Below are 67,279 nucleotides of genomic sequence, written 5' to 3'. Positions count from 1 at the left end.
TTAAATATAAATATAAATATAAATATAAATACCGGGCTGATGAAGGAAAACATGTTGAAGAAGAAAGAATAAAAGATAAAGAGGAAACTCAGGCGGGTAAAACCAAGTTCCCCCTTCTGCTCAACAGGAAGTTGGACTGCAGTCCACGAGTCGCTGCTGGTCTCCATGGCAACTGAGAAATCAGTCCTTTAATTTAAACACATCATCTGCATCATCACTCAGTCAGAAAATCCATTCAATTTTAAATCAGTTTGATCCGTGCAGCATCCCAGACCTGATACAATACAACACACTGCTCTGAACTTTTTAAACCTTACCCACGACAAATACCCCGTATTATAATAACAAACTAAAACTAATACTGACACTAATGGAAACTAATGGAAAAATACAACTATACAACTATAATAACTCTAGATACCCAATAAAACTAAAGTAACGCCAGAAAAACATTACAGATCTGATCAACATATATAACTCTTCTCTCCTTTGGAGGCGTGTCTGAAAAATAAAATAAAAATCTGATGCACATAAAACAAGCGCCCACGCACACACACACGTGCACGCAGCCAAGTGGGGGTTGCAACTTAATTTAAATTACTTTAAATTAAAATCACATGATCTACTAAAATGCTGAAATTCGTCAAGTGCCTTACAACAACAACAACACACCCAAGTAATGTGCACATAACGCTTTTGCTGCAAACCAGACCGGTAAGTGAAAATATCTCCTCAGTTGAAGTTTCAATCTCCTGCAGAACTGTAAAGTGCAGGTCACGTGATGAAGGCCTGCCATCTCAGGGAGGGGGATGTTCATCGTATCATTTTATTTAGATTAATTCTTATCAATTTTTAGATGATATTGGTGAATAAATGGCACAATAGGTTTTTTTTAGTTTTTTAAAGACCTTTGAAAATAAAAAAGGCACTTTGGGCGTCTGAGCAGAGGGGGCGGGTGCTTGAGCTTAACCCCCCGCCGCCTCTGCACGTGCCTGCCCTCCACGTTACTTTTAACCAGAGGTGTCTTCAGTATTCATTCATTACTCAGGTAGAAGTATAGATACTAGAGTTTAAAAATACTCCTGTACAAGTTGAAGTATCAACTCAAGTTTTTTAATCAAGTAAAAGTATAAAAGTACTGGTTTCAAAACTACTTAAAGTATAAAAGTAAAAGTAATGTAAGGGGGAAAAGCCATTGAAAATGAATGTATCTTAGTATAATGTAAATATATTAAAGAAGCATATATGTGTACTATTGAGCATTAACATGTGTTAATATAAATATATTAAAGAAGCATATATGTGTACTATTGAGCATTAACATGTGTTAATATAAATATATTAAAGAAGCATATATGTGTACTATTGAGCATTAACATGTGTTTCAGAGAGCAGCAGATATGATGACTAGTTGCCTATAAGTATTGTAATGGTGCAAAAAGTCAAACTTCATGTTCATGTTATCATTTATCCTAACCTTTATTGGAATGTACATCCAAGTTTAGTTGCAGGAATCTGAGGGAACGGATGTAAGAACAAAACTGGACAAGAACATCTGAAACAACCACAACCAAATTCACTCTATCCGGATGGAGCAATTTAACTGGATAGTTTTTATTAAAGGCCCAAATGAAATAGAGTAACGAGGCTGTTTTTAAAATGTAAGGAGTAAAAAGTACAGATAATTGCGTGAAAATGTAAGGATTAAAGTAAAAAGTCGTCTGAAAAATAATTACTCCAGTGAAGTATAGATAACCAACATTTCTACTTAAGTAAGGTAACAAAGTATTTGTACTTCGTTACTTGACACCTCTGGTTTTAACTCAGTTGAAATTGAAATGAATTCCTTAAAATAACAGAAGCATAGATTCAGTTTGCACATGTTCAAACAAACAGCCCCAGAGTCGTTCAGTTCAGTTGGTGCAGATTGTCGTCTTGCAGTAATTACCTGGTGTTGACGCGCCTGTCGTTGGGGGAATTGGGGGTCGATGTGGATCCTGAACCCTCTTAACCGAGAGAAACCAGCTTTATGCCCACCGGTGGAAAAGGTTCAGAATAAACATCAATAAGGTTCATCAATAAGAGGACGACCAGATCCTGAAACAGGAAATCCATCATTCACCCTTCAGATCAAATCCTAATGAGAGAGTGTTCATGGAGCTATTAGTTCTTTAATAAATGTGTCCTCTGTTTAAGTTAGATCTGATTAATCTAAACGTGAAGTAGAGGCGGGGGGGACGGGCGTTGAAACTAGTGATGTGGGGATCAATTCTGAAATATCGATACTTCTGATACCAGATCTGTTTGCTCTAAAATCGATTCTCGATTTTACGAAAATATTGATACTTTGGATACTTCAGTCATTTGTGGTATATATAATAATAATAATAATAATAATAATAATAATAATAATAATAATAATAATAATAATAATAATATATTATTATTATTATTATTATTATTATTATTATTATAATAACAATAATAATAATAATTAAAAACAAAGTATTATTATTATTATTATTATTATTATTATTATAATAATAATAATTATTATTATTATTTGTTTTTAATTATTATTATTATTATTATTATTATTATTATTATTATTATTATTATTATTATTATTATTATTATTATTAACAGGAATACGGTGGAAAGTAACTAAACTATTCAGATTCTTTCTAAATGTTGCTGGTAGGAACTACTTTTCATTTTTATAGTAGTTCTTATTTTTGTTTATTATTCTCTTATTTATTTTAATTGTTTTATTATTTAACTTAGTATCTTTTTAGTGATTTAGTGATTTTTCTGTTGTTGTAGCAGCTCAGCTGCATCATAAATAAGGCTGATACCTCAGTTTACTTCTGACTTTAAAATAAATAGCTAAATAACTGATGTCTTTTATCCTTAAACTATCTAAAATACAACACAACCGAACCGGGAACCTTCATGATTAAACTGAAACTCTTCAGCTCCTTCACTGAAGCTGCAGCCGCTCGTCTCCATGGCAACTGAGAAATTAGTCCTTTACTTTTCCATAAATTGGTTTTCAGTGCTTAATGGACTTTAAAAACTTGCACGTGCAAATAATAAACGATGCAAACTCGAGCAGATGTTTTATTTATTTCCTCGTGGAATCAAGTTGTTCCAGCTCTGTCTCCATCTGCTGGACAGAACCGGTTACTGCAGGAAGTTACTTTACATTATTATTCACCTTTTCTCAGGTTAGATGTAACTGTGAGCTAAAACATGTGACCATAGTGGGTCTTAGTTTTAGGTAATAAATACATATAAATATAAATATAAATACTGCAGGAAGTTACTTTAAATTATTATTCACCGCTATTTTCTTTTTCATGAACAAAATAAAAACATCAATATAACAAAATAAAAGATGATGAGGTGAGAAATATGAAGGATTTTTTGTGCCAAAATTAAATAAATAAATACATAATTAATTAATTAAAATGAGAATTGAATATATCATTAATTAATTAAATGTGTCATTAATTAATTAAATACTGAAATAATTAACACATTTTTTTACTTAAAATGAATTGTATTTTAATTAATTAGTGACATATTTCATTCTAATTTTATTTTAATTAACGTAATTTTAATTAATGTGTCATTAATTAATTTAATTAATGACACATTTTATTAATTGATACATTTAATTAATTAATGATACATTTTATTAATTAATGATGCAATTAATTCAAAATTTAATTAATTAATGACACATGTAATTAATTAATGACACATTTAATTAATTATATATATATTTAATTCCCATTTTAATTAATCAATGACACATTTAATTAATTAATGATACATTTAATTAATGAATGATATATTTAATTCCCATTTTGATTAATTAATGAAACATTTAACTAATTAATTATTATTTATTTAATTTTGGCACTAAAAATCCTCCATAAGTTTTAGGTAAATAAATATAAATATAAAAGTTGGACTGGAGTCCATGAGTCGCTGCTCGTCTCCACGGCAACTGAGAAATTAGTCCTTTACTTTTCCATAAATGGGTTTTCAGTGATTAATGGACTTTAAAAACTTGCACGTGCAAATAATAAATTATGTCAAACTCGAGCAGATGTTTTATTTATTTCCTCGTGGAATCAAGTTGTAAAACATCAAACATCAGTACACTGCAAAAACTCAAAATCTTACCAGGAATATTTGTCTTATTTCTGGTTAAAATGTCTTATATTTAAAATCTCATTACACTTAAATCAAGAGTCATTACCAGAAAAATAAGTTGTTATTTGACAATTTTCACCTGTTTCAAGTAAATTTTCACTTGAAATAAGTAGAAAATCTGCCAGTGGAACAAGATTTATCTTCTTATTACAAGGAAAACAATCTTGTTCCACTGGCAGATTTTTCTACTTATTTTAAGTGAAAATTTACTTGAAACAGGTGAAAATTGTTGTTTTTTCCAGTGATGAATCTTGTGTTAAGTGTAATGAGATTTTTTTGAGTAAAAACGAGACATTTTAACTAGAAACAAGACAAATATTTTTGTTAAGATTTTGAGTTTTTGCAGTGTAGAGGTTGTTTAATTCTGAGTCAAAAGCGCAAAACGTCTTGTTTAGAAACGTTTACATGCTCAGATTCCTTAAATGTATAAAACTAAAACCACGTTTAAATATCTGCTACTGATCAAAGGCACATCTGGTCGGGTCGGCTTCGGGTCGGCCTAAGGACATTCTTGGGACCAGTGGCGGCTGGTGATAAAAAGTTTTGGGGGGGGGCACTGGCGAGTGGGGATTACAACACAACTATAAACTCTACTAGAACATAAATGTTGCTCTCCTCTCCTTCAGACCAGCAAATGTTTCAAAGACTTTCTGATTGAAATCTGTCATTCTCTTTTCCATGGAGAGCATGGCCGGTGCATTCAGCCTCGTAGCACCCTATAATGTAATATTATTATAATTATAGGGTGCTACAAGCCCCTATAATGTAATATTATTATAATTATAGGGTGCTACAAGCCCCTATAATGTAATATTATTATAATTATAGGGTGCTACAAGCCCCTATAATGTAATATTATTATAATTATAGGGTGCTACAAGCCCCTATAATGTAATATTATTATAATTATAGGGTGCTACAAGCCTCTCCTGGTCCTGGTGTTTCTGAGAAAGGTTTTCACTCTTTTCAAGGTTGAGAAGATTCAGCTTCAGCTGCTCATGGGTGATGAGGATCTTTAAAAGAGTGACAGTTTCTGGAAAGACCTCTGCAAGATTGTTCTCCATGAACAGCTGGAATAGTTCAACTCCACAGCAACATCCTCTCATGAAATTATTTTTTTGTAATGAAATGTAGTTTCTCTGCTTGATTGTCTCCTGTCTTGTCGTTGTGACTCCGTTTGTAGCGAGTGACAGATACAGTCGCGTCTACACTGTCAGGATGTGACTTTGATTGACAGCTCATGAATCAATCAGATTGGATGAAGAATGACAGAAAACACGCTGATTGGCCACGGAGGAGAGTCTTTGAGTAACCAATTAGAGACCAGCATGAAGTCACATGGAAGAAAAGTTTAAGAACATACAATACACACTCATTTGGCCATTGAAACCTATGTATTTCAGTCTGCACAAAAAACAACTCTGAATAAACCCAGTATGGGATGGGAAGGCTTGAAAAATTAAAAGTCAGACACATTTTATGAGTGCACAGATGTGATAATTACTTTTTATTACGTCATTTATGTGTACTGTGTCTATATTTTTTCCTGTAATTTTAATGCGGGCGGCGCCCTAGCGCCCCCTAGTGACAAGCCGCCACTGCTCAGGACCTTCTCGGGTCGGCTTTGGGACATTCTTGGGTTGGCCTCAGGGTCCTCATTTTCGGGTCAACCTTGGGTCGTCCTAAGAACATCTTTCGGTCGGCCTAAGGACATCTTTCAGTCGGTCTAAGGACATCTTTCGGTCGGCCTAAGGACATCTTTCGGTCGGTCTAAGGACATCTTTCGGTCGGCCTAAGGACATCTTTCGGTCGGCCTAAGGACATCTTTCGGTCGGCCTAAGGACATCTTTCAGTCGGTCTAAGGACATCTTTCGGTCGGCCTAAGGACATCTTTCGGTCGGCCTAAGGACATCTTTCGGTCGGCCTAAGGACATCTTTCGGTCGGCCTAAGGACATCTTTCGGTCGGCCTAAGGACATCTTTCAGTCGGCCTAAGGACATCTTTGGGGTCGTCCTAAGGACATTTTTCAGTCGGCCTAAGGACATCTTTCGGGTCAACCTCGGGTCAACCTCGGGACATTGCCGGGTCGTCTCTGGGCGGTGACTCGCTGCTCTGAGTCGCTCTCAGAATTTAAATCTAATTATCGTCATGTGAGAGGAATCAAACCCCCGACCGGGTCGTCTTCTCTTCTCTCTCTTACGCTGAGTCATGTTGGAAACGGCTGCTTTAGTCACATCTAAATTCTCATGTTATTACATTTTATGATTAGTTTTATTATAAAATCATACAAATTATGTTCAGAGCAAAATCAGAAATGCTCCCTGACTCAATACAGAGGTTTTTTTCCCATTCAGGAGACTCGTTATAATCTTAGACGTGTCTGCAATTTTACTGTTCAAAAAGCTAAAAAAGGTCTGAAAAGGAGACGCGTCTCCTTTGGTTTTTAAGAAAATGGTTTGTAAAGCTATTTTTGAAGTTTATAAGTGCGATTGACTATCTGTTGTGTTGTTGTTTCTTTGCTTTTCTATTCTCTTTTTGCTTTTCTGGAGGTCGGTAGCTAAAAAAAGAAAGTTGGTAATATAGTTTAGGCTTTTATCAGCAGCAGCTTCAGCCTTTTCAGTCTTTGTTCAAAACATGATTATTGGTTTTGTGTGAAATGTTAATGCACAATGTTTTTTTGGTGTTGTGTTGTTTTTGTGTTGTCATGATTGAATAAACTTCATTCATTCATTCATTCATTCATTCATTCATTCATTCATTCATTCATTCATTCATTCATTCATTCATTCATTCAACATGAGATCAAAAACAAGGCAGGAATTAATATCTGAAGTCTGAACAATCATTAGAAAAGGATTATAATTAGAATGAAATAATTCTGAATTAAACTATTTTCCTTCCAGTTTACATGGAAATAGTAATTCTGAATGGAGGTTTCCATGGAAACACGTTTGATGGTCTTTCTCCAATTCCTCTCCAGGTCTGGGGGTTGAAGGTTCTGATTGGATAGGGGGGGACCGGAAGTTAAACTACCGGAAGAAAAACGAACTTAGCCGCTACAACTTTGAAAAGATCACCATTCTGATGTTTCCTGTTTCCATCAGTTCTTTTAATTATTTCTATTTATTAAATAAATGGTCTCTGCTCTTGACCAGCGTTTACTGCTGCTGCATCTGGAAACTTTGTTTGGTAAACCAGCCCAGCGGAATATAAGATCATGGAGACAGACGGGGGATGGAACGAGCAGAATTAAATTTATTTATTTTCTTTTTTAATAATTGTATTTATTTTTTTATTTAATTTTTTTAATTAATGTAATTTATTTATTTTATTTTTCAGTTTTACTTTTTTTAAGTTTGTTTTTATTTATGTTTTTTCTTTTTTTTCTTTTCTTTTATTTCTGTTTTTAATTTTAATTTATTTATTTATTTATTTTTCTTTTTTTGAATGAGTGTAAACATGATCGTGGAATTATTCTATTTGGATTTAAAATCAGAATAAACCAGCCACTTACTTCAGAATAAAGTTTAATTCAGAATGTCCATTTTCATTCAGAATTATGTGTTTACATGGTCATTTCTACTCATTTTAAATCGGATTTAATTTTAATTCTGAATTAAAGAGGAATTAAACTTCCCATGTAAACGCGAGTCAAAGGTCCACGCCCTAAACCACTCGTTGCTCGGTTTTTGACCTCCAGACGACCTTTTGGAGCTCCTCCCCCTCCCCGGTTGGCTCCGCCCCCTTGGGGAAACCCCAGGGAGCATCAAAGACTGAGACTAATGACTAAACGAAGTGAAACCAGTTCAACTTCCAGACATCAAAGTGTCTGAACTTTAACTTCAGACGGGAAACAGGAAGCGCTAACTTCGTTTCACCGACGCCCAACAAATCTAATTTGAGTGTCTGAACGGCACAAAACCAGATTATCACGGTTAAAAACCTCAAAGCAGCCGTCAGAAAAAAACCCTTTTGTGAGGATTTTCAGACGTTTTTCCAGTTTGGCTCAAAGAAACCTGAAGAAAACGTCTGTGGCAGGAGTGGGCGTGGCCAAGTCGGTCACATGACCGGATCACATGACCGGATCACATGACCACCTGAACGATCATCGGCGCCTTCGTCTTCTGATGCTTCAAAATTAAAGATGTACCAAATCCTGCTGTGCCATCTTCAATCTTGACATTTCGACTTTTTTCTCGACATTTCGACTTTTTTTCTCGACATTTCGACTTTTTTTCTCAACATTCGACTTTTTTTCTCGACATTTCGACTTTTTTTCTCAACATTTTGACTTTTTTTCTCAACATTTCGACTTTTTTCTCGACATTTCGACTTTTTTTCTCGACATTTCGACTTTTTTTCTCAACATTTCGACTTTTTTTCTCAACATTCGACTTTTTTTCTCCACATTTCGACTTTTTTCTCGACATTTCGACTTTTTTCTCAACATTCGACTTTTTTTCTCGACATTTCGACTTTTTTTCACGACATTTCGACTTTTTTTCTCCACATTTCGACTTTTTTTCTCAACATTTCGACTTTTTTCTCGTCATTTTGACTTTTTTCTCAAAGTACCTAATGAAAAAATAAATCTCCCCCAGTTCTAACTAATATAGAAACATGCAGCATGTGTTTCTTCATTCTAATTCTGATACAAAACTTTTCATTTTTTCGGCTCCAGACATATTTTTTTTTTGCGTTTTTGGTCCAATATGGATCTAAAACATTTTGTGTTGCCGACCTCTGTTATAGACCAATAAGCTTATACTTCCTGTCATGTCCAAGGTTATTGAAGAATTAGAGGCAAACCCACTAATTTCTCATCTCAACTCTAGTCGGCTCCTAAATCCCATGGGTTTAGGGCCCAACACTCAACAGAAATGGCAACCGTCTACTTTATTGGAAGGATTAAGTCTGTTATGGACAGAGGGCGTGTCGTTTGCGCAATTTCTTTTAGATCTTCGAAAAGCCTTTGACACTGTCAATCATGATATCCTTCAGTCTAAATTTGGCCAATTTAATTTTTCTCAGTGTACTTCCAACTGGTTCTAATCATATCTCACTAACCCAGGGGTCGGCAACCCAAAATGTTTTAGAGCCGTATTGGACCAAAAACACAAAAAACAAATATGTCTAAATATGTCAAAAAATGAAAAGTCTTGTATTAGAATGAAGGCAAATGGCGAAAGGCAAAATGGCAAGAAAAAAGTCAAAATGTTGAGAGAAAAAAAGTCAAAATGTTGAGAAAAAAGTCAAAATGTCGAGAGAAAAAAAGTCAAAATGTTGAGAAAAAAAGTCGAAATGCCGGGAAAAAAGTTGAAATGTCGAAGAAATAGTCGAAATGTTGAGAAAAAAGTTGAAATGTTGAGATTAAAAAGGAAAGGAAAAAGGAAAAAAAAAGAAAAAAGAAGAAAAAAAGAGAAAAAAAGAGGAAAAAAAGAAGAAAAAAGGAAAAAAAGGTCAAACGTTTTTGTAAAAGCTCCAGGAGCCACTAGGGCGGCGCTAAGGAGGATTACCGATCCCTGCACTAACCAATCTCAATGTGTTCAAATACAAAATATAGAATCTACTTTCAGAGATCTTGTCACAGGTGTTCCCCAGGGCTCAATCCTGGGCCCGATCCTTTTCAGTCTGTACGTAAACGATCTACCATCAGTGTGGAGGATCTGAGGTCATTCTGTACGCTGATGATACTGAGGTTTTTGTGAAGGGTAAAGACTCTACAAAGGTCATAATAAACGTTACCTTTCGGCTACAAATGTTCATTAATGTACATTGTCCCTCTATAACAAATAAATGCAAATCAAATCAATGTTTTATGTCCATTTTCTCCTTTAGTTAGTGTTTATTAAACCTCTAGTTAATAGTTAGTGTTTAGTAACTTTTCTAGTTAGTGTTTAGTAACTTTTCTAGTTAGTGTTTAGTAACTTTTCTAGTTAGTGTTTAGTAACTTTTCTAGTTAGTGTTTAGTAACTTTTCTAGTTAGTGTTTAATAAACCTTGTGTTAGTAAACCTCTAGTTAGTGTTAGTAAAGTGTTGTAGTGTTTTTTTTCCTCCTAAAGGGGAGTTTTTACCTGTTTATGTAATAACAGACGCTGTTTAAATAAAGTTAAATTAAAAACTTCACATTGAGAAAGAATCACACAGAGACGTCGTTAAACACTCATGTATTTCCTTTTTCACACCGTTCACAGCGTCCTGAAGTTACACATGATTGATCATAAAAACTAACCCACGTCTTCGTCTCTTCGTCTCCTTCAGCTTTGATTGATCGTGTTATTGATCGTCTTGTTCTGGATCAGCAGTAAAAGCTCCAGTCGGATCAGAAACACAGAAATACAGATTCAGACATTCAGGCCAGTTTTGTTGCAAAAGCTTTACATTATTTACAAAATTCACAAAAGCAGAGTCTTTCTCTCTCATCTTCTTTGACGTCTACAGTTCTGATGTGCTTGATCTCTCCAGCGGTTATTGATCGAGCTACGATGCTCAGCGGCATCGTCACCAGCAGCCGATCAGGAGTCACGTCTTTCCAAATTAAAGTGATCAAATTAATGTTTCCCTGCGGTGCAGGAACGGTGTTGATAACAGGGTTGCTGTTACCGTGACGACCGTAAAACCTCCTCATTACCAGCCAGGTATGTTTTCAGATCTAAACCCTCCAGGACGTGAAGTTCATTAAATATTAGACGTTAAAACCTCGTTATCAGTTCAGGTCCACTGCACTCGTCTGGAACTGGGACTAAACTCTAAAGTAGGACGTACTGCAGGGGGTCCTGCAACTTAGAAACAAATAAAGGCAATTTTAACCAAATTAAGAGTTAAAATATATATATACAGGGCTCTGCTGAATTATTTTTATCCTCGGTGGAGACAACATTTATCCCCCCACCCAAAGTATTTTCACCATCACATCGTAATTATTAACAAGTAATAACAACTAAAACACACAGAGTCCGTGTTAATTCTGCTTGTGTGTGATTTTGATACCGGGAGCGAATCGCGCCCACAGGAAGCAGTTTTATTTTGAAAACCAACCGGATTTTCTTGCATTCCAAAAGTCCGACTTCCGGCCCGCCAAAATAAAAGATACAGTCAGTGAAATGAATGAAAAAATGAAAGAATCCAGAGCAGCATATCCTCATATTTTACAGGATCACAACCAAAAATCCAGAGAAAGTTGAGAATGTTTTCAGTTAAACTGATATCAAGAAATAATTTAAAAAATATTAATTTTATTTATTTATTTTTATTTGGCACATTTAAAAACAATATTAGGAGAAAATATTTCTGCAAATGCAGTGGTTCAGTTCATGTTCAAAATAGGCCTACTGCCTACGTTATGTAGCTTAAGTGTAAGGTTTACACAAGAAACACGTTTTCATATAAACTATACTGTTGGACCGCTGTTGTGTGGTCATTTTTCTGAATAAAAATGTTTCTCAAAATTATCCCCCCCTCTGGTTTTTTCACAAATCGCACCCTGTATATATATATATATATATATATATATATATATATATATATATATATATATATATATATATATGATTGCGAAAACTCCATTAACAGGTGATAATAATCTACTTTTGACAATAACTATTTACCGTATTGGCCCGAATATAAGACGACCCTGATTATAAGACGACCCCCTTTTTCAAGACTCAAATTTGAAAAAAGGCTTTTTAAACACCAAATTAAATTTTTATACAGAAAATAATTACAGTACCTCTGAAACAAATGATTATAACAATATATTCGAGAGAAAAAGCATGTTATTTTGCCTCATTCAAATCATGATCTTGAAGTTTGCATCATAACTTCTTCAACCCACTTTTCTCCAGATTCTCCTTTTCTGTTATCTCTTCTGTTATTTTCTTCTCTTTTCTTTCTTACCGCTATTTTCTATTTTTCTTATTCATGCTACCGCTATTTTTATTTTTCTTCTTCGTGCTACTGCTATTTTTATTTTTCTTCTTCGTGTCAGGGATTTGCTTTGGCCTGGGGAGTTAAGTTCAGCATTTAAAGATATCTGGCGCCATCTAGTGGTGTGAATGGGTATAACATCTAGACCCCGAATGTAAGACAACCCCCACTTTTTCAGTCTTGTTTCAATGCAAAAAACACTCTTATATTCGGGACAATACGGTCGTCTACAACTCTACATAAATGATTCCCATGACGTGAGTGTCATCTGACTCGGTTTTGAGTACTTGACATTTATTGGTGAAAATTGCATTCGCGAGGGCTCGTTCATCCGTTCATCGCTGCTTGCAGCTTTAATTGGTCCTGAATTTCGCAGACATCGAGATTTTTCAGGTATGGTGTTTAATACCCCAGGATTCCCCCACCATCCATACGTCAGATGTCCTGCAGATATTCAATGAGACGGAATCAGGTGGAGGTGAAGATGTGATTGTCACTGATGAAAGAGAAGAAAAGTCCTCAGAAACCCAGAGATCTGGTTTTGATGCTTCTCCGTAACAGTCCTGACCCCGTCACCCTCAGCAGAATCCTGATGAAGAAATCTGAGCAATAATTCACCGTCCAGCCGTCCCCGCGTCGCTTCAGCAGTTCTGATTTAAGTTTCAAGAGAAAGTCTTTTCTTTTCAATCTCTTCATCAAAATCTCATCTGTTCCGTTCACCGAAGACGCCCCAGAGCTGACGGCTCATTTCTTCCAGTTAAGAGCTGGGAACATTGAGTTTTCACAGTCCAACGTTGTGTTTTCACAGTCCCCTGGAACAAAAAGATGTCAACTTCAAATCCTCCTTTACTTCTCTGGGATTTTAGACGAGGAAAGAAGAAAAGTGGAAGACAATGGAACAAAAATATAAATTTGGGCAAAATGCTTCCAATTCCAATTAACGAAAAAGGTAAGCTTTTCCATCTTTGGAGGTCAGATTTAATTCTAGACATTAAAGGTTAGAAATTAGCAGAAAAAAGAGAGTTTATGACCCAAATCTCTGGAAAAGCAGATAAAATCTCAGGGATGGAGAGGACAGGATCAGAGATATACAACAATAAGTCATCAGCGTAAAGTGATAGAAGACGCTCCAGAGCTGACGTCTCATTTCTTCGAGTTAAGAGTTGGGAACGTTGTGTTTTCACAGTCCAACATTGTCTTTTCAGTCCTCTGGAACAAAAAGACGTGAACTTTAACAGAAAAGTGAAATCCTCCTTCATTTCTCTGGGATTTTTAGCCGAATTTGGTAAGAAAAGTGGAAGACAATGGAACAAAAATATAAATTTGGGCAAAATGCTTCCTATTCCAATTAACGAAAAAGGTAAGCTTTTCCATCTTTGGAGGTCAGATTTAATTCTAGACATTAAAGGTGAGAAATTAGCAGAAAAAAGAGAGTTTATGACCCAAATCCCGGGATTTTAGCCAAATTTGGTAAGAAAAGTCGAATAACGATAAGTCATCAGCGTAAAGTGATAGAAGACGTCTCATTTCTTCAAGTTAAGAGCTGGGAACGTTGTGTTTTCACAGTCCAACATTGTGTTTTCAGTCCTCTGGAACAAAGACGTGAACTTTAACAGAAAAGTAAAATCCTCCTTTACTTCTCTGGGATTTTAGCCGAGAAAAGAAGAAAAGTGGAAGACAATGGAACAAAAATTTGGGTAAAATGTTCATTTTAACCGCGTTCATTCTTCCAATTAACGGAAAGGATCCGAGATATACAACAATAAGTCATCAGCGTAAAGTGATAGAAGAAGCTCCAGAGCTGACGTCTCATTTCTTCAAGAGTTTGGAACTGTGGGATTAATAATTAATTTGTCTTTATGAAACTATCAGAATCAGAATCAAGTTTGTTCACATGCTTATCACATGTTAACAGATGTAGCCCTTCCTGTGTTCCGTCAGGGTTTTGGGCTGTCCCACAACTATCCCATTGTCAGTTGAACCATCTGTTCAAAACCTCACAGAGTTCTCGTTTGTCCAGAACGGGCCCCATTCGACCCCTTTGACCTTTTGTGTTTTTTAAAGACTTTAAGCTGCATACCACAGATTAGGTCCTCTTTAACTGAAAAGTCATAGGTGTGACCTTTTTAACCATCCTCTGATACCATGTCTGTTTCTGCATCTGTTTCCTGTTTTCTTCCAATTGTCCATTGTCCCTATATGGTCATGTTCCTGTCAGTTTTTCAATAAAAACCTGATGCAAAGGAGGAGCCAGCAAGCATTTGTCGAGAGCGTCCGAGAGAGCCATGTTGCTCTGCAAGCTCCGACTTTGCTTCCCTTCTGCAGAAGGCCTGAAAATCATTTCTAACAGTCTCTGTGTCTTTTCTAAGTTATTAATTTATGTATGTTGATTTAGGAACCTAACAGGAACATTGAGTTTTCTCCTCTGGAACAAAAAGACGTGAACTTTAACAGAAAAGTCAAATCCTCCTTTACTTCTCTGGGATTTTTAGCCGAATTGGAACAATTTCCGCCCCGTTAAAACTCGGTGGTGGAGACGAGCGTGACCTCGGACTGCAGGTCCTGGTGGTCCTGGTTCCCCCTGGGCCCGGTCCGGGGGACCCGGTCCATCCCTAGTCACGTGTTCCTCCCTCCCCCCGGCGGAGCCGGCCCGGCGTGGCCGCAGACGGACTGGGGCTCGCGGGTGTTGGTGTTGCGGCTGTCCCGGCTGTCCCTTCCCGCGGTCCCGGCCCCGGTCCCGGTCCCGGCCCCGGCCCGGGTCCGGCAGCCCAGGCAGAAGTCCCGGAAGCAGCGCTTGAAGTTCTCGTCCAGGAAGGCGTAGAGGACGGGGTTGAGGCTGCTGTTGGTGTAGCCCAGCGCGATGCACAGGTGCCAGGCGGCCACCACGGCCGGGTGCCGCGTGTCCACCTGCACCAGCGTCCGCACCATGATGAAGATGTGGATGGGCGTCCAGCACACGATGAAGGCGGCCACCACCACCAGCACCATGCGCGTGATGCGCCGCATGTTCCGGTCCTTCTCCTTGGAGCCGGAGAGCAGCCGGACGCTGCGCAGACGCAGGATCATCAGGCCGTAGCACACGGTGATCACCAGCACCGGCACCACGAAGGCAAAGATGAACACGCAGATCTTCGTCACCGTGTCCCAGTACCAGTCCGGGGCCGGGAAGTCCAGCATGCACGACGTTTTACCTGGAACAGACGGGAAGGGAAGAAGAGAGGGGGAAGGGAAGAAGCTTCAGCGCCGGGATTCTCAGCTCCTCTTTATTGACTTTACAATCAACCATTCATGAAGTTTTACAGAGGTTTTGCAGTAGTTGTACAGTTTTGCAGCAATTTTGCAGCGGTTTTGCAGAGGTTTTACAGCGGTTTTGCAGAGGTTTTACAGCGGTTTTGCAGAGGTTTTGCAGCACTTTCAAGGTGTTTTTGCAGCGGTTTTGTAGCAGTTTTGCAGTAGCTTTGCAGCGGTTTTAAAGCGGTTTTGCAGCATTTTTACAGCGGTTTTGCAGCAGTTTTTCAAAGGTTTTAAAGCGGTTTTTCAGCAGTTTTGCAGCATTTTTACAGTGGTTTTGCAGCAGTTTCAAAGGGTTTTTGCAGCAATTGTACAGTTTTGCAGCAGTTTTGCAGCAGTTTTGCAGTGGTTTTGTAGCAGTTTTGCAGCGGTTTTGCAGTGGTTTTGTAGCTGGTTTTGCAGCGGTTTTGCAGCATTTTTGCAGAAGTTTTGTAGCGGTTTTACAGTTTTGCAGCAGTTTTGCAGCAGTTTTACAGTTTTGCAGTTTTGCAGCAGTTTTGCAGTAGCTTTGCAGCGGTTTTAAAGCGGTTTTGCAGCAGTTTTGCAGAGGTTTTAAAGTGTTTTTACAGCAGTTTTACAGAGGTTTTAAAGCAGTTTTGAAGCATTTTTGCAGTGGTTTTGCAGCAGTTGTACAGTTTTGCAGCGGTTTTGCAGCGGTTTTAAAGCAGTTTTGCAGCAGTTTTTCAGAGGTTTTAAAGTGGTTTTGCAGCAGTTTCACTGTAGTTTTGCAGCGGTTTTGCAGCAGTTTTGCAGAGGTTTTAAAGTGGTTTTACAGTAGTTTTACAGTGGTTTTGTAGCAGTTTTGCAGTGGTTTTGCAGAACTTTCAAAGGGTTTTTGCAGCAGTTTTTACAGCGGTTTTGCAGCAGTTTTGCAGCAGTTTTGCAGCGGTTTTGAAGCAGTTTCACTGCTGTTTTGCAGCAGTTGTGGGTTCAGGTGCAGTAGCACATCTGCCTCAACGTGACGCCGGGAGATGAATCGCTGCAGGAAAAGCGTCTCACCAGAATCGGCCACTTTGGTCACGGCCATCACCATGATGGGCACGCCGATGACGGAGGACAAGACCCAGTGTGGTTTTGCAGCAGTTTTACAGGGGTTTTGCAGCAGTTTTGCAGAGGTTTAAAGCGGTTTTGCAGCATTTTGGCAGTGGTTTTACAGTAGTTTTACAGCAGTTTTGCAACAGTTTTGCAGCAGTTTCAAAGGGTTTTTGCAGCAGTTTTGCAGCGGTTTTGCAGAGATTTTAAAGCAGTTTTGCAGCATTTTTGCAGTGGTTTTGTAGCAGTTTCAAAGGGGTTTTGCAGCAGTTTTACAGCGATTTTACAGCGGTTTTAAAGCACTTTTGCAGCGGTTTTAAAGCAGTTTTGCAGTGGTTTTGCAGCAGTTTTGCAGCACTTTCAAAGGGTTTTTGCAGCAGCTTTACATTGTTTTTGCAGCAGTTTTTCAGCAGTTTTAAAGTAGTTTTGCACTGGTTTTGTAGCAGTTTTAGCCGGGAGATGAAAACAAGGAAAGCGTCTCACCAGAATCGGCCACCTTGGTCACGGCCATCACCATGATGGGGACGCCGATGACGGAGGACAAGACCCAGATCAGGATGTTGATCATCTTGGCCTTGGCCGGCGTGCGGAAGCCCAGCGCCCGGACGGGGTGGCACACGGCCACGTAGCGGTCCACGCTCATCATGGTGAGCGTGAAGATGCTGGTGAACATGTTGTAGTAGTCGATGGCCAGCACCAGCTTGCAGAGCAGCGGCCCGAACGGCCACGTGTTCAGCAGGTACTTGGCGCTCTGGAACGGCAGCGTGCTGGTGGCCAGCGCGTCGGCCAGCGCCAGGTTGAAGATGTAGATGTTGGTGGCCGTCTTCATCTTCGTGTACCTGGAGGAGGAAACAGAAATCTGTGAGAACGGAGCTGAAATCTACGGAACTGCATTCACTGGAGAAAAGAAATCTGCTCTGTTTTTCTGAATTAACCAGATTCCTCACAACTTGAAGCTGTCATTCACTTGAGAGCTGGATTTCATTTTATTTTAGCTGTTACAAGCCCTAAATGTAACAACAGAAGTGCATTTGTAGACGTACTTTGAAATAAATTAAACTGTGAACTGTAGGCCTATTTCAGTCTATATTTGTGGAAAAGTAAAATAAAAACTACCCCACTACTTTAATATAAATAATACAATTAGCTGCAGCTTAGCAGCTTTAAAAATAAATATAGAAATTAAAAATATTTATTTTAAAATTGGTTGGAATCAACTCAAACTCCAAGATAACTACCCAACAAAATAAACTAAAAATGAATTCAGAAATATCACAAAAATAAAATAAAAAACATGCTGTAAGATGCATTTAATTATTAAAAGAAGGTGTTATTTCAGTCTGTCGGCCACTGTCAATAGTAATTAAAGGTTGTTTAGATATTTATTTGGTTCTAAAAGGTTTTTTATTTTATTTTATTTACTTCCGGTCCAACAGAATCGAGTGTAAATTCTCCAACATTTGATAAACACGTGACCTGAGGATCTTTTAATTGGTTTAATTAGATTTGTAAAACGACGCAGTTGTGTGCATCGAGACTCGTATGTTGTTTTAATCTAATCTTATTGGACAATTCATTCCCCGTCTTTTCTAGAAAAATCAAACTGAACTAAACAAACCAGATTTTTATGTTTGTTTTAAATAGTTTAAATGACACTTGCTTTTGAAATAATATTTGTTGATCAAATATCTGAAAGAAAGAAAGGAACGTTATCTTTTCAAATAATCTAAATTCCAGACAGAACGATGGAAATGTTCATGTTTTTCTTCTCTCTAAAGTGTAAAGTAAACTGAATCCAAACCAGGAAGAACAAAACAAAACAAAATAACATCTTAAACTACTTTTTGTTCAGTTTTGTTTCCACTGCAGCAAAACTGAACCACTTCACTAAAACTTAGGACCAATAAGCCGTTATTGTTGGATGTTTATCTAAATTAAAGGACCAAAATATTATTTTCCACCTTTATTTCTTCCCCGTTGTACCGAGCTGGAACCTGACCAGGATTCTGTGGACCGTTACATCCCGATGTATGTTACTCATCTTAACTTAACTTAACTCATCTTAACATTCTTAGACCCCAGAAAACTAAGTGCACTAAAAAACACACGTATTTTAAATGTTGAATATCTGTTATGTGTAATTGTGTGTTTGTTTGTTTGTACGTCCTTTAAGCTGCTGTCATGCCTTTTAAATTGCCCCTCGGTGATAAATAAATAAATAAAGTGATTTGAATTGAATTGAATATGCTAAGGAACATTCCACCCCCATAAAATATATATAACACCAGCCGCCACTGGTTAGAGGTGAGAGGTCACGTGATGAGGAAGTGGATTAATCAACCTCACGTCTCTTAAGGAGCTCAGGAGGGGACAGATGTTGGCCGGGTTTCCCAGATCAGTTAAGTAGTTCTTAACAGCGAAAGACTTCTTTCAAACCATCTTAAGGAGCCTGTGAAAGAAAATCGCGTTTCCCAGAGTTGCTCTTAGCTTAAGTATCTCTTTCATTAAGAAGGAAATGAAAGATGCTGCTGACCCAGTCTTTACAGCCATCTTAGTGAACAAAGACTCACAGATCCAGCCGCGTCAGGCAAATCAATATCACACCAAGCAATGAGATATTAAAACAATGCACCCCGCACAAGTTTTGATCTATTTTATACTTTAGATTTATATTGTTTAGTATTTATTGGTGACAGCAAAGGGGGAAAAAAAGAAAAATAAGGAATAACAAGTGTGTTCCTGTATATGCTTTATGCTTTACGCACAAATAAAACGATCATCATGAATATCATTTATTTGATAATTTGGCTGCTATACAGCATGTTCTCGCTGCAAATCAACCGCGTCACCGTGCGCGAAGCAGAACTGTTTTTATGAACGCATTCGTGCGTCAGCACTTCAGTCCCCTGGACGTGCTGTCGGACCGCGCTGTCCAGGCAGCCGGGACACCGATCCTCCTGCCCGAGCACCTACATGTGTGATGACAGGGAAGCAGCAGCTGAAGAACGAGATCCTTTGATGAATCGTTCATTACAGTCTCAAATATAATCAATGGTGTCGGTTTATATTAAAGAATCTTTTTGCCCAGAAGAAAAAAGAGCGAAGACAACGACCCATAACTATTTTCTTCTCTTAAAAAAACCCACCTGCGGGATGCAGCAGCATCAGAAGAGCAGGAATACGTGCGAGGCGGGGATGATCTCTGCAATCTGAAGCCCTCTATAATTGTAAAAAGAATTTCACTTATCACGGGTTCTTTTTGGAACATAACCCCTGCGAAAAACCAGGGATTGCTGTAATTCCACGTTGCGATTTGCGAAACTCGCCTTCTCTTGGCTCATGTTTTTGAACGCACACACACGCCCACCCCGTTTACTCCCGGTCTCCGTGTGTGGGGAAAAAAAGCCTCACTGTAGCCAGAAATAACGGAGTAACGCACCGTTTGGATGAAAAAGGGTCATTGAATTATATTTATCATCTTAATTTTTCATTATAACGCACAGGCAGCAGGGAATTAGTGCGTTAGGTAGCAGTGCTGCGTGTGAAAATGCGCTGATAGTGATCGGTGATCGATTTGCCTGGCATCGATTGATTTGGTTTCAGAACCGGACAGCTGCTCCAAAGAGCTTCTGAAAGAGCGAAACTAAAGAACGGTGTTAAGAAGTCATCTGGGAAACACCCGTATCTTAGGGTTCTCTCTTAGTTCAAACCTTCTTTGAACCTCTCTTAAATCCTTAAGAGAGGTTGGATCTGGGAAACCCGGCCATTGTTGGGTGTAGCAGTGTTAGCAGAGTTAGCAGTGTAGCAGTAATAGCAGTGTTAGCAGAGTTAGCAGTGTTAGCAGTGTTAGCAGTGTTGTGGTACTTTTTTTTACTTTTTTTTATTTGCAGATAAAAAAAAAATACAACCGCCAAAAATTCAGACAAACAGTATGTAGAAAAAAATGGAAACAACAAAAAAAGAAATACAATGTAACAGAAAAAATGTGCAGGAGGAACCAAACAAACCCATAAGGGCTTGTCGAGTATATTCTCCTCCTATAATGAAACAAACAATATCTAGAGATATGTAAAACAGAGGACAACTAAGGAGAATAAGCTAAATTACTAGAAAAACAGGAATCTGATGAGGATGTGCAGAGAAGTTCTGGAAATTAGTGGTTAAACTTTGCTAAGCTGGGTTAGCAAAAAAGTTGTGATTTGTTTTTTGAAATTATTTGTGCTCGAGCATTCTCTAATATTGAGTGGTAAGGTGTTCCAATAAAGAGAAACTCTGAATATAACTGAAAATTGGGAAAAGGTCGTCCTGAAAAAGGTGGAGATTGTTTGCAGACTAGGAATGGGTGATATTTTACCGTTCACGATAAACCGTCAAAAAAATTCCCCACGGTAAGAATTTGTATCTCACGGTAAAAATGATAAATTCCTGTTGATGAAGTTTTTGTGTAAAACTGATTTAAGGAAGGAAGGAAGGAAGGAAGGAAGGAAGGAAGGAAGGAAGGAAGGAAGGAAGGAAGGAAGGAAGGAAGGAAGGAAGGAAGGAAGGGAGGGAGGGAGGGAGGGAGGGAGGGAGGGAGGGAGGGAGGGAGGGAGAGGAGAGAGAGAGAGAAGAAAGAAAGAAAGAAAGAAAGAAAGAAAGAAAGAAAGAAAGAAAGAAAGAAAGAAAGAAAGAAAGAAAGAAAGAAAGAAAGAAAGAAAGAAAGAAAGAAAGAAAGAAAGAAAGAAAGAAAGAAAGAAAGAAAACAGGATAAATTCCCGTTGATGAGGTTTTTGTGTAACAAACATGGCGGATCTGAGAGAGAGATAGATTTATACAAAGATGGAGTTGAATTGATATTTTTTTTTATCGTCATTTTTATCGTTATCGGGATAAATGCCAGAAATGATCGTGATACATTTTTTAGTCCATACCGCCCATCCCATACAGACCTGGTATTAAAGTGATGAATTTGGGAATTGAATTGAAATAAAGAATGAAAACAGGTTGGAAGTAGCTTGTGAATGGATTGATAGACAAAAAGACAAATCTGGAAAACATTTACAGCAGAAATAGGGAGAATACTTAGGGATTGGAACAATGGGGAGGATCTAGTGAGTCTATTGGAAAATGGAATAATTTTGATCAAACGTTTTTGCAGGATTAAGATACAGTTGAGGTTGATCTTGAAGGTTCTTGCCCAAATGACAATACAGTATGAGATATAAGGATAAATCATAGTATGATATAAATTATAGATGCCGTATACGTCTGATTACTCCAATATTCTTTGCAATCTTGTTGGAGATGAGTGGAATATGATTGGTACTTGTACAGACCTGGGTGAATGTTAATGTTAAAACCAGCAACCATGAAGGTTCAAAGACGAGTCGACGCCGTCGTCACCTTCAGCTAAAGATTTATTGGCTCATCTGACATGGACCGTCACGGAAGATGATGTGTTTATCTGCAGAGCTGGAGTGAAGCTGTGATTGTTGCTCCTTCACCCCCCGGCCTTGAATGAAGGCCACACATCCCATAATAATCCCCCATGATGGACATGAGTGATGTTCGTGCAGGGAAGGAGTAACGAGTAGAGTTGTTGTTGTCAGACTGTTTCAGTTCTAGTTTTAGTCTTCAGGTCCAGCTGTCATTTTAGTTTTTATTAGTTTTAGTCACGTTCATTCTTTTAGTCGTGTCTTATTTTAGTCAGAATTGTCCATTTTAGTCTAGTTTTAGTCAAAGATTGTATTTATCCAAACCCATTTTACAATTCAAACAACATTATCTTATAATTATATTATTGTTACCTTATAGACTCAAGAATAAATTCATTCCAGATACAGAAGACTCTCATTTGAGTTTACAACATATTTATTTTTCCGCATTTCTCCCCGTCTTTTTCTTTTTCCACGACACATATGGTTTTCTTTTCCACGTCTCTGTAGGAAAGTGGATCCAAAGATGGATCTTCTTCTTCTCCCCAGAGCAGATCCCCTTAGACCAGTGTCTTCCCCCCCCTAGGGTCCGGGCAGAGATCTCTGGGGGCGCGAAACTTGGTCTGCTTTGAAATTATGCAGTTGTAAAAATTATATTTACACATGTTAAATAAATAAAAAATCATAATAACACACCTAATCTAATACTGTAATCCAAGTCTTTATAAACCCACTTAGAAATATATTTTGGTCATTTTAAAATACTAAGTTATTTATCAGGATAAAAACTTAAAAACGTATTATTATATCATTATTCAACATTTAATCCTACTACTACTCCGACACTTGTTAAAGGAAAAATGTAAAAAATGTTGTTCTCATATTAAAAGAGACATTTTTCAGAAATATTTTTATGTCCTTTCAATTATTTCTTGTGTGTATTTTATACATTGGTGACACAAAATGAAGTGAGAAAAACTAAGTCATAAACGAAAGAGGAATGTATCAAAAAAACATAATTAATTTTAATTTTTTCAATTAAAGATTTGTAACGAATCACTTTAGTCTTTTGGGGGGGGCTGGTCTTAGACACAAGTAGGGGGGAACAAGGAATAAAGGCTGGGAACCACTGGCTTAGAACCCCAAAGACCCTCAAAGTCTTGTCTTGTTTTCCTCGGGTGATAAAGGTTCGTTCACAACGATATTTAGTCCTAATTTTGGTTGATGAAAGCAACTTTAGGGCCGAGGAGATCCAGGTCCAACCTGCACCTCCTCCGTCTGGTTCCAGGTTCTGATTTTAATATTCTTCGTGGAACTTTACCACATGACTGTCATCAATTCTTCTTCTGAGGCTTCAGAGCAGAAACAAACCTAGAAACTAGAGATGCAGCGATCAGGATTCTGACGGCCGATCACGGATCACAATGTGAAATCCATAAATTCATCAATATTGTTGTCTCATGGGGCGCGCAGGTGGTCGAGTGGTTCGAGCGCATGCCATATACGCAGTGGACCCTGTTTCTAATCCCGGCCGGGGACCCTTTGCTGCATGTCAGTCCCCCGCTCCTTCCCATTGTTTCCTGTCATTGAACTTTCAAAATAAAAAAAATAAAAAAATAAAAAATATTGTTGTCTCATGTACGACACTGACATCGCATTGATAGGTATAAAAATTAGGCTGCAATATTTCACCTTCTAGAGACTTAGAAACGACTCAGACTCGTGTAGCTTATTAGCTACATCGTTCCTGTGGTGATAAATGTGTAACAACACAACATGTGACCAACACAGACAACAGCAGACATGTCACTCTCTTAGAGTTGATACAAGTTGTAATTAGGGATGCAAATTATCGATTATTTCATTAATTGATAGTTGATAACCTTATCGATCGATCATCGATTAGTTGATAAGCTGCGTTTTTCCCCCATCTGAGATACAAACATAATTGTTTTTGCTTATATAAAATACAAAGGACATTTTAATGTATTCCTTAATCAAATATTTATTTGATACAAAAGTAACAAAAAGACATTTTTGTACCACAAGGAATATAATATAAAGTGCACTTCAAGGCTATTAGTAGTAGTAGCAGCCATAATAGTGTCATTTGTGTCAAGCACATTTTAAGTTCTAGTTACGTTTTAAGTTAGAGTTTCTGCAGTGTTCAAAATAAAATTATGAGACCTGCTGTATTGGAGCACATTTTCTTTTAGTCTGTAGCGGGGACAGATGTTTAGAGAAACCTATGTATGTACCGGGTGAAGCTGATTTATGGTTCCGCGTTACAACAACGCAGAGCTTACGCCGTAGGCTACGGCGGCGGCTCTGCGTTGATTTAAGGCGGAACCATAAATCAGGCTTTAGGGGGACATATCGGAGAACAACCAGAAGAATATAGAGTGGATTAAAAATAAAAGTTAAGCACTGAGCTACATGTGTCTCCGTCTGGGCCATTGCAGACTCATGGCCTGAGCAAGATGTTACTAAAACCAAACATATCCGCCGTCTCTTTCTTCTGTGCGCGCCGCGGCGGCAGCGAGTTGTGTCGCATTAAATGTGGTCCGGGCGTAATACCAGCTGGTGAAATTAAACGAAAAAAATAAATAAATAGATTAATTGTAATCGTTAATTTTAATCGGGTAATTTCATAACGGCAATTAATCGAAAATCGATTAATTATTAACATCCCTAGTTGTAATCTATAAACCTTAGTTTTACTGTGGAAAAAGGAATTCAATCTTAATATAAAAAATGAATTATGAATTATTAAGGTTTGCAAAAGCTTAATAATTCATAACATTCATTAGCTATCGCTAATAATTCATGCATGCGTGGCGTGTGAGGAAACTCCTTTGGCCATCTTTGAGCTTACGTTAGGCTTAACTGACTGAACATTGTAACATAGGCCTTAAAACAATAAAAATGCATTAAAGCGCTCAGGGTTTTTTATCATTTCAAATGATAAATCAAACTTGTAGCTGAAAGACTTTGCAGATGTTTCCCCTCTAGATATTTGAGCAGAACATTCATGTCAAACAGCCATTCTTGTTTTATTCTAACACTCTAAAATACTTCCACACTGCTGACATGTTTGCACCACTTCACTCCACGCTCTTCCACGTTTGATTTCCTCATCTAAACGCACCTGTAATAGATTGATTTATGTTGTTTTGGTTCCACCTCCTGGTGAATGTTGGTAAAATTCTTATGTGGTTAGTTTTTGGTTGGCCAACGATTTGTTTGTGGTGCAACAGTTACGGAGCGGCCAGTCTATTTATATTACAACGCCGTTAGTAATTGTTAGTTTTTTCCCCACTTATTCCACCGAACACCGAAAGTGTTTTTTTGCCATTTTCGGCCGAACAATTTCTGTTACCGAACAATCGGTGCATCACTGCTGCTAAACAGTCCCCTCACAAACAGTGTCCAACGTTGTGTAGCTACTGTACAAACTCACCGGTATTACGGTATATGAAACATTCATATCATAAGAAAAATAAACACCCGTATTCGGTATGAACCGGTATGAACCGGTATACCACCCAGCACTACTTCCATGTCAAACCTGTCGCAGTGGCGTTTCCATGAACCCTCCCTCGGTTCAGGTTTCAGGATTTTAGCTCGTCTAATAAATCAGAGCTTCAGGAAACACGACTCGTCCGTTGATAACGGCGTCTCTGAGGAGACGGTTGTCATGGTGACGGGGGGACGGCGGCGTCAGCACCGGGCTGCCGGCGCCGCGGTTATGCAACAGTGATAACGTCTCCCGTTCAATACCGTCTAATCAATCAGACCGATAACTTCCAGCCGACGGCGGCAGCAACGACCTCCAGGGACGACATCGACTTCCTGTCAGGAAACTTTCATTTCCTGCTTCCTGAGATTGTACTGGTTCTGGTCCTGGTTCTTCTGGGGTGTTTCTGCATGCAATGATCTTTTCCTATATTGAATACGGGTTTACAAACTGGTCGTTCTCTACCGCAGTCGCACTAAGGCAGATTGAATCGTTTTACAAAAGAGCAATTAAAATATTTGACAAAAAACCTATATGGCATCACCACTGTCACATACCCCAGAAACATAGGTTCCTTAGTTTTGAGAACTTCACTAAATTTAAGTATGACTATGTCAAACAAAATGAAAATAGCAGCTACACGACCAGGGCCACAAGAGGGGACTGTATAATCCCGTTCAGGAACATCATGTGTGCAGGCTGTACTCTCGGTTCAGGTAGTCGCATATGGAATACTACGCCCTCTGTGATCCCAGACTGGAACACATATGGGACAAACTAACTTAAAAAAATGGTTAATAAGTAACCAAACTTGTAACCACTGTTGATATGCAATGTTTAGGGCTGGGGATTGATTCAAATATTAAGAATCGATTCGATTCCGATTCTTAAGATTCAGAATCGATTATCACGATCCGATTCGATCCAATATTGATTTGGGTTAGTGTTAATTAAACTTTTTTTCAGCTGTTGCATGAATGATATGACTGTAGTTCTGTAACATATTACTACTATTATTATATTGAGATTCAACAGCAAGTATTGCAGCTAATGATGCTGTAAGGACCAATCAGCTCCCAGAATGCTGATAGAACTGAAACAGAAACATCGTGTAGAATTTACCAAACAGATCCAGGAGGAAACAGAGACGGAGGAAATCGCTTTTATTCTTTCCCCATTTATGAGCATTTCGTTTTTAACATTTATGCAAATTTAACCCCAAGACAGTTTATAAAGCAAAGAAATATAGACAATTTATGCAATTATAACTGAAAACTTTAATGTTTTCATACATTTAAACATATTTAAAAGCAAAAACATGGCACCAGTTATTCTCGTGTCCAACAAAATATTCCTTTTTTGGGCATAAACAAAAAAGTACCAAAAGTTGTAATGTAATGATGAAGAAATTATTATTATTTTTTTTTTTCAAATCGATCTTTAGACATATGAATCGATTTTTAGGAATTAATATGAGAATCGATTTAAAATCGGAGAATCGATCTTTTCAACACAGGCCTACAATGTATGGTCCTTATTTTCTTTTTTTTTTTCTCTTAGGATTAATTTCTATCTATCATCACTATTAACTACCTCACATTATAACAACCACAACTAGTCACAATTACAACAATAACTAAGTACTGGACTCTGCATTGCTGCAACGTCAAACTTCATCTTAACACCCCGTACAGACCCCTACAAACATTATTCTTTGTTTATTTATTTATCATTTTAATTTTTGTTTACTTATTTTACTTTATTTATTTATTTATTTTTTATTTATTTCTATTTCTTTTTTTCTTTTTTTTTCACTTATTGTATTTTGCATGTACCATATTCATGTACTGGCAGCACTTTAATATTTACCTATTTATTATTATTTATCATGTTTTACAGCAGATACAACATAGCACTACAGCACTTTAGCTCTCAATCATTCATTTCCCCAGCACTGTTTTTATCGTCATTAACTCTTATCGTGAATGCATATGCCATGTTATGTGTGCTATATTGTTTTTTTTTGTGATTGTTATTATTGTTGTTTGTATGATTTTTGCTGATTACATCTGGCAGGGGGACTACCGATGTAAACCAGCCTATGGCTGCAATCTGGGTGCATCTACGTTTTTTAAATGCTGATTGATGTACCTTGTCCCTTACCAAATTAATACATTGAAATTGAAATTCTGGTTCTGGTTGTGATTCTGGTCCTGGTTCAGCCTGGGTTTCTGGGTTTCCTGACATTGACATCGTTGGCTCGGCCGAGGAAACAGACGGCGTGACGTCTCCTGTTTATTTTTAGCTGAATTTCCACCCGGACCATCAGATCTCCCAACGAGTTCCTGCTGGAGCTTTCTGTGTTTTCTTTATCGAAATATTCCCATTTCCAAAAGCCTGATAAAGCTTCTGAAAAGCCCACAAATTACCCACAATGCATCTCAATTAGAGGCTGCACTCACAGAAACTCTTATCGGCTGGGAGGATGATGAGGGGAGGATGAAGAGGGAGATAAGACGAGCCTCATCCCGCCGGAGACGTTAGCTTCTCCATCTGCAGTCGTAGTCATTTTACTTTCAAAAAAGAATCTAAAATATTATTTGTATTTCTCTCCTGCCTGACCCTGATACTCTAACAGGAATCTCAGATCACAATCCAACAAAGCTTTTTTAAATTGGATTTTTGTGTTTTGAAATGAAAAAGGTTATTTCAAGCTTTTATCTCCATAAACTTCTTGGGTCTTCAAGCCCCGCGGCCCCGAGGGGAGAAACTAAAAAGAGGAAGATGAGGAGAAGGATAAACATCCTTGATGGACAGTGAAGAGGAAATATAATGTATAATTAAGGAAATTACAGACAGTGAAGTCCTCAGTCACTTTTTAAAATCACTTTTGTGTTCAGATAGGAGATTGTTTTGCTACAAGCCAAAGGTATCAAGCTAACGCTAACGTTACATCTCATGGCGTCTACAGAATCACCTTCAGTTTCCAACGGCCGCTCCACATTAACGTCTACATTTAATTCAGGTTGCCGCTTATATTTACGTGTTCACGTAAATATATATATATATATAAAAAAAAACAGTCAATAAAAAATTAACAATAGGAAGCCAAGAGGGCTTATAATTAGTGATGCACCGATTGTTCGGTAACCGAAATTGTTCGGCCGAAAATACAAAAAAACACTTTGGGTGTTCGGTGGAATAAGTGGGAAAAAAACCGAACAATTAATAACGGCGTTGTAAAATAAGGAAATAGACTGGCCGCTCCCGTAACGGTTGCACCACAAACATAAATCGTTGGCCAACCAAAAAGTAACCACATAAGAATTTTACCAACATTCACCAGGAGGTGGAACCAAAACAACATAATGCTGGAAATTAAAACATGTTCAGTTTTTTATGTTCAATAAACATTTTCTACTTTGTAATTTTGTAAAAGATTTTTTTCTTTGCAAAGCCTAAATCAAATTTATTTGATTTATGCATCCTCCTCATGACAGTAAAATAGACCATTCTAAGCAAATTTACTGCAGCAATTCCTTTCCAAATCATTAGAAAATGTGGTTAACACCCAGTTGTGCATGAAAAAGAAAATAAAAACGTGATATACCGTGAAACTGATATAATTTTGAAAAATACCGTGATATAAATGTTTGGTCCTACCGCCCAGCACTAGTTTACATTTTACATTTTTAGAGACTCCGATTGCAATTGATTTCTCGAGAAACTGAAAAATTGATTGTCATAATCTGTGGCCCCCGTGAAATAGCCCTGGCCCCCCCGAGGTTAAAAGTCTAGTGAGCTGATATTTTTGGCTAAAATGCTAAATTATCGTCCAGCACTTGTTTCTGGGCAGGATAATGTTCTCGTCTCCGTCTCTCAAACTCCTGATTTACTGCCGTCCTCCCTCCAGCTCCATCTCTCCACCTCCCTATGTACGTCTGAGTTATTTTATCACATATTTTCTTCTCTGATCTGCAAATATAAATCCAAGACTTTCATAAATGCAGCATCTCTCCCGCTGTTTCGGTTCATTTATCTCCATTCCTTCATTCCCCTGCTCTTTATTCTTTAATTATTATTATTTTAGCTCATCCTTCATTCCCCTGCTCTTTATTCTTTAATTATTATTATTTCGGCTCCTCTCTGGACGGTTAACGTCCACCGTTCTCCAGGTTCTGCTTCACTTCTCTCATTAAGCTGAAACAGTAATTAATATTTCGGACGACGCCGGAGAAGCCAAACATCGTTTCACAGATTAGCAGCTAATTAACAGGATGAGTGAGAACGGAACAATCAGAGAAGAACGAGAGGTCGAGACGGGAGATTAACGTTGTAAGAATTCACCGGCGGCGGAAGAGATTGATGTTTGATGATTATAAGTGGTTTTTCATGCAGGTTTAACAAGGATGTTGATGCTGGAAGAGAACAGAACAGACTGCAGCAGCTCATCAGTCAAGATTCATTAAAATCCTGCAGCAGAATATTCACACCAGAGAAATAACGTTGTTACCTGAAGCTTTTCATGACTCTTTCTGCACAAAACATCGACTCGGTTGCTGAATACTGAGAAAATACTGCTCTCTGCAAATCTCTGGCACAGCCAGAGGCACTGTTGTTATTGCTCAGGCTTATTATTTATTCTTCCGTATAAACTTCGGCGCGTAACTAGTCCCGCAGCTTTGAGAAAACGCAAAACGTAAAAACGTGCGCTCTAATCGGGAATCGAGTGGTCTGACTTTTATTGTAACACTGTGGATGGGAGGAGGTAAAAAAAGCCAAAATTCACCTTTTTTCTGAGTCACCTAACTTTCTCATACTTGCACGTAGAAATGTCATTCAAACTTCAAAACGGAGGAAAACTTCTCTTCTCTTTCCAAACCTGAAACAGTTTTTTCCTAAAATGTACACTTTTCAAGATATGAGCACTCAAGCGAGGACTGGAAATCACTTTTTCGTCAAATCTAGAGTGCGGAATGTCGGTTGATAGAGTGTGAGAAACAGCAAAAAATAACCCAAATTTTTATTTGTAACTCGAGCTCACGACCAAACCGTAAAAAGGAGACAAATCATTTTTGGTCAGAATGTAGACATAGGTGTTGGGATTCATAAAATGTGACTTTGACAAGCGGGGTATGCACAACATTTAAACGGGGGGGGTTAGAGCGGCACCAATACCTGTCTCAGTCTCCATTGGCTGTAATGTAATCAAAAGTTTTCTTCAAAAGAATCTCACTCTGTCTTCGCACTGACCTTACTCACTCATGGTTTGACATAGAGTCGTGGTGGTGTCATCGGACTCGGTTTTGAGTCCTTGACCTTCATTGGTGCAGATTAGCCTTCTTCCTTCTTCTGATTGGTCAATATATGATAGTCCGATAACTTTTGCATGGTTTGATATAGAGAGTCGTGGGTGGTGTCATCGGACTTAGTTTTGAGTCCTTCACCTTTATTGCTGAAAAAAGCAGCAATGTACACAAATGGGCAGCAGCCCGCCGTAGCACTCTCGAAATTTCTGCGAGGAATTTTTCTAGTTATTATTATTATTCCGCACGCTTTTTCGTCGTTAATGCGGCCCGAACCGCAATGTGCACCCATGCATGGCATACATCGTTGGATTCGTCTCCATCGTGCCTCGATGGGCATTACTTTTCTCAGTAAAAAGTGTTACCGTGGCAACGCTAGACGCCAAAAAGAAGAAAAAAGGCAAAAATTCGGACGCTTATTGCTCGGCCGAACTTTATCGTAGAGACATCGTTCAAATTTACAAACACTCGGCCCGATTGTCACTAAAGGACCGTACAACCTCATCATGCTAATTATTAGTTTTTGAGATATTTAACTTTCAATTTAAAAAAAAAAATCTATTTTATTTTGGACGCTTGTTGCTAGACAACGGTTTATCGTACAGACATCATTACAACATTGAAAAACTCGGGACGCGTTGTACTACAACATATTTTAGTCTCATCATGCTAGCTATTACGGTTTTTGAGATATTCAACTATGCTCATTTTGATACGAAAAATGTGATATTTAATGGTTTGCATTAATGGGCGTGGCCTAACGGCTCAACAGCGCCCCCTAGAATACTTTGTCCCTCAAGCCCCACAATACGGTTTGACGTACATGCACGAAAATCGGTACACACCTGTATCATGTCACAACAAACTTAAAGAAAAGTCTCTTGGCACCATGGCCAAAACCGAAAATTGCACGCGCGAGGGCCCGTTCATTGCTGCCTGCCGGTTTTCATGCAGGTTTAACAGGAATTGTTGATGCTGGAAATGAACAGACTCCAGCAGCTCATAAATCATAGTTAATTAAAATATTAAAATCCAGTCTGGCTGGAGTCCTGCAGCAGAATATTCACACACAAACTCCCACAAACCCACGAACCCGAGCAAAACTCTGCCTCGGCATGAAATGAAATAACGGAGGATAAATGTCAGAGTTCAGGAAGGAAACCTTCAACACACACATAAATACACACACACACACACACACACACACACACACACACACACACACACACCAGCGCCAGCAGAATCACAATCATGACTACAAGTAAGAAAAAACACAGAAATATAATGATTAAATCAGCGTAGAGAAATAATGTTGTTACCTGAAGATTTTCACTTCTGTTTCTGCACAAAAACATCTACTCGGTTTCTGAATACTGAGCAAATTCTGCTCTCTGAAAATCTCTCAGACATTTTACTTTCCAGTCTCCTAAATATTCAAACAGAGAATCCTGGAGGCTGGTTTAACTAATAATAATAATGATTAACCTCAGTAACATCTGCATGTGTGAGGAAGAGCGAACTCTCTCTGTGTTTGTTTCTGAACATTCAGAGGTTTGATCTCCCGTATCGTTTCATCTGCAGGATTCAAGGTTTCTTCCTCCTAAAGGAGTTTTTCTTGTTTGGCTTAAGGTTTATGTAATAATTGATCGGGGTGTATGTTCTGGGTCTCTAAAATATAATAATAATAATAATAATAATAATAATAATAATAATAATAATAATAATAATAATAATAATAATAATAATAATAATAATAATAATATGGACAATAATAATAATAATAAATAATAATAATACTAAATAATATTATCATTATTAATAATAAATAATAGTAATAATAATACTAAATAATAGTAATACTCATAATACTACTACTACTAATAATAATAATAAATAATCATAATAATAATAATAATAATCATATGAACAATAATACTAATAAATAATACTAATACTAATAATAATAATTAATAATAATAATAATAATAATAATAATAATAATAATAATAATAATAAATAATCATATAAACGATAATAATAGCAATAATAATAATAATAATAGAATAATAATATGAATAATGATAAATTATCATGTGAATAATAATAATAATAATAATAATAATAATAAATAATAATACTAAATAATAATAATAATAATAATAATAATAATAATAATAATAATAATAATAATAATAATAATAATAATAATAATAAATAATAGTAATAATAATACTAAATAATAGTAATACTAATAATACTACTACTACTACTACTACTACTAATAATAATAATAATCATATGAACAATAATAATAATAGATAATAATAATAATAATAATAATAATAATAATAATAATAATAATAAATCATATGAATAATAATCATATGAATAATAATAATAAATAATAGTAACAATAGACAATTTTTATTGTATTAGATGCTATATAGATAAAATTGAATTGAAATTGAATTGAATTCTCCCACTAGGGGAGTTTTTACCTGCCAGTGTTTATGTAATAATTGCTCGATGGTTTATGTTCTGGTTCTCTGGAAAGATCCTAGAGACATCTGTTGTAATAGACGCTATGTAAATAAAATTGAATTGAATTGAATTGAATTGAATTGAATTGCAGAAGAGCCAACATGAGCTTTTCTACAAGTTTCACTAAAATCTGCCCAAAACTCCCCCAGAGAACTGATTAACTGTCTCTAAATCTGTTATTATCAGAGTTTCCTCTTTGTAACTTAATAAAAACGCCGACCAGATGGTTGGGAATTAAAACTTTGATAAAAAAACAAGACTTTTGCACAGCATCTTAAATACAGGAACTCTCTCCTTTACTTTGGAAATAGCTGTTTTTGGCGAGAACGAAACTGCGTGACCGATTCTTAGACTGAACTGAAGGCTGAATTAAAATGTTGTGGCTAAAATATGAATAATAACACAAATAGAACACTACAATAAAAGTAGAAAATATGATAAAAAACAAGACAATACCTATAAAAGCTCCTAGAAAACATAAAAATACATAAAATCAACATGGCGGTCATAAAACAACCGTCTCATTACTGATGTTTAAAAGCTCGGAGACTGAAATTCAAATGTTGTGGCTTTTACTTTGGCAAGTTTATGGAATAATACATTTTATTTGTAAAGCACTTTTCATAAAATAATCTCAAAGTGCTACAGAAACCAGCAAACAAAATAAACAAAAAGGAATAAAATCAAGACATAAATCATAATAAGAAATAATAATAATAAAAAAAATAATAGTAATAATAATAATAATAATGATAATAAATAATAATAGTAATAATAATGATAAATGATAGTACTAGTAATAATAATAATAATAATAATAATAAATAAAATAATAATACAAATAAAACAAAATAATAATAATAGTACTAATAAATAATAATAATAATAATAATAATAATAATAATAATAATAAATAATAATGAATAATAAATAATACAATAATAATACAAATAAAAGGATAATAATAACAACAATAATAATAATAATAATTAAATAATAATAATAATAGTAATAATCATAATAAATAATATTAATGATAAAAATGATAATAATAGTAATAATAATAATAATAGTAAAATAAATAAATAAATAAATAAATAATAACGATAATTTAAAAAAATAAAATAATAACAATAATAATAATAACAATAATAATAATAATATATAATAATAATTATTATTATATATTATTATTATTATATATAATAATAGAATAATAATAATAATAATAATAATAATAATAATAATAATAATAATAATAATAATAATAATAATAATGCTCCAGTGTTTACCTGACCACCCCGTACATGACCAGCACGTTTCCCAGCAGTCCCACCACGCAGATCAGCGAGTAAAGCGCAGTGATGGAGGCGGCGACCAGGATCCCTCCGGCGGAGCCGCCGCTCCCCCCGGCCGCCCCCGCCGCCGCGGGGCTCCGGAGCTCCGTCAGGTTCTCCAGCAGAGCCCCCTCCATCACCCCGGGGAAGGTCACATTCAGGGGGAGGACCGAGTACAGGGACCCGGGGACCAGCAGGGACCCGGGAACCAGGGACCCGCCGGGGACCAGGGGGGACCCGGGCACCGTGGACGGCTCCATGCCGGGGCTCCGGTTCCGCTTTACGCGCGGCTTGAACTCGTTTCCACGAGTTCCCACGACCGGGACACGGAAAACTGAGGCTTAAGATTCTTAAAACCGTGGAGTTTCTTAGTAAAAGAGGGTTTTATGTCCTTGTTTTTATTCTCCAGGCAGTGGAAGGAGCGTGTCTCCTCGGATCTCCAGATTCCTCTGGAGCGCAGACGCACCAGCCGCTCTCTTATTTATACCCGCGGAGACGTGACGTCACACACGCACATTTCTGGGATCAGGGGACTCGGGATTGGGAGGAGATGATGGAGGAAAGGACACGGAGGAGAATCAGGGCCAGGCAGGAGAAAAATACAAGATTTTAGAGGAGGAAGATTTTTCTTTCATGATGCACTTTGAGAAAAAAGTCCAAATATGGAGAAAAAAAGTGGAAATGTGGAGAAAAAAAATCGAAATGTTGAGATTAATGTTGAAGTACAATTTTTAGAAAGAAGTCAAAATGTATTTCAACTTTATTCTCGAAATTCCGACTTTATTCACGAAATTTCGACTTTATACATGAAATTTTAACATTAATCTCGACATTTCAACTTTTTTCTCAACATTTCGACTTTTTTCTCGACATTTCGACTTTTTTCTCGACATTTTGACTTTTTCCTCGACATTTTGACTTTATTCACAAAATTTCGACTTTTTTCTCAACATTTCAACTATATTCGCAAATGTTTTTGTTTTTTTTCGACATTTCGACTTTTTTCTCGACCTTTTGACTTTATTCGCAAAATTTAGATTTTTTTCTCGACATTTTGACTTTTTTCTCAAAATTGTATTTCAACATTAACCTCGACATTTCGACTTTTCCTCAACATTTCAACTATATTCGCAAAATTAAGATTTTTTTACTCGACCTTTTGACTTTTTTCTCGACCTTTTGACTTTATTCACAAAATTTTGACTTTTTTCTCAACATTTCAACTATATTTGCAAAATTTAGATTTTTTTTCTCGACATTTTGACGTTTTTCTCGACGACTTTGCCGTCTTCGGGTTAAGCCCTTCAGGTCATTGTTATTTATTCTCCAGGTTGTGAAGGAGCGTGTCTCCTCGGATCTCCAGAATCCTCTGGAGCGCAGACGCACCAGAGGATTTCGACTTTATTCGCGAAATTCCGACTTTATTCGGGAAATTTCGACTTTTTTCTCGAAATTGTATTTCAACATTAACCTCGACATTTCGACTTTTCCTCAACATTTCAACTATATTCGCAAAATTTTTGAAATGTTGAGATTAATGTCGAAGTACAATTTCAAGAAAAACGAAATTTCGACTTTATAGACGAAATTTCAACATTAATCTTCTCGACATTTTGACTTTTTTCTCGAAATTGTACTTCAACATTAATCTTAACATTTCGACTTTTCTCGACATTTAAATTTTTTTCTCGACATTTCGACTTTATTCACAAAATTTTGACTTTTTTCTCAACATTTCAACTTTTTTCGCAAAATTTTGACTTTTTTCTCGACATTGTATTTCAACATTAACCTCGACATTTCGACTTTTCCTCAACATTTCAACTATATTCGCAAAATTTAGATTTTTTTTCTCGACCTTTTGACTTTTTTCTCGACATTTTGACTTTTTTCTCAACATTTCGACTTTTTTCTCGACCTTTTTACTTTATTCACAAAATTTTGACTTTTTTCTCAACATTTCAACTATATTCGCAAAATTTTGATTTTTTTTCTCGACATTTTGACTTTTTTCTCGAAATTATACCTCAACATCAATCTTAACATTTCGACTTTTTCTCGACGACTTTGCCATCTTCGGGTCAAGACCTTCAGGTCATCATTTTATATTCTCCAGGTTGTGAAGGAGCGTGTTCCCTAATGGAGTTTCTTAGTAAAAGAGGGTTTTATGTCCTTATTATTTATTCTCCAGTTTGTGAAGGAGCGTGTTCCCTCGGATCTCCAGATCTCTCTGGAGCGCAGACGCACCAGCCGCTCTCTTAAGCCTGAATTATGTTAAGTTCTGGGTCAAACCAACGCCGTGACGTCGTCACCGTGACGCCGTCGCCGTGACGCCGTCGTGAACCTTCGGACTTCTCCATCACTCCATTTCTCCGTGGTGCAGTACCCCCCGTGGTCGCTAGTTAGCGATCTTTTCTTGAATGGTTTATCCGACTTTTCCGGTCACAGTGAATCAAAGAGATAAGGACAACTATTGTGCAAAAAACCAAAACAAAAAAAATCACACATACACGAAGAAAAGAGCGCTGAAAGTTCACGACTGCTTCAAACTGGAAACCGGAAATGCGTTGCTACCAAGTGAACCAATCACAGCCCTCTCGTCTGCGTGTGGTCTGCGTCGCCTCCACGCGTAGTTACAATCTTTGGGAGGTGACGTCGGTGACGGCGCAGGTGACGGCGTGTGGTCTGCGTGGACGCGTACCACACGCCGTAGGCACGCCGTCGTTTTGACGCAGAACCCTAACTCAAGCTTTATTTATACCCGCGGAGACGTCACACACGCACTTTTCTGGGATCAGGGGACTCGGGATTGGGAGGAGATAAAAGGAGACGAGGCATCAGTTAGGAGGCTCCTCGTGTAGAAATACGATCATCTGTTCACAGACTCAGGCTACGTTTACACATAGCCGGGTATTTACAAAAACGGATATTTTCCCCTCTACGTTTTCAAAAATATCCTCGTTTACACGGACCCGCATGAAAACGCTGTTAACTTTTTTCTCAAAATCTTGACTCTTTCCTCTGCTTTTTTCTCAAAATTTTGACTTTTCTCGACTTTTTTCTCAAAATTTTGACTTTTTTCTCAAAATAGACTTTTTTCTCAAGGTTTCGTCTTTTTTCCTCGACTTTTTTCTCGACCTTTCAACTTTTTTTCTCACGATTTCGACTTTTTCTCAAAATTTCGATTTTTTTCGCAAAATTTCGACTTTTCTATCAAAATTTCTCAAAAACGGATATTTCCCCCTCTACGTTTATAAAAATCCCATCATTTCCAGGAACCTGCATAAATATCTGTTAAGGTGCTATGAGCAGCCAAACCTACAGGGGGCAGTGTAACGAGAAGATAAAGTCATGCTAGCCAATCAGAACACAAACAAATGACACGTGTAACTTCCAGTTAAGGCTGATTTATGGTTCAGCGTTACACCAACGCAGAGCCTACGGTGTAGGGAACGTGGTGACGCACACCGTACGGCGCGCGTACCGCGTACCCTACGCCGTAGGCTCTGCGTCGATTTAACGCGGGACCATAATTCAGGCTTTACTTCCAAGACGGAACGAGAGTCTTTGGTGTTGAGAAAAAAGTCGAAATGTCGAGAAAAAAGTCAAAAACGTCGAGAAAAAAGTCGAAATGTCGAGAAAAAAATCGAAATGTCGAGAAAAAAGTCGAAATGTCGAGAAAAAAGTCGAAATGTTGAGAAAAAAGTCAAAAACGTCGAGAAAAAAGTCGAAATGTTTAGAAAAAAGTCGAAATGTTGAGAAAAAAGTAAAAAATGTCGAAAAAAAAGTCGAAATGTCAAGATTAAAAAGGAAAGGAAAAGGGAAGAAAAAAAGTGAGGAAGAGAAAAACATGAAAAAAGAAGAAAAAGAAAAAAGGAAGAAAAAAGAGAGAAAGAGAAAAAAATTTAAAAAGAAGAAAAAGAAAAAAGGAATGAAAAGAAGAAAAAAAAGAAAAAAAAAGGAAAAAAAAGGTCAAACATTTTTGAAAAATCTCCAGGAGCCACTAGGGCGGCGCTAGAGAAGACGGAACGAGAGTCTTTGGTTTGGAGTGACAGAGAAGTGGAGTTACTTTTAAGTGTGACGTTAGAATATAAAACAGGTAAAATACAAGAAAATATTGACGGTTACAAACTAATTGTAACCACAGGTGTCACTCATGACGCTGGTGACGTTTCTGTCTCATAATGTGACGTAAATCTCCGTTTTCCTCCGTTTTCTCTGTTTAGACGCAAACGTGAAAACAGAGTTTTTAAAAATCTCCACTTTGGCCGGAGTTTTCAGAAATGATCATTTTTGGGGGCTTTGAGCTCCGTTTTCGTGTAAACGAACGGCCAAAACGCATGAAAACACCTCAGTTTTTGCTCCGTGGAAACGGGGCCTCATAGTGTTAGAAAGATAGAACATCATCGAGCGTTCTTGGAAACTGACAGTGGTTAATCTGTAGACGACATGAGATGTAACGTTAGCGTTAGCTTGATACCCGTGGCCCGTAACAAAACGATGTCCTATCTGAACACAAAAGTGATTTTAAAAAGTGACTCATTAGGAAACCACCGTAAAACTTACTTTAGAATGATGACTTCACTGTCCGTCAAGGATATGTCTATGTTTCCTTTTCCTCCTCTCCCTCTTTTTATTTTCTCGATCTCTTTTCAAGATCAAATTTGGCTCCAGAAACTCCATCAAAGATAACGTCTGACGCTTCTTCTGTGGCCATTCTTCTTCTTCTCCTAATAAGGTGATTACAACTCTTTGTGCTACATAGCGCCCACTACTGTCCAGGAGGGACGCAGCAGTCGGGAGTCATGATTTCAAAACACAACTGGCTCATTTCAACCAGACGTGGGCGGTGCCCTGATCTGTCAATCATCTGGGGTGGCACTTGGGGGGACCAATCGGATTCCAGGCCCCCCCTCTCGCTCCGCCCCTGCTCGGTGGGGGAGGTTTGTCTGCAACCCAAAATGTTTTAGATCCATATTGGACCAAAAGCACAAAAAACAAATATGTCTGGAGCCGCAAAAAATGAAAAGTCTTGTATCAGAATTAGATTAAAGACAAATGGTGAAAGGAGAAATGTCGAAAAAAAGTCAAAATGTGGAGAAAAAAGTCAAAATTTAGAGAAAAAAGTCAAAATGTTGAGATTAATGTTGAAGTACAATCTCGAGAAAAAAGTTCAAATGTCGAGAAAAAAGTTGAAATGTTGAGATTAAAAAGGAAAGGAAAAAGGAGGAAAAAAAAGTGGAAAAAAGGAAAGAAAGAAGAAAAAAGAAAAAAAAACAAGAAAAGAAAGAAAAAGAAGGAAAAAAAGAGAAAAAAGAGAAAAAAAGAGAAAATAAAGACAAAGAAAGAGAAAAAAGGAAGAAAAAAGAAAAAAGGGAAAAAAAGGAAAAAAAGAAGAAAAAAGCAAAAAAAAACAAGAAAAGAAAAAAAGGAAAAAAAAGAGAAAAAAAAGAGAAAAGAAAGAGAAAGAAAGAGAAAAAAATGAAGAAAAAAAAGAAGCAAAAAAGAAGAAAAAGGGGAAAAAAAGGAAAAAAAGGAAAAAAAGGTGAAAAATTTTAGAAAAAGCTCCAGGAGCCACTAGGGCGGCGCTAAAGAGCCGCATGCGGCTCTAGAGCCGCGGGTTGCCGACCCCTGGTCTGGAGTATTCAGGTGTGTGTTAAGGCCCTGACACACCAACCTGACTTCCCCCGCTGTCGGCCGACTGCTGTGTCGGCTCGCGTCGGGCTGGGTCGGGCTCTTTGAACACACCGCAAATACGACACCCGACGGCGAACTAGCACGTACGTTCTGCGCATGCCTGAGAGGTAATTCCCCTCCATACCTGCAGGCAGCGCTAGTCTGTATTCAGGGGCCCAAGGAGGAGGACAGCGCTTTTTTTTCAAAGCTTTATTGAGAAAACACAAGTGCAATACAAAACAGACGAACAAAACTCTGTGGAGAATTACTGCTGGCTGAAATAAATCATTTAGGAAGATAAATGTTGGTTTAATAGATGAAATCTAACAGTTGTAGCTACGCCTGTTAAGAAATTTGCTCCGAAAATTTCGGGATTTTCTGCCTGCCGGCTCCGGAGCTTATGGGTCCGCGTTAAATCAACACAGAGCCTACGGCGTAGGTTACGGCGTAGGGTACGGCATAGCGTACGGTGTAGCGTACGGTGTAGGGTACGGTGTAGCGTACGGCGTAGGGTACGGCGTAGGTTACGGCGTAGGGTACGGCGTACGGCATAGGGTACGGCGTAGGGTATGGTGTAGGCTACGGCGTAGGGTACGGTGTAGGGTACGGTGTAGGGTACGGCGTAGGCTACGGCGTAGGGTACGACGTAGGCTACAGCGTAGGGTACAGCGTAGGGTACGACGTAGGGTACGGTGTAGGGTACGGCGTGGGCTACGGCGTAGGCTACAGCGTAGGGTACAGCGTAGGGTACGACGTAGGGTACGGTGTAGGGTACGGCGTGGGCTACGGCGTAGGGTACAGCGTAGGGTACGACGTAGGGTACGGTGTAGGGTACGGCGTAGGGTACGACGTAGGCTACAGCGTAGGGTACGGCGTAGGGTACAGCGTAGGGTACGACGTAGGGTACGGCGTACGGCGTAGGGTACGGTGTAGGTTACAGCGTAGGGTACGGTGTAGGGTACGGCGTAGGGTACGGCGTAGGGTAGTAGTAGTATTAGCAGTAGTAGTAGTAGTATTAGCAGTATTAGCAGTAGTAGTAGTAGTAGTAGTAGTAGTAGTAGTAGTAGCAGTAGCAGTAGTAGTAGTATTAGCAGTAATAACAGTAGTAGTAGTAGCAGTATTAGCAGTAGTAGTAGTAGTAGTAGTAGTAGTAGTAGTAGTAGCAGTAGTAGCAGTAGCAGTATTAGCAGTAGTAGTAGTAGTAGTAGTAGCAGTAGCAGTATTAGCAGTAGTAGTAGTAGTAGCAGTAGTAGCAGTAGTAGCAGTAGTAGCAGTAGTAGCAGTAGTAGCAGTATTAGCAGTAGTACCAGTAGTAGCAGTAGTAGTAGTAGTAGCAGTATTAGCAGTAGAAACTGCAGTTTAATTAGTTCGACCGTGAGAAAGAAGTGGAAAACATTCCAGGTTGCTATCAGTCTCCTCAGGAGTCACATTCCTACCAGAGAAAAGAAAAATAACCTTCCCGTACCTAGCGTTGCCCCATCCCTCTTTTTCTACCTCCGTTTCCTTAATTAAATAATGACAAAGTTAAAAAAAAAAGAGGGTTTTTATTCTGCTTTTACACGTGGTACGAGAGACGAGCTCCTAATTTTCCCGTTTCACTCTAGACCGGGATTTTAATCTAAGAAAATTAAAAGCCTAACGAACCAGAAAGTATTTTAGAGACAAGTGACTCATTTAAAATAAAAGAAAGCAGCCGTTATTTAGTCATGGGTGAATCAGCAGCCGCTCAGCCGTCACCGCCACTAATCGAACCTCTTGTCAACACGTTCCCGGATCAATAACCTCGCACTAATGAAGTAATTTAGAGGTGTGTGAGAGGACGGAGCCGCCGCCTCGGGAATGATGCTAAAAGAGAAATAAAGGCAGTAAACACGCAGGCTGGTCTTCAGAGAGACATGTGCTCTGCAACATTTATGTAACAGGAAATAAAAGAGACTAGTGTGCTGCCGCTGCTGCAGCACATGAGAATAATACTGGACAGAATAATACTGGACAGAATAATACTGGACAGAATAAAACTGGACAGAAATATACTGGACAGAATAATACTGGACAGAATAATACTGGACAGAATAATACTGGACAGAATAATACTGGACAGAATAATACTGGACAGAATAATACTGGACAGAATAATACTGGACAGAAATATCAGGAATAAAGGACGAGGAGGTTCCAGTGGTGGAGCTAGACTTTTAACCTTTATTTCTCTCAGTTATCCAAATCCCAGACCTGGAGAGACCCAGAGACCTGAGACCGAGACAAGACCAGGGGCCTCATTTAAAATGGACTGTGTAGAATTCATACTAAAAGTGCACGTACACCCAAAAGCCGAAAATGCCGGGCGCAAAAAAAAATCTGGATCAATAAAACCGTGCGCACGCAGATTTGCACGCAACGTTCCTTTATGAATCACAGTCCAGCTGGAAGGTTGCGCAGCTGAATCCGCTTCATATCCCGCCCTCTACACGCCCACTTTTTACCATAAATGCATATGGATGAGCCTACTGAGCATGCGCAGCGGCTTCCTGCAGCCTGTTTGGCGTCAGAATGAATTAGAAGTAGCAGCCACCGTGACACTGACTTTCACGGAGACCTAAATGTTGTAGATGATGTGGAGGACAGGAAAACCACATTATTTGGTGGTCACAGTAAAAGTTAGAATAAGTATATAAATAGTATACAATAAAATAAAGCGAGTGAGTGGCAGCACGCCGTTGCTGCGCTAAACGCCGTGAGTTCCCCGGTGCAACAGGGGGACACACGTCCCCCCGTCTTTTCAAAATCATGTTATTTTCCCCCTTACTTTTTACAGTTTAAAAACTAACGGTAGGCTCAGCCTTAAATTGCAAATTATCAAGACACTGTATGAAAGCGATACGAGAACGGCCCCGCAGCCCCGCTTCACCCGCCCCCCCCCCGCTCCTCTCCCGTCTCCCCTCAGAGCTGCTCAGGGCGGGTTTATGGTTCTGCGTCACCAACGCAGAGCCTACGGCGTCGCCGCGTACCCTACGCCGTAGGCTCTGCGTCGTTTTAACGCGGGAGTCCCTTTAGGGGCTCCGTGGGGCTCCCTAAACGCAGCCCCTCATTTGTTCTGTCCTAAAGCGGTGAAGGAGGTTCCCGGCGTGTCCTGCACCGCGGCTGCAGCACCAGAGTCCTGACTGACTGAGCTTCACACACAGAGGGACACGATCAGCGCTATTTTATTTTATTATTTTATTATTTTAAGTCTGATATATGTTGTGATATGTGATGACATTATTAAGAGTATGACATGAATCTGGCTTCATTTCACCACCTCACAGCCTGCGTCGCCAGTTCCCCGTGTCTTAAGTAAATTCTTACGGGAGGGTCCTAGTTGCCGTAAAGATAAGCAGATTTTTCAGTTAGTTTTTTCTTTTTAGATCCGAGGCTTTGCGTAGAAGGTGGCTTCCGCAACTTTCAGGCGCTTTTTCTGCGCAAGCAAGCTTTATAGATGAGGCCCCACGACCACAAAAAATTGGTCTTGAGACCAAGACCGGACCCCAGAACTACAAGTCTATTGGTCAGACATCAGTTGATTCTATGGGATCATATTGATACCGGCTCACTCATTGTACCGTATTTCCGCACTATAAGGCTCACCTTCAATGAATGACGTATTTTAAAACATTTTCCATATATAAGGCGCACTAAATATCTGGTAAAATACCGACTATAGTGGCTGGGGTTGAGTTACGTATCTACCTGATGGAGCTGCTACAGGAAATGCTACAAAATCCTACAGCAAATGCAAAAAGAAACAAGAAGAAAAGAACCGTATGTCAAACTTTATTAACAAAATAAAAACCAGCTTTGCTCCGTCTCGTCAAACTCTCCATTATGTGAGTCAGCGTCGCTGCTGTTGTCTTGAACGTCTGTGACGATTCCTGACGTTTTTAGCGCCGTTACTTCAGACACACCAACTACATTACCCACAATCCCCCTGACTATATTACCCACAATCCCCCTGACTACATTACCCACAACCCCCCTGACTACATTACCCACAATCCCCCTTTTAGGTGCACCTTATAGTGCGGAAAATACGTTACTTGAATGAGCCGGTGTCTCCAGTGGGTTTCCTTCTCCTGGCCTCGGTGCGGTCTGATCCGGTTCCTCTCTCTTCAATCCAATGTGACACAGTGAAGTTTTACGAACGTTGACTCCGGATCTCAGTTCTCCACCTCCGTCTCATGCTCTCCGCCTGTTTCCAAACGCAGCCTCGGTTCTGACTAACGTGGACGGATTCTGAGCAGCTTCTTTACTTCAGACGAGTTGATTTGACTGTTGAGAACTCTAGAAGACAAATGTGGATCCCAGTTCCTGCAGACGGGGCTGCTTGTGTCACGTCTGGGGGTAAGGTGTGGACCCAAACGCAGGAGAGCAGGAGGCAGGAGTTCAATGAAAAAATTAATTAACCATGCTGGTTAATTTATTAACAAAAAACCAAACTAAAGCGCTGCAGAGCAGGATCACAGGCTGAACAAAAACAGGAATCCAAAAAACCAGGGGAAACATGGAGGGAACAAACAGTACGGACCGACAGGGAACAAGGGAATGAAAAGACCAGATATACACAGGGGATAACGAGACATGACGAGACACAGGTGCAGACAATCAGGGCAGATGGGACACAGGTGGGGCAAAACAGAAACTGAAAGCTGGGGGGAATGTCAAACCTTGACAGCTTGGTGGTCCATGTGCATAAAATCCAGACCCAACTTTAAAGGTATGGATGGAAATTACAATGGACATTTATAAAATGGAGAAGATTTATTAATCAAAAAGGAGAAATTCACCTGATATTGGGAAAACTGGGTCAACTACATCACGCTCCACAGGCCTGATTTTATTTTCTCAAGTCAATGACTGTGTTATGTTGAAAAGATCACTCTCTACTTGTACATAGTAGTTTTTGGTGGTTTGTCTTTCTTTTCATTGTTTGTACATAAAACAAAAACATTATTCTGACATTTAGGACAGACAACAGACGTATGATAAACTGCAAAATAACTCAGAGGCTGAAATCACAGCAGTCGGTTTTGTTCTTCCATCCTCAGTTTGAAGAGGTTGGTGGAGAGTTTGGAGAAGTTTGGGTTTAGGTCCGATTCAGACGTCCGTCCTGAACCGACAGAGTTGGACTGACGACACCAGAACCAGAACCAGAACAGCAGCTCATCACCTCCGGATTGCATTGTGAACTCTGTTTTTCTGTTTGTCTTCCTCTTTTTAAACATCATGAGCTGTTTGACAACTGATTTTCCCCAGAGGGGACAATAAATGTTTCAATCAATCAATCGGATGCATGTGCTGAATCAAGGTTATCTTTATTTAAATGTTTTTTTTGGCAAGCAATTTAAGAACAAATTCTTATTTACAAATGCAGCCTGAACAAAGAGCATAAGCACTTTGAGGGGAGAGCGGAAAGTGCTAGAAATAAAAAACAACGTTATGTAAAATTGCATAATAACAGTACATCTGTTGTTATGCAATTAACAACAGTAATCTGACGTCATCAATGACGAGACTGCGTGTAGGAAGTGAACACGACCACAGACATATCTCCTCCTCCTCCTCCATGGAGCTGCTGTGATACGTCAACGTCGCCGCCATATTGGATGTTCAAGACTGGAAACTATTACAAGTAAATGGACTTATTTTCATAAAGCATCTTTCTGCAAAGAAATGTACGTTTTTCGTCTCATTTATTCATTCACACACGCACTTTTTTCCTCTTTTTTCTCTTTTTTTCCTCTTTTTCTGCTTTTTTCTCTTTTTTTCTCTTTTGTTCCTCTTTATTTTCATTTTTTTCCTCTTTTCTTTCTTTTTTTAAAATCTTTTTTCATATTTTTTCTCCTTTTTTGCTCTTTTTTCCTCTTTTTTCATTTTTTCTTTTTTTCCTCTTTTTTCCACTTTTTTTCTTTTTTCTCTTTTTTCCATCTTTTTTTTCCTCTTTGTTCCTCTTTTTTCCACTTTTTTTCTTTTTTCTCTTTTTTCCATCTTTTTTTTCCTCTTTGTTCCTCTTTTTTCATTTTTTCCCTCTTTTCTTTCTTTTGTATTTTTTCATATTTTTTCCTCTTTTTTCCTTATTTTCATAAAGCATCTTTCTACAAAGAAATGTACGTTTTACGTCTCATTTATTCATTCACACATGCACTAATATACTTGGAAACAGTTACCACCAAATATAATATATTTAATTATCTCAGACGGCAAAAATAAGAACTTTATTGATCCCACATAGGAGTAATTCATGTTATATCAGCTATAGAGAACAAGGTAGTGCCGAAAAACAATATATATCCCCCTCACAAAAATAAGAAAAATAGAGAAACATATTTTCTCATCAACAAAACAAATTTAAAATGTTTCAAGTAACAAAATAACATTTGAACCATTTTTCAGACAATAAAATAACATTCTTATTTTTCTGAGGGGGATATATATTGTTTTGTTCTCTATAGCTGATATAACATGAATTACTCCTATGTGGGATCAATAAAGTTCTTATTTTTACCATCTGAGAAAATTAAATATATTATATTTGGTGCCTAACTGTTTCCAAGTATATTAGTGCGTGTTTGAATGAATAAATGAGACGTGGTGTCTGATGACCTCGGATCTGAACCTTCGTTTCCTCGGCCTCGATGGCGTTTCATCCGTTTCCTGGTCCTCTTTGACAGCAGAGCTGTTGCCACGGCAACGCCAGCATCCTTGATGGAGCCGGAGTTCAACCTGCAACCTTCCTGAGCGACACCGGACCTTTAAACAGCCTGGACACGACGACTAAAACTAATCATGTAAATGTCAGAGAGCAGAGAGATTGTGAGAGGTGCAGCCGCTCGTTACCATGGAAACGGTTCACATGGTAACTACACGTAATGGACAGTAGAAGAAGAAGAAGCTCTTACACTGCAAACACTCAAAATCTTACCAGGAATATTTGTCTTAGTTCTAGTTAAAATGTCTCATTTTTAGTCAAAAAGTCTCATTACACTTAAAAAAGAGTCATTACCAGAAAAATAAATAAATAAATTAGCAGAAAATAACTTGTTATTTGACAATTTTCACCTGTTTCAAGTAAATTTTCACTTGAAATGAGTAGAAAAGTCTGCCAGTGTCGAAATGTCAAGAAAAAAGTAAAAATGTTGAGAGAAAAAAAGTCAAAATTTTGTGGAAAAAGTTGAAATGTCGAGAAAAAAGTCAAAAGTTGGAGAAAAAAGTCGAAATTTGGAGAAAAAAGTCGAAATTTGGGGAAAAAAGTCACTTAAAACAAGACTCATCACTGGAAAAATAACTTGTTATTTGACAATTTTCACCTGTTTCAAGTAAATTTTCACTTGAAATAAGTAGAAAAGTCTGCCAGTGTCGAAATGTCAAGAAAAAAGTAAAAATGTCAAGAAAAAAAGTCAAAATTTTGTGGAAAAAGTTGAAATGTCAAGAAAAAAGTCGAAATTTGGAGAAAAAAGTCGAAATTTGGAGAAAAAAAGTCACTTAAAACAAGACTCATCACTGGAAAAATAACTTTACAATTTTCACCTGTTTCAAGTAAATTTTCACTTGAAATAAGTAGAAAAATCTGCCAGTGGGACAAGATTTATCTTCTTATTACAAGCAAAAAAAATCTTGTTCCACTGGCAGATTTTTCTACTTATTTTAAGTGAAAATCTACTTGAAACAGGTGAAAATTGGTGTTTTTTCCAGTTTAATTAGATTTTTAAACTAAAAATTTGACATTTTAACTAGAAATAAGACAAATATTCTTGTTAAGATTGCACTAGGGTCCAGATCCAGACCAGATCCACTCGCCTGGAGTCTGAATGTTCTCATTGTTGTCGCTGAAGTAGAAAACTCTTCTCATCCTCGTCCTGGAAGTGTTTCCACGGTGATCTGTTTCTGTTTCGTTGGTTCATCCGAGGACTTTCCTCAGAGGAAGTAAAGAGTAAAACAGTAAAGAGTCTGATTGAGTCCAACTATTTACCAGTTATATCCAATTAGTTATAATCCATTCCAGCATAACTGAACTCTTATGATGCCGATTTATAACACAGACTCACTATGACTAGAAACCACAGGTCCACACACACACACACACATATATATATATATATATATATATATATATATATATATATATATATATATATATATATATATATATATATATATATATGTATATAATAGTGTTGTCCCAATCGATCCGGACCGATCACGCCATTTTCAAAACATTGGTATCGGCCAAAAAAGTATTGGGACATAGTTAGTTAATAATGTTTTTAATCTATATTAAATAGTTTTATATATCGTTGTATTTTCCGTCACCCGTTGTATCTCCCGTCCCGCCACCCTGGGAGCGGAGAGCTCTGCCAGGAACATAAGGCACAATCAGGTCTTGTAAATACTGTGGAGCTAAGCCGTTTTGGGCTTTATATGCAAGTAATTAAATTTTAAATTGGATTCTGAATTTTACGGGTAACCAATGGAGCGACGCTAACACTGGAGAGACGTGGTCTCTCCTGCTGATTCCTGTCAGCACTCGTGCTGCTGCATTCTGGATCAGCTGGAGCCTATTCAGCAAATTACTTGGACATCCTGCTAACAACACATTACAGTAATCCAGTCTAGAAGATACAAACGCATGAACTAGTTTTTCTGCATCACTCTGCGAGAGGATTTTCCTAATCTTTGCAATATTACGGAGATGGAAAAAGGCTATTTTACAAACCTGATTAACACTAAAACTAAACAACAGCCAAGTGCAAAGTTTTCCAGGCGGACGTTTCACGTGGAGGAACGAGCAGATCTTCGTTCAACACGACAAATCTAATTCGACCGAGTATGAGAAGACGTACGGTGAAGACGTCGCCGCAACCGAGGCTGCCGTGCTGAGACAGCCGACAATAAAAGAAACTTTTAAAAAGAAAGAAAAGCTGTTGGAGAAAAGTGACAGGGCCAAAACTGTAACAGCGGCGATAGCTGAATTGATGGCGTTGGACGACCGGCCGCTCAGTGTGGGGAAGGAACGCTCGTGGAGATCTTGGAGCCACGTTATGTGTTTCCTTCTCGTCAACATTTTACGTCCAAAGCTCACAAAAAGCTACACGACCACATACAGTAATTATAATTGTAATGTATTTATTTCAAAACAGCGACATGAATCAGTAAAGACACGGTTAGCCGTTATTCCTGACTCTGGTCCAACTAAACTAACCTCACTTACTTTGTGTTGGAGATTAATCAGAGGACGTGCCAGGATGAGGTCGGGGGTCGTTAGGACTGGCAGAGTCATCGCCCCCCCGTCCTGATGTCAGGCATCATTCCCCCCGTCCTCGTCCCCGTCCTCGTCCAGGCATCATTCCAGTTACGGTCTCCAACTGTCTGAAAGATAAATAAGAGACGGCTCATCGGCAGCTTCTCCTTCCCGGCCGGGGGAACGTCTTTAGCCCCTTTTTTTGTGACTGAAACGGTTTCTTCACTATTTGACTATTCCAGGGGTCGGCAACACAACATGTTTTAGATCCATATTGGACCAAAAACGCAAAAAACTAATATGTCTGGAGCCGCAAAACTTGAAAAGTCTTGTATCAGAATTAGAATGAAGAAACACATGCTGCATGTTTCTATATTAGTTAGAACTGGGGGAGATTTATTTTTTCATTATGCACTTCGAGAAAAAAGTCAAAATTTCGTGAAAAAAAATTTGAAATGTTGAGATTAATGTTGAAGTACAATCTCGAGAATAAAGTCAAGAAAAAAAGTCGAATTGTCGAGAAAAAGTCAAAATTTCAAGAAAAAAGTCGAAATGTCGAGATTAAAAAGAAAAGGAAAAAAGAGAAAAAAAATAAAAAAAGAAGAAAAAAAAGAAAAATTTTGACTTTTTTCTCCAAATTCTGACTTTTTTCTCGACATTTCAACTTTTTCCACAAAATTTTGACTTTTTTCTCGACATTTCGACTTTTTTCAAAAAATTTCGATTTTTCTACTTATTTCAAGTGAAAATTTACTTGAAACAGGTGAAAATTGTCAAATAAGTTATTTTTCTGGTGATGACTCTTGTTTTTAGTGTAATGAGATTTTTTTTTTACTAAAAATGAGACATTTTAACTAGAAATTAAAGCTGCAAGCAGCGATGAACGGGCCCTCGCACTCACGGCCACCGCCCCCCATAAGCATATCAGAAATGACACCACCCACGACTCTCTATGTCAAACCATTCAAAAGTTATAGCAGAAAAAAGGGACAACCAATCAGAAGAAGGGGCGGGGCTAATTCAGGCCAATGAAGGTCAAGGACTCCATACAGAATCTGATGACACCACCCACGACTCTCTATGTCAAACCATTCAAAAGTTATAGCAGAAAATCGGGACAACCAATCAGAAGAAGGGGCGGGGCTAATTTTCACCAATTATGGTCAAGGACTCAATACCGAGTCCCATGACACCACCCACGACTCTTTATGTCAAACCTTTCAAAAGTTATGGCAGAGAAAAGTATTGTAGTGGGCGCTGTTGAGCCGTTAGGCCACGCCCATTAATGCAAACCATTAAATATCAAATTTATCGCCAGGCCTGGCTTGCATGCAAAATTTGGTGACTTTTGGGGAACTATCAAATATGGACCAATCAGATGAAGGGGGGGTGCGCTTGTTGGCGTCTAGCGTCGCCACGGTAACACTTTTGAAAGAGAAAAGTAATGCGCGTAGTCGCAGGATGGAGACGCACATTTTGATGTATAACACACCTGGGTGCACGTTACGGTTCGGGCCGTATTAATTCTCGAAGGAATGGCATATATTGCTCCAAAATTACGCGATTAATTCAGAATGTTCAAAATGGCCGACTTCCTGTTCGGTTTCGGCCATGGCGCCAAGAGACTTTTCTTTAAGTTGCGACATGATACAGGTGTGTACCGATTTTCGTGCATGTACGTCAAACCGTATTGTGGGGCTTGAGGCGCAAAGTTTTTTCTGTCTGAACCAACCAGATGAAGGGTGGGCGCGCTTTTTGGCGTCTAGCGTCGCCACGGTAATGCTTTTGAAAGAGAAAAGTAATGCGTGTTGTCGCAGGATGTAGACGCACATTTTGATGTATAACACACTTGGGGGCACGTTACGGTTCGGGCCATATTAACTGCCGAAGGAATGGCATAAATTGCGCCAAAGTGACACGATTAATTCAAAATGGCTGACTTCCTGTTCGGTTTCGGCCATGTCACCAAGAGACTTTTCTTTAAGTTGTGTACTGATACAGGTGTGTAGCGATTTTTGTGCATGTACGTTAAACCGTATTGTGGGGCTTGAGGCACAAAGTTTTCCAGGGGGCGCTGTTGAGCCATTTTGCCACGCCCATTAATGCAAACCATGAAATATAAAATTTTTCGCCAGGCCTGACTTGCATGCAAAATTTGGTGACTTTTTGGGCACGTTTAGGGGGGCAAAAAGGCCTTCCTTTCGTCAGAAGAAAAAAGAAAGAAAAAAGAAAGAAAAATTCCTACAGATACAATAGGGCCTTCGCACTGAAGGTGCTCGGGCCCTAATAAGACAAATATTCCTGGTAAAATTTTGAGTTTTTGCAGTGCATTGGCATTTTATGACTATTTTCTGACTCTCACAGTAATACGGGACAAAGTGCTTCCCTTTTCAGCTCAATACGGGACTTTAGTTTATAAATACGGGACGATTCTGTTTTGTTGGCTCCAGTCCTGCTCTCGGTCAGATCCTGCTGCCTCTTGGCCGTCTGTATTTAACCGTCTGTATTTAACTCTTAACCGTCTGTATTTAACCGTCTGTATTTAACCGTCTGTATTTAACCGTCTGTATTTAACCGTCTGTATTTAACCGTCTGTATTTAGTTGCCAAACCCACATCTGCTCTGCAAACGAGCTGGCACCAGAAGTGACTCCGTAAACCCTCCCGTCCTGTTAGCCTGGCCGACCCGTTAATCCGCCCGCTGTGAGTCCAGGAGGTGGTAACGTCTGATATTTGAAGGAGGTGGTAACGTCTCTTTCTGAACCTCAGATAAAAGTCTGATATTTGAAGTATCAGGAACAGAATACGTGGACTTGTGTTTGCAGGAGAGTTTAATAACAGAATTAAACAGATGCTCTGATTTTAAAGCCCGGCTTCTTTGGTAAATTAACCGTAATGAACCCAATGAGCTGCAGTTCGTCTCAGAATAGCAAATAAAAGCTTTAAAGCTCCAAACTCTCTTTACATCAACCATTAGTTTTATTACGTCTTTACAGAAATAGGTCCTGATTTTCTAACTGAGTCTGTTAGTGTCTTTTTAAATGAATTTGTGATGTCATCACTATCTATCTATCCATCATCCATCCATTCATCAATCCATCCATAATTCGTCCGTCCGTCCGTCCGTCCGTCCGTCCATCGGCTCAAAAACACTCCCTTGAATGAATGGACACATATTTCCACAAAAACACTCCAAAATCTGCTGGAAATACTTCCAATAGACCAGAAGATATTATATCCGATGTATTATATGATAATATTATATGATCCGATGTATCTGAATACAACGTTACAGTCCCTGTTGGTCAAATGTCCATATAGTTCAGATGCACCGACTGCTGGATTTAAACAAAGGAAGGGACTAATATCTTTGTCTTGATAAGGTTTACATTGTTTTTCAAGATCCAGGACGACACATGAGAGTCATGTTATTGTTGAAGCAATGTCATTAAAGTTAAAACACTAAAACAAAGACAATCAGGAACATCGATTGTAGCCTAATAGGCAGCGATCTCTTGATAGTTCTTCTCCATCGTTTAATCTCCGTACGGCCGTCCTGGAACATGAACATGGATTCTCTCGAGGCCACTGCATGACAGCTTGAACAGCTTCTGTTTGAAAAATATCATGTTCTGCTAAACTTTCCAGGCGCTAAAAGATGAAAAAAGGCCAGCAACACTTTGGAATTGAGCTGAAAGGCTTTGACAGCTTCCGTCGTGTATCTATTTTGGCCAATTTGATCAGTATGTTGATCTGGTGGTAGCGGCCCTTTTATAGAGGGTATGCATTGATGTCACTTTCCCACTGGACCAGCCCCCTTACTGCACTGAGTGGTAAAAACAGCTGCAACTAGTGTGTTAGACGGGATAACAGCTGATTATCGGCTTAAATTAGCGTGAGTTGGACTTGACAGTGACCCGTACAGTTACCAAGAACCAGTGGTCCATGGACATTAATATTTGGTACAGTTACCAAGAACCAGTGGTCCATGGACATTAATATTTGGTACAGTTACCAAGAACCAGTGGTCCATGGACATTCATATTTGGTACAGTTACCAAGAACCAGTGGTCCATGGACATTAATATTTGGTACAGTTACCCCAAGAACCAGTGGTCCATGGACATTAATATTTGGTACAGTTACCAAGAACCAGTGGTCCATTGACATTAATATTTTGTACAGTTACCAAGAACCAGTGGTCCATGGACATTAATATTTGGTACAGTTACCAAGAACCAGTGGTCCATGGACATTAATATTTGGTACAGTTACCAAGAACCAGTGGTCCATGGACATTAATATTTTGTACAGTTACCAAGAACCAGTGGTCCATGGACATTAATATTTGGTACAGTTACCAAGAACCAGTGGTCCATGGACATTAATATTTGGTACAGTTACCAATAACCAGTGGTCCATGGACATTAATATTTGGTACAGTTACCAAGAACCAGTGGTCCATGGACATTAATATTTGGTACAGTTACCAAGAACCAGTGGTCCATGGACATTAATATTTGGTACAGTTACCCCAAGAACCAGTGGTCCATGGACATTAATATTTGGTACAGTTACCCCAAGAACCAGTGGTCCATGGACATTAATATTTGGTACAGTTACCAAGAACCAGTGGTCCATGGACATTAATATTTGGTACAGTTACCAAGAACCAGTGGTCCATGGACATTAATATTTGGTACAGTTACCAAGAACCAGTGGTCCATGGACATTAATATTTGGTACAGTTACCCCAAGAACCAGTGGTCCATGGACATTAATATTTGGTACAGTTACCAAGAACCAGTGGTCCATGGACATTAATATTTGGTACAGTTACCAAGAACCAGTGGTCCATGGACATTAATATTTGGTACAGTTACCCCAAGAACCAGTGGTCCATGGACATTAATATTTGGTACAGTTACCAAGAACCAGTGGTCCATGGACATTAATATTTGGTACAGTTACCAAGAACCAGTGGTCCATGGACATTAATATTTGGTACAGTTACCAAGAACAAGTGGTCCATGGACATTAATATTTGGTACAGTTACCAAGAACCAGTGGTCCATGGACATTAATATTTGGTACAGTTACCAAGAACCAGTGGTCCATTGACATTAATATTTTGTACAGTTACCAAGAACCAGTGGTCCATGGACATTAATATTTGGTACAGTTACCAAGAACCAGTGGTCCATGGACATTCATATTTGGTACAGTTACCAAGAACCAGTGGTCCATGGACATTAATATTTGGTACAGTTACCAAGAACCAGTGGTCCATGGACATTAATATTTGGTACAGTTACCAAGAACCAGTGGTCCATGGACATTAATATTTGGTACAGTTACCCCAAGAACCAGTGGTCCATGGACATTAATATTTGGTACAGTTACCAAGAACCAGTGGTCCATTGACATTAATATTTTGTACAGTTACCAAGAACCAGTGGTCCATGGACATTAATATTTGGTACAGTTACCAAGAACCAGTGGTCCATGGACATTAATATTTGGTACAGTTACCAAGAACCAGTGGTCCATGGACATTAATATTTGGTACAGTTACCAAGAACCAGTGGTCCATGGACATTAATATTTTGTACAGTTACCAAGAACCAGTGGTCCATGGACATTAATATTTGGTACAGTTACCAAGAACCAGTGGTCCATGGACATTAATATTTGGTACAGTTACCAAGAACCAGTGGTCCATGGACATTAATATTTGGTACAGTTACCAATAACCAGTGGTCCATGGACATTAATATTTGGTACAGTTACCGAGAACCAGTGGTCCATGGACATTAATATTTGGTACAGTTACCCCAAGAACCAGTGGTCCATGGACATTAATATTTGGTACAGTTACCCCAAGAACCAGTGGTCCATGGACATTAATATTTGGTACAGTTACCAAGAACCAGTGGTCCATGGACATTAATATTTGGTACAGTTACCAAGAACCAGTGGTCCATGGACATTAATATTTGGTACAGTTACCCCAAGAACCAGTGGTCCATGGACATTAATATTTGGTACAGTTACCAAGAACCAGTGGTCCATGGACATTAATATTTGGTACAGTTACCAAGAACCAGTGGTCCATGGACATTAATATTTGGTACAGTTACCAAGAACCAGTGGTCCATGGACATTAATATTTGGTACAGTTACCAAGAACCAGTGGTCCATTGACATTAATATTTTGTACAGTTACCAAGAACCAGTGGTCCATGGACATTAATATTTGGTACAGTTACCAAGAACCAGTGGTCCATGGACATTAATATTTGGTACAGTTACCAAGAACCAGTGGTCCATGGACATTAATATTTGGTACAGTTACCAATAACCAGTGGTCCATGGACATTAATATTTGGTACAGTTACCAAGAACCAGTGGTCCATGGACATTAATATTTGGTACAGTTACCCCAAGAACCAGTGGTCCATGGACATTAATATTTGGTACAGTTACCCCAAGAACCAGTGGTCCATGGACATTAATATTTGGTACAGTTACCAAGAACCAGTGGTCCATGGACATTAATATTTGGTACAGTTACCAAGAACCAGTGGTCCATGGACATTAATATTTGGTACAGTTACCAAGAACCAGTGGTCCATGGACATTAATATTTGGTACAGTTACCAAGAACCAGTGGTCCATGGACATTAATATTTGGTACAGTTACCCCAAGAACCAGTGGTCCATGGACATTAATATTTGGTACAGTTACCAAGAACCAGTGGTCCATGGACATTAATATTTGGTACAGTTACCAAGAACCAGTGGTCCATGGACATTAATATTTGGTACAGTTACCCCAAGAACCAGTGGTCCATGGACATTAATATTTGGTACAGTTACCAAGAACCAGTGGTCCATGGACATTAATATTTGGTACAGTTACCAAGAACCAGTGGTCCATGGACATTAATATTTGGTACAGTTACCAAGAACCAGTGGTCCATGGACATTAATATTTGGTACAGTTACCAAGAACCAGTGGTCCATGGACATTAATATTTGGCCACCAATCCAGTTTCCTGATATTTATATGTATTTAATTTCTACGGAAATACACGAAGCAAAGCCTGAAGGCTTACAAAAGTCTTGACGCTTGGTCCGACTTCAAGGCAGGATTTGTTGTAGAAATTAAAGTGATGAGGACACCGAACTTTATGATTTGAGCGTTTAACGTTAGCTACCCAAAAATCCAACATTACCTGATACAAAATGGGAACCACAAATCCACGTTTCGGTGTCTGGAATCCAGTTGTTTCTGTGAATTGCAGCGATCCATTTGTCTCTCTTAAGATTATTTTTCAGCAGTCTGTAAAACGATAACTCTGATTTCTTGCTAAATCTATGAGTTCAGTCGATCACACAACAGCTCTTTCCCATTTTAGATGTTTTCCAGTTGCTCAAACAGTTTTTGTGAAAACGTGTAAACCTCAAAGAGAGGGACCGATATCTCCATCCTTTCTTCTTCCAAAAAGACCCTAAAAGCTGTTTCGGTTTCCTCCTGTTTACTTTGATCTTCTTCTCAGTCAGAACCAGATACATTTCATTTCATCTTATTTTCCGACAGAAGATTCACTGGGAAGAAACACTGATGTATTTGTGTTTTTGGAGGTTTCCTGTAGAGACGGGTTCTCTGAGAAAAACTGAGAAAAACAAGAGTTAATTTCAATCTCACCTGAAGCTGCAGGAGGTTTGATTAATTTCTGCTGGTGTTTTTAATCCAGCTGGTACAGAAGATTCCACACCAGAGGAAGTTTGAGTTTGAGTGAATTATGAGATAAGCAGCACGCTCTCTAATTAGCAGCAGAGCTAATTAGCAGCAGAGCTAATTAGAGCCGGATCCAACACAATAAATCAGCACAAAATAGAGTCAGGAGAAAAAGAAAAAAAGTCTTTCCGAGAAATGAACATAAAGAGAAAAGTCAATGATGATTTATTCTCTCATTAGATTCTTTATTTCTTTGTTTCATTCATTAAAAGAAAAACAAAACAGTTCAATATAATTAGAAACAAATCTCTTTCCTTGAATAAAAGGGAACAGAAAGAAGAATAAACTTATTTTATCTGTCCCCTTTTCCTAAGAAATCACATTTCAATTAATGCAATAATACAATACAAACAAAAACAAAAAACTACAACTAAGTTATGAAATAACTTAGTTGTAGTAAGTGTAGAAAAAAAATATGACAATGTTGCTAAAAAGAGAGAGAGAAAAAAATAAAGGAAACCCACCTAACTTAAAAATTACATAAAATAAAATAAGACTAAAAATCTCAGACTTTTAGTCGACTGAAAGTTGATACGACTAAAAGGAGAATGAACCAAAACTAAAACTAATAAAAACTAAAATGATATCTGGACCCACTTATATATGCATAATATCATAATATATTAATAACACTATAATTATACTAAAACACTATAATAGCACTGTTATAACCGTACATTAGTCATATATTTCCAGTCACTGCTATCATAATAATAATTCTACTCATTTCAATATCAATAATAAATTCCCAGTCATTTGTTCTGCAGCTTTAGAGCCTTAAGTGGTTTTTTAGAAGTTAATTAGGTTTGTGAGCGAGAAATGTGAGGAGTTAAAGAGTTCCAGGACATTATTGATCAATAGATAACTGATTAGTTCTACAGTTGGAGGTTTCAGGTGTTTCTGTTGTCATGGTTACGTCTGTCTCTAGTATTTAGTTATTAGTGAAGAAATATTCAGGTGTTTGATTGAATATGATGTTTCTAAAAAACATCAGGATGTTGTAGCTGAGTTTAACTTCAACTGTGAAGCAGGAAAGTCGGGAGCAGGGGCCTCATTTATAAAAGAGTGTGTGGTATCCACACTAAAAGTGCACGTACACCCAAAAAACGAAAATGGCGGGCGCAAAAAAAATCCGGATTTATAAAACCGTGTGCACGCACACTTGCACGCAATGTTGGCATCATAAATCACAGTCCAGCTGGAAGGTTGCACAGCTGAATCCGCCTCATATCCCGCCCTCTACACGCCCACTTCATACCATAAATGGGCAATGCAAAGTAGTCATGACAGAAGTCATGACAGTATTTGCATATAAATGAGCCTGCTGAGCATGCGCAGCAGCTTCCTGCAGCCTGTTTGGCGTCGGGATGAATGAGACGTGTCGAGCACGCGTGCCACTAAATTTCACACAGACTTAGACCTAGATGTTGTGGATGAGGTGGAGGCAGGAAAACCACATTATTTGGTGGTGACAGTAAAAGTAGAAATAGTATATAAATAGTATAAAATAAAGCGAGTGAGTGTCAGCACGCCGTTGCAGCGCTAAACGCCGTGAGTTCCCCGGCGCAATAGAGGGGACATGTCCCCCCATCTTTTCAAAATCATGTTTTTGTCCCCCCCACTTTTTACAGTTTAAAAACTAATGGTAGGCTCAGCCTGTAATTGCAAATCATGTAATTGCAGCCCCGCTCCCCCTCCCGTCTCCCCTCAGAGCTGCTCAGGGCTGATTTATGGTTCCGAGTCACCAACGTCGTTTTAACGCGGAACCATAATTTAGGCTTACACCCGCATGTAAAGGTTTCACGCGCGCGTAAAACTCATTATATATATGAAAAAAAATCTGTGTCCCTTTAGGGGCTTCGTAGAGGAGCCCCTCATTTGTTCTGTCCTCAGTCACTCTCCGGTTGGAAGCGGTGGGTGTGAGGAGGTTCCCGGCCCGGCGTGTCCTGCACCGCGGCTGCAGCAGCAGCACCAGAGTCCTGACTGACGCTGAGCTTCAAACACAGAGGGACACGATCAGCGCTATTATATTATAAGTCTGATATACAGTATGTTGTGATATGTGATGACATTATTAAGAGTATGACATGAATCCGCGTCGCCAGTTCCCCATATCTTAAGTAAGTTCCTACGGGAGGGTCGGGGTTGCCGTAGAGATACACACATTTTTCGGTTAGTTTTTTCTTTTTAGATCCCAGCCTTTGCTTAGAAGGTGCTTGCGCATCTTTCAGGCCCTTTTTGTGCGCAAGCGAGCTTTATAGATGAGGCCCCTGATAAGTTATATTTGTACATGTTGAGCAGTGAAGTGCCGGTCTATCGTCAAATGGCCAGCATTTTCATTGAAGAAAACAAGAAAAGCAACTTGAAGAAAGCAGCTTTACTCCGAAGTGCTCGGTAATGGAGTTGTGTTGAGTCACCGGAGGGTCGGCCAGTGGTGGCTTGTCACTAGGAGGCGCTAGGGTGCCGCCCCCATTAAAATTACAGGAAAAAATATGAACACGGTACACATAAATTACATAATAAAAAGTAATTATCACTTCTGTGCACTCATAAAATGTGTCTGACATCCCATACTGGGTTTATTCAGAGTTGTGTTTTGTGCAGACTGAAATACATAGGTTTCAATGGCCAAATTTTTTTTTTATTTCGCCTTTATTTAACCAGGTCAGTCCCGTTGAGACACAATTACCTATTTTTCAAGGGAAGTCTGGCCAAGACAGCAGCATAAAATAAATTACAATTGCAGACACACAAGTCACACAACAAAAATTACAACAATTACAAGGCATAGAAATCACAACACACAGATAAAATACATTTCAAGGAGGAAGCAACAGGGCTAAGGCTCTGGATTCACATTAAAAACAGAAACAAGTACGATATGAAGCTGCTCCAATTTCTCTCACACAAGTTTTCAGACCTCCAAGATTGATGACCTCCTCTAGCTTTAGAGTTTTTTGCAGTGCATTCCAGGCAACAGGTGCAGCGTACTTAAAGCAGTGCTTACCAAGTTCTGAGTTAACTTTAGGCACATTTAGTAAATAAAACTTGTTGGAATGTAGGTGGTAGTTGCTCTGGGATTTGGAGAAATAGTTACATAAATAGTGGGGGAGCAGGCCCAGGATAGCTTTGTAAATAAAACTAGACAATTTCCTCGCAGAAATTTCGAGAGTGCCACGGCGGGCTGCTGCACATTTGTGTACATTTTACAAGCAATAAAGGTGAAGGACTCAATACCGAGTCAAATGACACCACCTATGACTCTCTATGTCAAACCATTCAAAAGTTATTACAGAAAATAGGTAATAGGCTAACAGAACCACTAACAGAAGAGCTAACGGGACCGCTAACATAACCGCTAACGGGACCGCTAACGGGACCGCTAACAGAACCGCTAACAGAACCGCTAACGGGACCGCTAACAGAACCGCTAATGGGACCGCTAACAGAACTGCTAACAGAACCACTAACGGGACTGCTAACGGGACCGCTAACAGAACCGCTAACGGGACCGCTAACGGGACCACTAACGGAACCGCTAACGGAACCGCTAACGGGACCGCTAACGGGACTGCTAACAGAACCGCTAATGGGACCGCTAACAGAACCGCTAACAGAACCGCTAACGGGACTGCTAACGGGACCGCTAACAGAACCGCTAACGGGACCACTAATGGGACCGCTAACGGAACCGCTAACAGCACCGCTAACAGAACCGCTAACGGGACTGCTAACCGGACCGGGATAACGGTGTGTGTGTGTGTGTGTATAAGGGGGAGTATTTAATATGTATAAAATATTTATATATAATAATTTATTTATATATATATATATATATATATATATATATATATATATATACATATATATACCATGAACCTGTTCCCAGCAGGACTGGGGATCATCTAAGGTCAAAAGGTCAGGGTTCAGATTTCTCCATTTTCCAGGTAAAGTATATGAAGTCTGTACTGACTGGGTCATGTGACCAGTTCTGGGTCAGTCTAATCAGTCAACAGCTGAGCTCTGGTTGCCCCGGCAACAGAACCTAGACATGAGTAAGGTTCTGGGTTGGCTGTGAGAAAACCCCAGATTTTTGCCTTGTGACAAGTTTTCAAATAACTCCACTTTGTGATCAAACCGTAGTTCTTAGCAGAAAAACGAAAACATCGCGAGAGACATAGAACCCAGCAGATTCTGTCAATCTTATTTTTATTCAGATATTCCTTAAAATGTGTTAGTAACGGCAGTTCGAAAACAAAGTGAGATTTTTTTGAAGAAATTATTTTTTTACATTGCAGTCATGGAGACCGAGGCAGGAATTCGCGTGGCTGTTAGCCCCCCCCGTTTAAATTTTGTGCATACCCCGCCTGTCAAAGTCACATTATATGAATCCCAACACCTATGTCTACATTTTGACCAAAAATTATTTGTCCAGCTTTTACGGTTCGGCCGTGAGCTCGAGTTACCAATAAAAATTATGGTCATTTTTTAAATGTTTCGCTCACTCTAAACAATTAGAACTTCACTTTAGATTTGACTAAAAAGTGATTTCCAGTCCTCGCTTGAGCGCTCATATCTTGAAAAGTGTACATTTTAGGAAAAAACAGTTTCAGGTTTGGAGAGAGAAGAGAAGTTTTCCTCCGTTTTGAAGTTTGAATGACAGTTCTACGTGCAAGTATGAGAAAGATACGTGACTCAGAAAAAAGGTGAATTTTGTCTTTTTTCTCGACATTTTCCCATCCGCTTTGAATTGGCGCCATAGAAATACATGGGGAAATGAGTTCCCCATTAGTTTGGAAATTTGGAAATGTTTTTGCACTTTGTGCAAAAACTATTTCATTCTGAAAATCCACAGGACTGTAGTTAAATTCAGGGCCTACAACTTTCTAAATCGGTTTAGAATTTTTCGAGTAACGGTGTGCGAGTAGTGAGGCCCCAAAATTTTCCCAATGAATGAATCTTTCTTTATTTCGGCTTGTACAGAACAAGAAACAACATTTCACGTTAGTGTGGTTTGTTAGTTTGGAACGTTGGTTTGGTACTTTAGTTTGGAACGTTAATTTGGTACGTTAGTTTGGAACGTTAGTTTGCAACGTTAGTTTGGTACGTTAGTTTGGTATGTTAGTTTGGAACGTTAGTTTGGAACGTTAGTTTGGTACGTTAGTTTGGAACGTTAGTTTGGTACGTTAGTTTGGTACGATAGTTTGGTACGTTAGTTTGGAACGTTAGTTTGGAACGTTAGTTTGGTACGTTAGTTTGGAACGTTAGTTTGCAACGTTAGTTTGGTACGTTAGTTTGGTACGTTAGTTTGGTACGTCAGTTTGGTACGTCAGTTTGGTACGTCAGTTTGGAACGTTAGTTTGGAACGTTAGTTTGGTACGTTAGTTTATTACGTTAGTTTGGAACGTTAGTTTGGTACGTTAGTTTGGAACGTTAGTTTGGAACGTTAGTTTGGTACGTTAGTTTGGTACGTTAGTTTGGTACGTTAGTTTATTACGTTAGTTTGGAACGTTAGTTTGGTACGTTAGTTTGGAACGTTAGTTTGGAACGTTAGTTTGGAACGTTAGTTTGGTACGTTAGTTTGGTACGTTAGTTTGGAACGTTAGTTTGGAACGTTAGTTTGGAACGTTAGTTTGGTACGTTAGTTTGGAACGTTAGTTTGGTACGTTAGTTTGGAACGTTAGTTTGGTACGTTAGTTTGGTACGTTAGTTTGGTACGTTAGTTTGGTACGTTAGTTTGGTACGTTAGTTTGGAACGTTAGTTTGCAACGTTAGTTTGGTACGTTAGTTTGGTACGTTAGTTTGGTACGTTAGTTTGGAACGTTAGTTTGGAACGTTAGTTTGCAACGTTAGTTTGGTACGTTAGTTTGGTACGTTAGTTTGGAACGTTAGTTTGGTACGTTAATTTGGTACGTTAGTTTGGAACGTTAGTTTGGAACGTTAGTTTGGAACGTTAGTTTGGTACGTTAATTTGGTACGTTAGTTTGGAACGTTAGTTTGGTACGTTAGTTTGGAACGTTAGTTTGGTACGTTAGTTTGGAACGTTAGTTTGGTACGTTAGTTTATTACTTTCAGTCGTAAGTTAGTTTGGTACATTCAATGGCAGCAGAAAAACTACATTCGATTGTTTCATTACAAAATAATAATTTGTTGAGAGGATGTTGTGCTGCTGTGGAGTCGACTTATTCCAGCTGTTCATGGAGAACAATCTTGCGGAGGCCTTTTCAGAAACTGTCCCTCTTTTAAAGATCCTCATCACCCATGAGCAGCTGAAGCTGAAGCTTCTCAACCTTGAAAAGAGTGAAAACCTTTCTCATAAACACCAGGACCAGGAGAGGCTGAGACCGGCCATGCTCTCCATGGAAATAAGACTGGTTTGTGAAATGACAGATTTCAATCAGAAAGTAATTGAAAAATGTGCTGTCCTGAAGGAGAGGAGAGCAACATTTATGTTCAAGTAGAGTTTATATTTGTGTTGTAATCCCCACTCGCCAGTGCGCCCCCCCAAACCTTTTTATCACCAGCCGCCACTGGGGTCAACCAGGACCAGGTCCAGGTCTCCCGTCCCCAGGACTTGGCTGGACCTGGACCTGGACCTGGACCAGGACCTGGACTTGGCAGCTCTGGTTTCCGTCTGTCCTCCACCAGCAGGGCAGCTGGAACCGGAGTTTCTTGGACCCGGGTCTCGGTCCCGCGGGGGGGAAGATAATCAGGGCGGATCCGTCCGTCTGTCCAGCTGGCACTGCTCCCACTGCAGACACATTTACTTTATTTACCAGCAGAATCCAGGACCAACAACCAACCAAACCCCAGAGAGGGAGGAGCTGCAGACACATTTACCTCCAGAGAGGGAGGAGCTGCAGCAGACGGTGGATTCATTCATTATTCAGACACGACTCACTAACTCCTGCTCTGCTACCACATCTATCTCTGCTACCAAACATTAATGATACTGTTAAAGAAGCACATGGCCGTCTCGCTTCACTTTACCGTTCAATCAACTGTTTCACTTCCTGTCAGAAAAAGGTTCATTTCTCAACTCATTCTACCACTTGTTGATTATGCAGATATTGTTTTTCAAAATACTCCAGATCTCCATCTTAACTGTATTATTTAATTAATTATGTCAGTGGTTCCCAAACCTTTTTTGCCAGGCCCTTTTGTACGTAACAGAATTTTCGAGCCCCCCCCGACCCCGACACAGACACATCTCTTTTATTCAAATGCGACTGCAATTTATTTCATATACTGAACATATGTGCGAAAAAACTGTCCATCTGTGTAAAAATAGATTTTCAACCTGACCAGCTCACAGAGATTAGAGAAACAACAACAAACAGGAGCCAAAATCTGAACATTTGCTCTACAAACATTACACCTTTAATCCCCACATGTTTCCAGTGATGTGAGTGCTTGCTTCATGTGTGCAACACACTTATGTTTTTTCCTTTTTACTGTACGATACAGTATGCATTACTTTCAACATATTTTTTTCCAAAAATAACCAGCTCCCTGAGGAAAAAAAAACAGCAGCAACAGCTAAACAAATAACCAAAATTTAAACAATTGCTCTGCAGAAATGTCAGTTTTAATCCCCACACCTTTTCAGTGAGTGGGTGGGCTTGTTCATGTTACAGATCCGCACTATTTCCTGTCTCTCTCTCACTGCACATTTGTATTGAAGGCAAAATCTTAAAGAAATAAAAAACGTATTTATTTTATTTTTTTTTTAATTAATGTACCTACCAACCTCGCCGAGCCCCCCCTAGGGGGCGTGCCCCTGCATTATGTAGATTTGTTTTACGTTGTCCTTTCAGAACATCATTGTTTGTTGTTTTTTATATAGGCCGTACAAAAAGGCGTCTAAAAGACAGAGTCTCCGAGCATAAAAATGCCATTAGGAAGGTTAACTTGGATTATGCTATGGCTAAACATTTTCACACAGCACACAATAGCAATCCAGATGGGTTAATGGTTGAAGGTCTAGAAACTATCAAAAAGAATATTAGGGGTGGTGACCGGCTAAAATTATTACTACAAAGGGAAACTTTCTACATATACACTTTTCAGGCCGTGACATACCCAGGATTAAATGAAGAAATTGATTTTAGTCCTTATTTGTAATGACTTCTCAGTTTATAAGTGGTTTTCTAGTATTGGTAGCTGTCTTTATCTAAGCCTGCTGCCACTTACTGGCTCTTTATGTATCTTCTTTTGTTTGTATGTTGTTTTTTTCCCCTCTACCTGGCCATTCACTGCCTTTTGACACCTGTATGGCCATCTAGTGGCCCTTGCATGTAATGTTTACCTGGGAAATGGGTCATGTGACTTCCTACCTGTGCAGGGCAGGTGTATATCATTAGGAATTCCTGTTTGAGCAGTACCCTGAAGAAGGCTTGCGCCGAGACGCGTGGGTCTCTGCTCCCATGTTTTTACACTTATTAGCCATGTTTCAATAAAGGCTTTTTAATATTTTTCCACAAGAAGAGTGCCTTGGACTCCCTTTTTTGACATCATTGTTTTATGTTTGATTCATTGAACTGGTTGCAACACAAATCTAGACGGCAGTTTCACTGGCTTCACTTCCTGCCTCCTTTGCTCCCTAGAACTCAGCAGCAGGACCCTTGACCCTTGACCCTCCTCCTCCTCCTCCTCCAAGGGCCCTGGCCGCCGGCCGCCATCGATGGCGCCACCATCAGGTGCTCTGAGCAGCTGTGGAGATCGTAGCCTCAGCTAACAGCACCAGCTAACAACACCATGCTCCAAAGAAGGTAATCCCCTTTGTGAAAGCTGGAGAGAGACGCGTGAACGGCCCACAGATCACCAGGATGATTGGCAGCTGCACGTCCACCTGGGAAACAGCTGAGGTTCCCCCAGCACAAGGGTCGGCGACCTAAGGCTCTAGAGCCACATGTGGCTCATTAGCGCCGCCCTAGTGGCTCCTGGAGCTTTCTCAAAAATGTTTTACCTTTTTTTCCTTTTTTTCATTTTCTTCTTCTTTTTTTTCTTTTTTTCATTTTCTTCTTCTTTTTTCCTTTTCTTCTTTTTTTTCTTCTTTTTTCCCTTTTTTCTCCTCTTTTTTTCCCTTTTTTCTCTCTTTTTTCTTCTTTTTTATCTTTTTTTCTTTTTTATCTTTTTCTTCTTCTTTTTTTCTTTTTTTTCATTTTCTTCTTTTTTTCTTTTTTCCTTCTTTTTTTTCTTCTTTTTTCCCTTTTTTCTCTTTTTCCCTTTTTTCTCTCTTTTTTCTTCTTTTTTTATCTTTTTCTTCTTTTTTTCGCTCTTTTATTTTTTCCTTTTCTTCTTCCTTTTCTTCTTCCTTTTTTCTTTTTTTCCCTTTTTTCCCCTTTTTCTCTCTTTTTTCTTTTTTATCTTTTTCTTCTTTTTTTATTTTTTTCATTTTCTTCTTTTTTTCTTTTTCCTATTCTTCTTCTTTTTTTCTTTTTTTCCCTTTTTTCTCTCTTTTTTCTTCTTTTTTATCTTTTTCTTTTTTTCTTTTTTATCTTTTTCTTCTTTTTTTCTTTTTTCCTTTTCTTCTTTTTTTCTTCTTTTTTCCCTTTTTTCTCCTTTTTTTCCCTTTTTTCTCTCTTTTTTCTTCTTTTTTATCTTTTTCTTCTTTTTTTCCTCCTTTTTCCTTTCCTTTTTAATATCGATATTTCAACTTTTTTTTTTTTTCGAAATTTTGACTTTTTTTCTTGACATTTCAATTTCTCAAGATTGTACTTCAACATTAATCTTGACATTTCGACTTTTTATCTTAGCTTATCTTATCTTAGCTTAGCTTAACTTATCTTATAGCAGTAGTTTATTTTGGTCATTTACATTGAAGATACTTGCATATACACACTGTATATGTATACTGTATATATATATATATATATATATATATATATATATATATATATATCTAATCTTTGATGTGGTCTGAGTCTCCGTTTCTCAGC

The 67,279-nt window shown here is 38.6% G+C and overlaps 1 protein-coding gene across 1 annotated transcript; it reads right to left on the bottom strand.

Moving 5' to 3' along the window:
* Positions 1 to 14,622: 14,622 nt before the first annotated feature.
* On the bottom strand, positions 14,623 to 34,668 carry LOC133460777 (delta-type opioid receptor-like). Its single transcript, XM_061741549.1, has 3 exons — positions 34,544 to 34,668; positions 16,957 to 17,312; positions 14,623 to 15,341 (listed from the first exon to the last, which is right to left on the bottom strand). The coding sequence occupies exons 1-3, from the start codon at positions 34,558 to 34,560 to the stop codon at positions 14,767 to 14,769; spliced, it is 948 nt and encodes a 315-aa protein (XP_061597533.1). The 5' UTR covers positions 34,561 to 34,668; the 3' UTR covers positions 14,623 to 14,766.
* Between the last annotated feature and the right edge of the window lie 32,611 nt (positions 34,669 to 67,279).

This window comes from Cololabis saira, chromosome 15, assembly GCF_033807715.1.
Source record: "Cololabis saira isolate AMF1-May2022 chromosome 15, fColSai1.1, whole genome shotgun sequence".
NCBI lineage: Eukaryota > Metazoa > Chordata > Actinopteri > Beloniformes > Belonidae > Cololabis > Cololabis saira.
The sequence above is the reverse complement of the archived record's forward strand: the minus strand, read 5'-3'. Positions and strand labels throughout refer to the sequence as shown.

Excerpts from the sequence above, each read along its gene's own strand:
- LOC133460777 (XM_061741549.1), bottom strand. Across the intron at positions 15,342-16,956 it reads GACCAAGGTGGCCGATTCTG|GTAAAACGTCGTGCATGCTG; the intron begins GTGAGACGCTTT and ends CGTCTGTTCCAG.